The sequence below is a fragment of the Homalodisca vitripennis genome, chromosome X (genome assembly GCF_021130785.1).
Source record: "Homalodisca vitripennis isolate AUS2020 chromosome X, UT_GWSS_2.1, whole genome shotgun sequence".
NCBI classification, from domain to species: domain Eukaryota; kingdom Metazoa; phylum Arthropoda; class Insecta; order Hemiptera; family Cicadellidae; genus Homalodisca; species Homalodisca vitripennis.
The window spans coordinates 45,568,221-45,640,309 of NC_060215.1; positions in this window are offsets into that span (position 1 = coordinate 45,568,221).

The window sequence follows — 72,089 nt, forward strand, 5'->3', positions numbered from 1 at the left end:
AAAAGTAGACAGATTTAGTACATTTTATTAATTTATAGATGAATGTTATGTAATATATAAAAAACGTAGTCAACATTGATTTTCGATGAATACAGCGTAATTATCCAGTGCTTAAATTAATCTTAGGGGATCAGTTTAAATTGGCTCCTTTAATGTGAAATTCAAACTAACACCAATTAAGAAATCAGGATATAAATACTGTAAATATTATTTTTATATTGAGTCAGTCAATAATACACAAATTTTAATTTTATCTGTTTTAAAATAAGTGTGGGATGAATAAAACTTATGGGTGGAATAAAAATCTGCTTCACATTAAAGCTTATATAAATGTGTATAATTACTGTCAATGTATACTTTATTTCTTATGCATCACAATTCTTGATATATAAAACAGAAGTTTTTTTGAGTGTGGTTCCTCTTTATTTTCATTTTGATATAATAGCAAAAGATCATAATTTGTTTAGTCGCACAGTAACAGTATCAGCCTAATTTACCTAGATTACCCAGGAGCTAAGTACAATTGTCGTGTGTGGGGATGGTATCAAACAGAACTAGGGAGAGAGTCGATACAGTACAAGGTCGGTAGTAATGATAACAAGACTAGCGTAAGTGCAACTGTCGTGTGTGGGGATGTCATCAAAGAGAAGTAGGGGAGAGATTCGATACATTACATGGTCGGTAGCATTGATAACAAGTTTAAGAGTAACTGTCGTGTGTGGGGATGGTATTAAACAGAACTAGGGAGAGAGTCGATACAGTACAAGGTCGGTAGTACTGATAACAAGACAAGCGTAAGTGCAACTGTCGTGTGTGGGGATCGTATGAAACAGAACTAGGGATAGATTCGATACATTACATGGTCGGTAGCACTGATTAACAAGTTTAAGAGTAACTGTCGTGTGTGGGGATCGTATTTAAAGAATTAGTGAGAGATCCAATACAGTACATGGTCGGTCGTACTTATAACAAGTGTACGTGCAACTGTCGTGTGTGGGAAAATCGTATGAAACAGAACTAGGGAGATATTTGATACAGTACATGGCCGGTAGTACTGATAACAAGTGTAAGTGCAACTGTCGTGTGTGTGGGGATCGTATGAAACAGAACTAGGGAGATATTCGATACAGTACATGGCCGGTAAGTACTGATAACAAGTGTAAGTGCAAAAACTGTCGTGTGTGGGGATTGTATCAAACAGAACTAGGGAGATATTTCGATACAGTACAAGGTCGGTAGTACTGATAACAAAGACAAGCGTAAGTGCAACTGTCGTGTGTGGGGATCGTATGAAACAGAACTAGGGAAATATTCGATACAGTACATGGTCGGTAGCACTGATAACAAGTTTAAGAGTAACTGTCGTGTGTGGGGATTGTATGAAACAGAACTAGGGAGATATTCGATACAGTACAAGGTCGGTAGTACTGATAACAAGACAAGCGTAAGTGCAACTGTCGTGTGTGGGGATCGTATGAAAACAGAACTAGGGATAGATTCGATACATTACATGGTCGGTAGCACTGATAACAAGTTTAAGAGTAACTGTCGTGTGTGGGGATCGTATTTAAGAGAATTAGTGAGAGATCCAATACAGTACATGGTAGGTCGTACTTATAACGAGTGTACGTGCAACTGTCGTGTGTGGGAATCGTATTTATGAAACAGAACTAGGGAGATATTCGATACAGTACATGGCCGGTAGTACTGATAACAAGTGTAAGTGCAACTGTCGTGTGTGGGGATCGTATGAAACAGAAACTAGGGAGATATTCGATACAGTACATGGCCGGTAGTACTGATAACAAGTGTAAGTGCAACTGTCGTGTGTGGGGATTGTATCAAACAGAAATAGGGAGATATTCGATACAGTACATGGTAGGTACTACTGATAACAAGTGTAAGAGCAACTGTCGTGTGTGGGGATTGTATGAAAAAGAAGTAGGGAGATATTCGATACAGTACATGGCCGGTACTACTGATAACAAGTGTAAGAGCAACTGTCGTGTGTGGGGATTGTATCAAAAAGAAGTAGGGAGATATTCGATACAGTACATGGTAGGTACTACTGATAACAAGATAAAAAGGTCACATAAAGTATCGGAACCTGCGCAGACTTTAACTCTGATCCGTCATACGCCTTAAACCTAGAGTTAATTAGCTTTCCTGAATATGGAACGTTATATTAAATGTGAAACAAAATGGTGATAGTAGTGCTTTCTGGAAATTCACTCTTGTGTAAGTTTGTACTCACAATATTCAAACTCTATTACGCACACTTCCGTTTACCGCATATCAGTTTAAAACGCCTAATTGTGTTTACTCCTTAAATATAGTTTTACATATCGTGCTCTTTAAAATTTAATTCCTGTGCTCTAAGTCTATTGTACCCGTACTTCTGATAAAACATGAAGTTATATCAAATGCTGTTCAGCCACAAAAACACATTTTATTTTTAACTACTGTTTATATTTTACCATGTACGTAACATCGGCCATAGTCATTATTTCTGAAGTCAGTTCATCGTATATTGAGATAAATATTGTTGTAAATATCAGTAGTTACATTAGTGTAAAAGAAAATGTAGCATAATGAAATTATGTCAAATATTGTTTCAAAGTAAGTTTTTCAACCAAAAAATATACTTGTCTTATGTGTTACATAGAATAAATAAACTAATAGAAATAATAAAAACATAAATGATACAATTGAATTTATATTGCATACCTTTTTTAATTTAAGATACCATTTTATTCCTTTTTTATTTTCGTACAAATTCTATGTGTACATAATATGTTGAGGAGAGGTCCAAGCGGGAAAAAGGCATGGGGAGGGAATGTCAAAAATATTATTTTTTTTTTTTTCTGAATTTTTTTGTATTTTTTGGAATACCTGGTCATTTTAATCTCTGTTTACTGTATATTTGGTTTCCATGGGAAAGAAACGGGAATAGTCAGCAAAGGATATTGGACGTCTTGAAAATACGCACAGGTCCACGGAAAAAAAAAGGGGGACTGTCATTGTGAAACACGGGAAAAAAAGGGAGGAATGTCAGTTGGCAAGCACTGTCTTCTTATTATTATTCTGCTTCTACTCAAGCTGCCAAGTCAGTGAAGTTGTAGCTTGTGCACTGTTGATTGTTTGATGGCTATGTTTATGTTTATGTGATAAATTTTGTAGTTTAAGATGTATGTGTGTGTGTTTACTAAATTAATTAGTGAGTTTATGGAATCTGAAGGGTGAAGGGTAACAGCTCGGAAATCATCTAGATTACCTCAAAAGAAAGTAAACGAAAAGGTAACTGTGGTACGTTTTAAGTGATGGTTAAAGAAACAAGCTACTAGCATCCACAACATTTGAAATAGGGCCTGCTGATTGTTTAACTGTTTGAGGTTTAAAATGCTTTCAAATGATTTGTACCTGCAGAAACGTGACTGCTACTTATTATAATCCAATTTCAACCAAATATGATACGTAAAATGAACAGAATTCGCTACCTTAAACCGGTTTGGTTATTGTTAACACAGTTTCCAACAAAGGGAGATCTAGGCAACACAGAAGAGAACTGCTAAATTTCATTGACAACTCCTTTATATTCATATCGTGTTCGAGTATGTTCATAGGGACGGAAATCTGTGGTAGAAAGAAATTTCCTGTTTGTGTAAAAGCTTTTCGGTTCGCTTCATGGAATCACAAAAAATAAAGGTGGAAGTAATACAGAAACTATTTAATAAAAAGGAGGGGAACTCCTAAGGATGGGTCGGAGGCCAACACTTAAATCGTAAACACCGCTTGTCAAAAGAGGCAATTGAGGCGGATTTACACAGCATATTTGGTTCGTTTAAAGGTGAACGAAAAGTCACCTACAGGTGCGAATTCTTCTAACCGTATCTATCATTCTCATGCAGACTTAAATATACAAAAAAGATTGTTCTTGAATTGCTTTAAGACTAGCGTTACCCCATGGCAACATAAGAGTAATCATACGAGGTAATAGTAGAATACCTGTTTTCAATTCAGAATTCCAACATTCAGTTTATGGCTATCCAAGAAATGGATTACTTGTAGTTCATGTGACAAAACTCGCTTGCTGATGATTTCGAGCTATAGAACATGTTGTTAAATCCTGATTCACTGAAACATACTACAGCAAGGGTTTATTAAAATCAGGAAAAGAAATTTAAAGAGCTCACATCAGAAAAAAAAAACTACATCTTGTTATAAGCCAATATGTTTTACATTCTCGCAAACGTGCCTCCTCTAAACAAAGAAGTTCAACATATCAAAAAGGAGGTTTGTAAAATATTGCAATTGGACTTCCCAAAAGAATTTGTCCAGTACCAACAATATAACAAACTAACGATTGTGTTTACTACAAGCGACAATTAACACTTTGTATTGTTACAATATACATATATTGTCCACAAGGAACGAATCATTTTTTCTTTAGTTTACGATATGAAAACAGTGGCGTACACAGGGTGCCAATGGAGGTGGGCTTCTTTCTTGCTTTACTTTCTGTGATGACAATTCTTGACCACTCTGTCAAGAAACTGGACATTTTTTGTGATTCTTGCGGGGGTCAAAAATCAAGAATTGGCCCCTTTTTAGCACTATCCACTACATTGTCTCCAATCACACTTAAGAAGACTAGAACAAAAATTTCAGATGAATTTTTCCCAATATCGTGGTCATCGTTATTTAGAGTGTGAACCGTAATATGGCTAGCATCCAATTCAAAAGAAGGTGGATTTGAAAACGCTTAAAGATTGGATTGATGAAATTAAAGGTGCTAGAGTCAAACCCTCACCATTCCATGTAATCCAAGTTGAGAGGGAGTTTGTACGGAACTGGTCTTCACACTTAAGGATCAATTTTATTTTCAAGTCAGATGCCCATTTCCTATTTTATTTAAATTTATATATATATATATTTATATTATAAAATATTTATATATTTTGACCACTTCTAAAGTTATTAATAAAATTAATTTTTTAATAATTCAACCTAATTATATTGAATTAAATCTTAGCATTTTTTCTTGATAAGTTAAATTTAAAATTAAAATTTAAATTCCTAATAGAAAATTAGGAGCCTTAAATATTGTTTAAATGTTTCAACAACAACATGCTTCAGGAAATTTTTTTGTTTTCTAGAGGGGCTCTTCCCTATTATCCCATGAAAAAGTACACAGAATCTACAAGTGTTTTCTTAAAGATGTTCTGTGGTGTAGGAAGCCCAGACAATTTTTAGTTACCCTTCTTCCAAAAACTTGAGGAAAGGAGAGAAAAGGAAACAAATAGAAAAGGCCATTGACCTAAGAGTAGTTTTTCCTAAGGTCATAAAAAGACAAATAATAATAACTTAATAATAGGCCTACTCAGAGTTTGGAAAATACAAAAAAGGACTAATAAAAAATGACCTATTTGATAATTGTTTGATTTCAAACATGTTTTATTTGTCTCAACGGATTAATATGTACCGATTTTTACTTTTGTTTACCAATTATAAGGCCTTTTTTTAACTTTAAATGTGTTATTTTTTCTTATTTGGGAACCATATTTAGATGGGGACAATTTTAAATAAATACAGTTTTATGCCATTTTAATATAGTACTGGTTTCTAGAATTAGTTAAACTTGGTGACATCTCCCTTTTTTCCTAAAACTATTAATGTCATTTCCCATTTTTAGCAATAAATATTTTTGTACTCATATAATTATATTTATTTATTTCACCCATTTAAAATGGTACACTGATGTTATTAGTATCTTAAGGTATAAGTTTTATTATAAGGTAGGCTAATTATAGATAATGTTTTATAAAGATTAGGAAATATAATGTACAGTGGTGTACAATTGAATTAATGTGAGATAAATTGCTATTCCTGATAAAATTTGAAAAAGCTGATAAGTCCCCATTTTTCCCGTGGTGCCTTTGTTTAGTTGGCCATTTTTAGGGTGGGAATGCAAGCTTACTGCAATAAAAAACATTCATTTACTTTATATTTTACATTTATTTAAGTTACGTCTTATTTTAAATTATAATGAGATTTTTTTTGAAACTCACATGTTATATTGATTACTCGAAACCTGGAAAGGTGTTAGGTTAAAGACCAAATAAAATGAAAGTAACTTGTAATTCTTTGTATATTTTTAAGGGGTTTTTCACAAAGACAATAGCTTTGAGTAGTGCTATATATTTAAGTAGATATGGAGATCCCTATTCAATGGATAAATCATCCAAATGAAATCCCAAGTTTGTGCAAGGGGAATAGGTAACACAGGTGAAAGAATATGTCACTGGTGGCATTCCTTGCAGGCTATCAATAAGGGTTGCATGAGCTGCTGGGACGTAGTATGGTTGTGGTTGCCTATACGACGTGTTATGGATATTATGGGAAAACTGTGGGATATTGTGGATATTGGCTTCCTGAGGTTGTGCCAACAAACCCTTGTCCCTATCCCTAGCCCCCACGGGCCATGGGCCTATACCTGCACCCCCCCACCCCCCCCCCCCCCCACCCCCCCCCCCCCCCACCCCCCCCCCCCCCCACCCCCCCCCCCCCCCACCCCCCCCCCCCCCCACCCCCCCCCCCCCAGTCCATTATTCATAAGGCTTTTATGATAATATAGAATAACAAATTAGGGAAACATAGTTTTTTGATAAACGAATAAGAACTAAAGATGTATATAAAACAAGGCGAGTTGTTCAATAGTATATTTACACACGAGATGTTGGTACAAAAATAATTTGGAGAGTGCCAACGATACGTCACCTGCAGGCCTCTATAACTCACAACACCTTTAGAATAATAGTGGGAAATGCACGACGTTTACCTAAAATGTTTAGTACAAAAGTTGGATTCACAATAAAGTTATTTTAATAAATCACATAAACATGTTGTATAAAAGCAAAACGTGTAGTTGTATATTTAAAAAAATATGTACAAACAAATAACTAAATCTATTCTGTATGCAACGAATCACAGTATGTGGTGTTATAAATATTTTTAATATGTACTGGAACAATTTTTACTGGAAATTTTGCTCAAACTTGTTGGTAAAACATTGATATGTGATAAAAATAAAAACATATTCTATACGATCTAGTGTAAAAAAATAAAGACAATGAGGCGGAACAGACTAACTGAACAAATATTTCTTCAAAAGAAGAACGTACACTATCTGAAGTGCTAACTGAGAAGTGGTAGTAAAAACTAAATTTATCGCAGGTACCTAAAGTTTTAGATACCACACAAAACTATGTTAAATACTGTATGTTTCAGGCTGACAATGTTCATTTCATTTTATTCCCAGAATTAATATTATTTAAATTGTAACAGATGGATTATTTATGTTAATGTTTTCTTAAAATCTTTGTAATTTATAGAAAACACTATTCATACAAATGGACTGGCCCAAACACGGGTTTTTCATTAGACGTTGACATAAAACGACGAGAAACAATGCTTTAAATTACCACGGTAGGTTGTAGTAATGTATTTTCAATCAATGTATTTTTAAAATTTTAGTTAAAAATTAAAAACATAAGAAAAAACTCTATTTATAATGTCTGAATAACAATTAATATTGATTTAGTGTATTATTTTGGATAGCAAACTCTTGTTCCAAGCATTTGAACGAAACATTCGTCTCTTTGTCATTGGGGTATGTGATAACTCCCTATCTTTCCTACGTCTACTGCACTAAGCTGAAATTCAATAGAGGAAAATATTTTAATAAGAAATTTAGTGGGTACTAGGAACTGTTTTTCATCATTGTAACATCTCTCGGCTTAATTTTTAACACACATAAATTATTATCATGTTTTTTTTATTTTTGTAAGAAAAAATGTATTTTACTAATTCCGGCTTGAATACCTACTCACCTTGTTATCATAACTTTCAATAAAATGGAAACACCGCCAGCCAACTGACTGATTTAAAACATATTTCTTTGGATGAAACACTATTTGAACCAAAACTTCAAAACAATATCTAAAACACAGTTTGATTTAACTCATAAACTTTACGTTGTATTAATAGACCAAAACATATTTAACAGGAATTTTTTGTGTCAATTGTTATTTTGATTTATAGAGACTAAACAATAATGTGAATAACTCCATTTATGATTATTTAAACAAGAATTGTTTTTAAATTATACTTCTCATCGTTACGTAGCTTTTATAAGTCAATATAATTAATTAGAAATCCTACCAATTATCTAAACTAATTTTCCTACATACAGCATTGTATTCTTTCTATTAACTAAATCGTACAGAGGTTGCCATTTTTCATTCGATAAGTATAAAAATGGCTCCTTAGTTGTTAAACATATCCAACATCACAATCCTTCCGAAGCCTTATATTAGACTAAGAACGTTGAGCTATCTATCTAATTAAATATTTTTCACAAAATCGTCCCGCTAATTGAGTTCGTCTTGTAAAAGAAGACATTGCTTTACTTTAATAAAGTTTTTAGTTGTTTGGTTAGTACCTTATATCTCTAGGTAAAATATTCTGATTCACAAATTCACGTCGGGTCAACACAAAAGAAATTAGTACTTCCATTGTTACTAGTATTATATAACAAAACAAATTTGTTGTAGATCATCAAGTTCCATGTCCACCATGTAATGTTTTTTTGATCTTTCACAACCCGAGTTAAAGAAAAAAAAACTGATTTTCTATTCCAGGTTGACTCGACATATTTACGTGAGGGTTTTATAAATGCATTAGTTTTTAAAATATGAAATCAATAAACTTAAAGTAAACTCTTTCTTAGTTGACACATTTAAGTAATTTACCATAGCAATATAAGCCAAACGTTGCAATAAGTAGTTGATTTATAAGTAGCACAATAAATATATTTTGCGTTACCACGAAAATTCATTGCTTATGTAATAAAATGTACACTAAATTCATCAGGCACTTATACGTGCATATTTATGCAAGTAATGTAATTTTGATTATTTTTCAAAACCAAATTGCTACAACCATAAATTAATTGAGAGTTTCATAGGATCAAAATATGTCGATCAATTAGGATATTGAAAATGCTAGAAAATGCTAAAATTACAGGGTTCTGTAAATTGTCAAAAGTTAAAACTTTTAAGAAATGCTGCCTGACCAATTTTTGAATGTTAATTACCTGTGCCATTCCAGTCATATCGTGTATATTTAAATTTTCCATTAGTAATTTTCATTATATCGTTGATTTTGACTACTCCCATGTAGGTTTTGATATCACGATTGTGCATGCACCATCATTCGAACGATCTACACACGTGTATGAGTCGGAATTATATTTGAAACGTCTATTGTACCCGAGTATGATAGCTTTGGTTATAACAAGTCTTCCGAGAGGTTGGAGAAACTTGTTGCTGCGTTTATTTATTAGAAAGAAGGGGGTTTCTCATCAAACAGAATGAGGGAGGGTATTCGGGTCGTTACGGTACAAGGTAAACGTTATACACAAATATTGCAACTCTCACATACAATATTTGAACCTGCACTCTAACACAGTCCTAAATTCCAACGCACAAGGCCCTCGGAAATTGACCCACCCTAAATATAATCGTGATATTATGTGTAAAGTAGTATGAACTAAGACTAAATGATTGCATTAATTTTGAAGAGAAGCCAGAATATATTGTTAAAGAGATATTTTTAAGTATCAGTGTGGTTAAACTTGATGAGAAAGTCTATTTAGTTATTTATTTTTTTAAGCAGACGACACGTTTGGTCATCAATGCCCGTCATCTTACGTGACACCTACATATTAAGATAGTGATGTCTCTCACCTCACAGACATTTTTAGCTGTAAAGGGATGGACTGTAAAGGGGCTTACCTTTGATTAAAAGCACAGAAATAAAAAAAAAAAATTAAAAGATTGCGTTTTGGCGGTGCTATTTAACACTTTGGCTACCAAACGGCTCACTGTATGATGATAATACAAGTGTCATCAGACATAGCTACTATGAGTCCTCGGTAGCGAAACGTGTTATGGGCCTTAAAACTAAATAAAAACTCAGGGGTGAACTGTAAATGGGCTTACCCTCGACTAAAACTAGCGCTTAAAATACCCTTACTAAAACTAATCAGATACTATAGGACTCATATTCTGGACATTAATTTGGTGCTTTCCAGAAAACCAAAGAGTTTTGTTAAAACATCTTCTTTTGTCACCAAGCAACGTATCTAACCGGCCTGGCAAACTATGCGCTCTCATCTGCCCGGCGTAGAGGCCGGCAGTCTATCAACACGTGGCTGACGTTTAATGCCATGTTACACTCCGCACACTGCGGTGGGTCACCACGACTCATTAGGAAACCGTGAGAGAGACGAGTGTGTCCGATACGGAGTCCGACACAGTTACTTCCTCTCTACGGTTAGTGCGGTAAGCAGTCAACCAAGGCTTTTAATGTGTATTTAATCTGCCTAAGTTTGTTATTGGCCACTTGATCCCACGATATATTCCACTGATGTTGTAGTCGTGACTTTACAATCGGCTTTAGATCGGAAGCAACTGAGAGATTTCCTCCTTTGTTGCCCCTATCTGCAATCTCGTTACCAGGTATTCCGGTATGTCCAGGTACCCATAGTAAAGTAATTGCGATACCCCGTGACATCATCTCGCTCAAAGCGTAGCGGATCTTACGAACCAGGACATGTTTGAAGTACATGTCCCTGATAGCCAGAAGACCGTTTAACGAGTCCGAGCACATTACCATCCTATTTGTTCTTGGGCATACAATATTTAATGATTTCAAGATAGCTGTTAGTTCTGCTGTGTATATTGAAGATTCAGGAGTAAGGCAGAATTTTTACTCTCTATTGGAAGTGACAAAAGACACACCCGTTCCTGCCTCACTCTTTGAGCCATCCGTGTAGATGACATCGCAGGGTGGAAAGCATGACAGAGTTTCTCTGCAGGCGCTTGTGGACAAACGGTGAATGCATCTTGCTTGTCCAACTGTAATAACGACAGTATTACATTGGGAGTTCTGACTGTCCATGGTGGCCTATCCATCTTTGTGACATACTTCAAAATCAATCGCTCTCATGTCCTCTTCTGCGAGGTGTAATAGGATTCTAATACCAAAGGGTGCGGGGGCATTAGGCTTATTGTGGTAACAAGGGAGCAAGCGATGTGTTTAGGACTACCTCAAAGGCCAGATTTTCTGGCCTTGATTTTAAACTAAAAAAAATTTTTCGTAGCCAAATTGAACACGTCTGAAAGATATGGATGGTTCACCCACTCTCAGCTAACAGACGGACAACGGGGCTGGAACGAAAGCCCCTGTAGCCAATCTGACAGTAGAGTGATGAGTCCAACATTTAAGGGCTGTTGGCTTGGCAGAGGAATAAATCTGTGATCCATAACCAATACAAGGTCAAATATATGCCTTGTTAAAACTGAAGCATGCATTTTCTATCTGCACCCCACTTCGTTCCGCTTAAAGCTCTCATCACGTTGTTCTCTTTAGGCATTTCGCCTTAAGTTCTTTAATGTGCGGAACCCACGTCAGTCTGTAATCAAACCACAATCCCAGGAATTTTACACAGCGACTCGCTGGGATTATAATTATATTCATCCTAAGAGTTGGATCAGCGACGTTCCTCAGTAGAGAAAAAGTAATACATTTAGACTTTGAAGGAGAAAAAGAAAACCCGGTTTGGTTGCTCCGATCTTCAAGACGGTGGATGGTGAGCTGAAGGTACCTCTCTGCAGTAGCCAGCCTCCGTGATTAAAGGTGCAGGCCGAGATATCGGGAACGGGTATACCCTCGGGAACCTATCAGCCAAAGCTTGGCCGGGCACCCTACCCCAGTTCCCCGGGGCCTGATGTTTATCTCGTTTAAAAACCGAGTCGGGAATTCTCGCACGACTCGGGCTCGCAAGTAGCAACAGAAATCTCCGACATGTCTATCCAATAATCACTTCCTGAACAGGGACCGAAGTGGCTGACACTAGGATTCATACTACCGTTTGCTTCGGCAGATCAAGCTCACATCAGCTCTCTTCTGCTACACCTTCTCAGAGAGTAGCAGTTCAAGCACTCCCCACAAACAATAGCACGATCCAGTCAGGAAAGGAAGGAATTAGGAATAGGTAGGATTTATGGATGAGATAGCTAGTGTCAGGATTGGCGATGTGTCTGGCACTAGCTCGGGATACGAAATGTCGCCAACCTTTAATAAATAAATGAGCTAGTGACAAATATACAGTTTTTAATAATCATTCAAGAATAAATATCGTACTACGGGAAAAAGAAAATATTTTTTTTAAATAAATTAATATATCTCAATTCGCCATTAAATATATAGGAATATTTATCTCCTATTAAATTTTTAATTTTTACGTAGTAGACGTATGCCCATAATACACAATGAATAAAATAAAAAGTATTGACGATTAAATTCTTTATATCGTATATCAACTCACTAAAGTAAAATATTGTCCAGTAGTGTTCCGGAGAGTTATGATATATCATTAAGTAGTTAAAAGATAGTAAATAAAGAGATAGAGTGTCTTAATCTTTTTCTTAAATGTCTTGCAGTAAATAAATAAAAAAATTGTATTTGCACATGAAAAAATTTATCAAGACCTACATTTTGTTAAAGAATTAGATTGTACATATATATTTAAGGCTTTAGTCTATTTTCAATAAAAGAACAGTGGAAACCACTAGAGGACTGATGACGTGGGGTTATCACGTGACTAACACCATTGTGGTTAAATGTATCTGTTCACAGAGCGGCTGATTGTTGGTTTGGCTCAAGTCAATACAGACTCACCTGGTCGTCACAGCATCATGTTGGTTGAAATGACGTGAGTCGTAGGTCTCTTTTTAGTATATTTTTTTAAGTGCAAAACAGTCGGACAGCCTAGAATTATGGTTTGACCTTGCCACAACCAATGATCTTAGTCACTGATATATTACGACATTTTAATTGAAGAAAGACGAAATAGAAGAAAAAAGAAAGAAATATATATATCGAAAGTAGAAACTAAATATCAAATCAAATTCTAAGTAATGCAAATTGAGTATTTCAGAGAATAATAACAGTAAGTGGAAAACAGTAACAATTTCCAAATATTTTTTAATATATAAAATTTTATTTTTATTTTATAACAGATTAGTGTTATGAATAGTGCTGTACAATTTATCTACTAAATTTGAAAGATAATATATCAAATGAGTTACTAGTCTCATATATATATATATTATATATATATATATATATATATATACACAATTTAATATGTACATATATTTATATTTGTATCGAAGAGATATTCCTTGAACATTTTTAACAATCTAGGAAGTGAAAATATAAGTTTTTAATAAGTTAAATATCAGTCAATTGATTTTTTCATAATACATACTGACTATTTAAATAGGTTATTTGCAATTATTCACAAATTGAAATTGCCTTAATTCTCCTTGTATTGATTTAAATATAGCATGCAGTTAATTGAATTTCCTTTCAATAATATCTTTACTAAATAATTCAGTTTTACTAAAGTTTAAAATAGAACAATAAAACAGATTTCTTATTTAGGTAATTACACACTTATTTACGTTATAATGGTACCGACTTAAAGATGATGTTAAATAAAAGAAAGTCCACCATCTCAATTAAAGATGTATAAGATCCTTTTGAGTTATAATGTCTACTAAGCTGATAATTACAAAAAGTTATGTTTTAAAATAAACCAAAGTTCTCAATTATTTTGTAAATTTGCTCTATTACTTATCAATTTCATAATTGAATTTTAAAATTACACGAAACCGGCAAGTCTACTATACAGTAATAATTGAAAAAAATTTGAAAAATCTGATAACGTCAGTTTTATTTTAGTTCAAAGACTTCACGTCACATGAACATAGTTTACAAAATTTCCAGAAACTTGGAAATAAATATTTTGTAAAAATGTCAAATCGCTTTGTGATTGTTGAACGTTATGTTGTACGTAATTTTAAAAGTTTACAAAAGAATAATTTATTTTATAAACTATTCTTTATATTTCTATAACCTATTAATATATTTCTATCCAACTTTGTGCAGGTGTATTTAAACAGTTTTGTTAGTCGGTTTTTATATGTTGTAAATAGCTTGATGTATCGAAAGTTGTTTCTATGTTTCGTCATAAATAAATTTAAAAAAACTCTATTCTTTTGTACCAACCTAAAAACTTTCTAGGGAGCACTAAATGTTAACAAACATTTCATAACTCAAAAATAATTTGCATCTAAGGTATTATAAAAAGCCAATGCTCTAGGACAAAGTACACTACATAATAAAATTTTAAAGTATCCTATTTCATACGTCATATGATCTGAATATTTCGTAATACGGGTTTAGTGCGTCCCAATCTGTAAATATTTAATTATTGTGGCATTTTATTCAATTGTTATTAAAGGATAGCAATATGAATTGAAAACAAATTAATTATTTCAAGTTTTTTAAGGTAGTAAAAGGTTGGAATTTATATAATTGAAGGTGGAACTAAAGTTTTGAGCAATTACAGTTGCGCCACAATTGTTCCTGCTACTGTTTAATCTTTTTCATTAATGGACTTAAAAATTATTAATAAAAATTTATTTAACGAGTAGTTTACATATATGTTATGTGTCTCAAAAAGTTTTTTTACATAGAGGATAATTAAAAACATGGTTGTGTAAAGACATATTTTGTAAATCTAGACATTAAGTAAAGGTTAAAAAAATGTTTATATTACCTGCAAAAATTTGCCACGCCAATAATATAACAAAGGTCGTATCTAATAAATATAAGTAATAAAATGAAAATCGTAACATCTTATTCTCTTTTGCACAATGGATCTAATAAAACACATACAATTTTACTGCAAACACCTGCAAAAAACTGCTGCACAGATTAAAATGTAATGATTTTATTTTGACGCTAAGTTTTTTTACTCTGGCTGGACCACATTCTAATAATACTATACATTATGTTTATTATATTACCTCTGTATGCCAAGTCAGGGCATACTATAGCACAATAACAAAGGAATTACGAATATAAATATAATACCGTACTTAAACTTAATATTGGTGTTATCAAATTTATTTGAATTTAGTAACTATATTTCAAGCCTTTCTTTCCATTTTAAGACGTTCTGATATTATACAACCGATTTTGGTTCATTTAAGTCATTAATAACCCTGCCGAGTAAAGAACACAGTAACTAATGGCAATTGGAATTATGTAAAGAAAAACTTTTAGAAAGCATTAGAAGCTGTATTAAATACACCTTAATATTTGTGGGGCATGAACTTTCTAGATATGAACAGTTATACAAAAAGGTCAAAAAACTGTTTGACAAAAATTTTCAACATCGACATATATAACTAAATGATGTAATTAATTAAATCCACTTATAACATGTGCTAGAATACTCTAAGGCCTGAGTTTTATACAAATAAAAAATAATTCATTGAACTAATCATAAGAACAGCATAAGTGGTGGTTTAGTCACAGTATACGAAGTACTTGTGGCCAGCCATGTAACGCGAAGATAGTAAAACGTGTATTACAGCCTGCAGACATTTGTGATACAAGAAGTTCATTCGTAAACTTCTTCATCTGTAAGGTTTAGAACAAGGGATTTATCATAATGATACAAATAATTTTACTATTTAAAACATGTATTGTAAAACATAGGGCCATATTTCAATGAACTTTAATATTCGTTATACAATTTTTAATGATTTAAAGGAATTGTATAATATTCTGAAATATTTATGATATAAAAACACTAGTGTAACATTATACACATTAACACAGCCTTCTATAATTTATATAAATGTTTATCGATTTCACACGTGTCTACCTAAAATTGGTTCTGATTTTATTTTGTTTCCTTTGCTTATTTGCTTTATTGTCAGTTATTTACTACAGTTTTTGTAAGAAAATTTTAAAATGTAATTACATCAACAAATTAGACCATATCAACAGTGGGCATGAACTGGTACAGTTAGGGAAAGTAGGTTTAATGTAGACATTTATCGACAGAGGGAATTAAAGAGGCGGTTTAAAATAAGTTCAAAAAAGAAATAATGAATATTTTATGGTTTAATTGCAGCATTTAAGAATACAGTTTTTATCACTGCAATTATATTTAACAAAGTATATTGTTGGAGATTACTTCATTAGGGAGTATGGAAAGCATCCGCACAAAGCACATGGCATCCAACTTAAAATTTCTTGCACCGATTTCTCATTGCTTTGGATCGCAGCGCACAGTGAATTTGCTTTTTAACTGTTTCGAGATGATGATATTTCACACTGAAACAGATTTCAGGCAACTCCCTACTGCTTACTGTTTGGCTTGGTCGTCCTGCAGAAGATCGATGGATTTGCATGTTCGCATGTACACACTGACAACCACAGAAAGAAGTGAAAGAAAGCATAAAATAAAAAAATTGACACTACAATAAACCATCCATTCCCAACAGTAAAACAATAATAATTATCAGTAGCGACAGCTACACCCGGCATATTGTGGGGACATCCGGGAGTTGACCGACTCTGCGACCTTGACTGCCGGCGTGTGTATGCCTGGTGCCCGACTGCTGGACATCATCAAGTTGAAACCAGTCATCCCCTGGACCTGGACCTCGATGTGAGGTGATGATTGCCGGCACAAATTATTTGGCAGTCGGTGTGCAGAGTAATATGTTACGCCACCTAGAAGGATTTATTGCAGCCCGTCAATCTGATGCCGAGTTCGTCGTTGCGACCCTGCAGCACCGCTATGATCTGGGCCTAGACCTTTTTGTCCACGATGATACCTTCCTCGTGAATGCCTACATCAAGGAACTGGCTGACCGATATAATGCCAGAGTGCTACACTTGGGGGGATCGGCCGAAAGTTCTTCACGAAGCACGGTCAACATCTCACAATGAGGGGCAAGAGGCTGCTGGCTAGGATGATTAGGAGGGTTGCATCGGAGAGTCCTCTCAAGACCACAAGTACACCAGACCTGGCGATGATAACAGTCACCTCCTCACCCTCCATTAGCCAGGAGCCAGATGCAGTCACCCGTCAGCACCAATACTCCGGAAGACTGCAGCACATTTCGTACGCTGAAGCTGTAAAGAAATACCCTGTGCTGGACTGTGACGATATTTATATGTGACGATTTTTATAGAGCCCACTTTTCGGTAAAGAGCTAAGTTAGCCCACTGAAATCGGTTCAAACAAAAAATATACAATAATGATTCATAAAGACTGCTCCATCAAAATTCCTAAATAGCAACAAACAAAATGGAAGAACATTAACTTATGGCTGAAGATCTGAACACAGATATTCTCGTTTTAATCGAGAACAGTTACAACAGAGAAAATATTGGTCTGTGCAAAAATAAAAACTGTAAATTGGCAAACGCATATTGCAGACAGCTCTCTAAGGGAGGCGGTGTGTCGCAACGTTCTTAAAACAAAATCGTATCTTCACAAACTTTACATCAAAGAAACGACTGAAAAAAATTTGAAGCAGTCGGGGTCAAACTTAAAACAAACAATTGGAAATTAGTCGACTGAAGAATATTCTGGTCTCCTGGAGAAAATTAAGACGTTTTCATTTCTAATTTGGAGGCTATTAATGGACCTAGGTAAATAAAAACATTACAGCCCGATGCGTGATTTTAATGTTGATGCACTAAACAACAATCACCCATCTACCAAGCGTTTAGTCGATTTTCTAAGGTCATTTGATCTTGCCAGTTAGTAAAATCTCCAACGAGAGTAACTGATAACACACAATCGGCTATTGACAATATATTACTGATATCTCTAATGTCGCAATGTCAGTGGTCAATACAGCAATCTCTGACAACTATGGTCAAGAGGCGATTATCTGAGGTAAACTAGTCGAAAAAGAACCGAAAATTCCAATAACAATTATTTATTGGACACAAGGCCATGAAATATTGCTCTCATCAATGCATCCCCTTCCTAAGAAAAACAGGATTTTCCAAATTCAATACAACCGGTAGAACAGGAGTTTAAACTTGTAATGAATATTTTAATTTCCATTTCAATACCTGCTGCCCTATTAAATTAGTTAAAACTGGTACTCAAAAGATAAAAAATAATTGGATTACAAAAGACATCCTTGTTTCAAGGGAAAAATCCTGTTCTTTTTAGAAATTAATAGAACCACAACTAACAAACTGTTTAAAGCCTTTTTTAGAGTTTACTAAAGAACTTATAGAAAAGTGATCGTTGCTGCTATGTGGTGTTTCTAAATTAACTCATTTTTTCCTAAAATATATCCAAAACTGTCTAGGATACTATAAACAACAACAGTTGCTCTAATAATCAAATATAAATCCAAATAGGCGATAGACTTGTCAGTGACGCCTCAGAGGTCAAGTTTAATATATTTCTGTATGTGTTGCTGGTGGGCGAGATCCTTGTTCATCACTTCCACAAGGAACCCCCAGGCGTAGACAGAGTCAAGCAACCTCATAGGCGCTGGCTTCTTATTTAAGGAAGAGCCAATGTGTTTTTGTTGTTTATTATTTGTATAAAATAACTTAACAACTCTTAAACAAAAAGTCTAATGACATTATTAATGTGGCTCATCAAAAAATGTTCTAAGAATGTAGTGAAGGATTTTATAACGAATATTTTAAAATATTCGAAGCGAACGTGGTAGAGTCCACCTAATGAGTTGTTTGAATCAAAGAAGTTTTCACAACTGATGTCTGAAATAAATAAATCTCCCTTAAATATCAGTAAATGACATACTTGCTATTAGAAATGTTTGGTTCTTGTTATAAATTCGTCTTGTAGCATTCAATAGACAGGAAATACTATGTACAGAACATTCATGTTCACATAGAATCATAATCGAACTTTACGTAAGCAGACTTCTTTAGACGCAGGGAGGAAAATATTTTGTTTTGACTAATTTCTAAGAAAAAAGATTATTGCTATTCATACTGATGGTCTACAATTAGAATAGAGTATGTCACGGTAGACTACATTATATATATATACAGGGTGTTTGAAAAGTATGGGTACGGCCTAATATTTTAAAACCCATAGGAGATAACATCTATAAACTTTGCACAGTGTCATATGGATATGTAAACTATTTTTCCTTGCTATTACCATGACATGCCAACCATGGGGGGACGGCCCACAGAGGAAAAACCCAATAAATACCAATGTTTTTTAGTTTTATTTATTGTGTTATAAATTTATGACATAATTTGCTAATTAAAAAAAGTCAGTGAAAACACAATGGTTAATAGAGTGAAACGCCGCATACCGCATCGGAATACGATGATCCAGTCAGAAATGGCAGCGCATAATGTACTTCACAATGTGTACCTAAAACAAGCCGCCATTTCTGATTGGATAAACCTTTTGAGATGCGGTTTGCGGAATTCAACTCTACTAAGTGAGCTCTTTCAAATGAGGTATCACTCGACCCATGCTTCAATTTAAGATTTCCATGTTTTCCTCTGCGGGCCGTCCCCCCATGGTTGGCATGTCATGGTAATAGCAATTAAAAATAGTTTACATAGCCATATGACACTGTGCAAAGTTTATAGATGTTATCACCTATTTTTAAAATATTAAGCCGTACCCATACTTTTCAAACACCCTGTATATATATATATATATATATATATATATATATAAGGTCTTGGACTTTCGTAAGATCGATTTATTACACGTGTGGAAAAATGTGCAGGTGTCTGCATGACCATACATATTGTAAGGGAATGCATGGACAAGAGTTTTAGGATATATCTTTCTTAGCCGTCTGTTAGACACTTTAAAATAATGGTGTCAACATTTTTTTACATATACACATTATGTAAATGTTTTTACTTTTACAGTTGATTATAAGCAAGAATTATCAACTCTATCGGTATGTTGTTTCGATCTCTATTATTCTCAATTATTATTAGTCTACGGTAGGTTATTTTTTTCTTCCCTGTTTTGAAATTTAGTAAAACAGGTACATTTTGGTAATTAAAAATTTATTTAACACGCGCAATATATGTCTAAATAGTACTTCTGACAATATTCTTATGTCAGGGTTTCCTTTTGTAGATGCATTACTCTGTAGGAATATATCACATTTATGAGGATGATTCAAAATGTATTCTTATATTTTGTATTTCATTAAATTACTGTACATTAAGTAACAAGCAGTCTCTTTATCTATAAATATTCTGTACTATTTTAATATTGGAAGGATAGTAAATGTTTATCGTAATCCTGAATACAAAAAAAGGGCCAAGAGTTTGACTAGCATAAGGACAACCTATTAATTGAGTGCGTTTAAAAGGTTACTGACAAAACAATTTCTATTGCGAGTGATGTTTTAATGTAGTTACAGAGTTGAGCCTGCTAATGTAGTTACAGGTTACACAGAACTTCTAGTTAATCCGCCTTAGACGGACACAAACAGTCGTGTTGCTCCAGTTAGCTTTCATCCACTTACTCATCGACCTATACAATTATTTTGTATAATGTGTTTATTAGAAAAATAAATTATATACACTAGTATTTTTTTACTTACAGGTTATTGACCTGAACTAGAAGTAATAGGTATAAATACAGTGGTATAAAGCTTTAGTTTAAACATTACCACATTACCAAAATGCAGGTTCATCGAGATCCGTACGAATAAGACTAGATAAAATAAGCCTTTGTGTACCTTATTACGAAGACTATGTTACTTGGTTGAGTTATTTAGACACAAAATATATATTTAGATTGTATTCTTAATGAACTGTGGATTTACGACAAACATGACCCATGCTATGCATGCAAAGAGCTAACACCTGTAAGAGAAAATAATGGCTATTACTTTTACCACAAAACTGTAATTGCTAGTGACTGGATATAGTAGCTATTGATTACATTTAGAATGTTTTGAAACTAAGTAACTCAATAAACTTGACACATTACTAACATTGATTAATCCAACTTCGAGGACCTCTAGTGAGTAATTATACTTAGAGACATGACATTGTTTACTGGGTTTAATAGTGTATGACCAGAATGTTGACCTTTCACCATCCATCAGCTAATGAAACTTTGACTTAGTCACACTATTACTCTTATATGGTACATATAGAATACTGCTAACTAATTAAGCTCAATCTTGAAGGTAACAACGCTAATTTTTATTTTGAGGTTGATGATTATAACACTGTTTTAATAGGTGTTGTACATCTATGTATATATAAAAGAGAAATTCATTGCTGACTTATCACGGATATCCATGAAGAACCGCGATAATATTAATACGTATCATATTTTAAATGGTCTTAACATTGAAGTTATCATTAGAATGTCACAGAATATTCAAGACTTACCAAGAGATTACACGTTACTTTTAAAAGACTTACTAAATGTTACTATTACTAAATCAATACAAAACTAGATGTTTAAAGACACTTCCATTTCCATTAGCATCCGATATGAGTTTTATGTATATAAATTTATTTATGTTTCTTAATATATTTGCAAGAACTCATAAAAACCCAAATAATACTAACGCATTATTTGATCACGAAATATTTATAAATATTAGGTTATGAGGCCTGAAATATAAAAGTATTCCTTAGGTTGCAATGAGACCCTTGGGGTCTTAGAAGACAATTTTAATATTTCCTTAATCTTCTTGGTGTTCGACTGCAGAGTTCGGTAAAGGGTATACAATAGTTGTAGTGGCAAGCGCAAATTATTTGAACGGGTTCAATCCATGAACCAGCAGACAGCCGCTCTCAAGGGAAAATGGCGTGGTTCATTGACCGCAAGTAGCTCACTCACTTTGTCGTAGTGTCATTATTCCACCATTACCAAAAACGTTGGGATAACTTCCCAACCAAGCAAGTAAAAAGTATATCACGATTAAAGAAATTGGAAAAAGGGTTTCTGTTGTAGATGAGTCAGGTTTCTGTAAGCACTTGTTCAATAATCACGGACAGCATCTGAAATATATGGGCAAGTATATCTGGAGCGGCAGACTTAGAGAAAAATTAAAACAACCCAAAGCCACTTCTATCTCGTCACCTGAAGGTTGCATCATCTGCCGATGCTTTCAGCCTCCAGGGGATGCCACCTTCTGCAATAGCCTTTAGCTTTAAAGCAGTGCCAAATAACCCTTCGCTGCTACTAATCTAACTCTGCATTTTACTGATACAGTATTAAAATAATTAATTTAAATCTATTTATATTATTAAAAAATAATACAGCTAAATATCCAGGGTTGCAATAATATATATATATAATACTGTAGATTACAGTTATCATTGCTTTTCTATTGGTATTATGCACAATATTTAAAATAACACTCAAATGTTTAAAAACTGTCCTTTAGCTCACTTGCAGTCTAAGTGAACTGTATCTTATCTTGAAATAACTCATTTAGTCACCATAGGCAATCAGTTATAATGCTGTAAAGTAAGAGACATAATTTCTTTAGAAAACTTACATTATGTTACTGTGAATAACTTATTCGTTAGTAATCATGAATTTGTATACCAAAGAAACTATAATGGTGTACACTGACCATTGCAAATGAATGAGTAATAAGTTTTATTAGTTGTTACATTACGGTTCATATTTCCAATCTCAACTGTATTATCAATAGTTGTACTCTAGACGCATGCGAGTATGGTACCAGATAGGTAAAATTGATGACAATAAACAACTTGAGTCTATACACTGAGCTCTCTCAGCCTCCATCAGTCAGCTGTGAGCCCCTAACATATCTACTTGGATGATTACCAAGTTCGTCTAAGTGGAGTGGAGATCTACATTAAGTGCTAACTGAAGGATTTAATACAAATCCACACATTTTATTTAATGTAGCACATATATCAAATATTTTTTGGGATATCCTAACAACAAATTTGTATCATTCATAAACTCGTCATTAAGTGGATTTAACCTTTTTTGCAGCTGCACTTCTGAACTATTTACTAAATTATTTATTGCTGTAATATGTCACAATTAGACGTGTTAAGAGACAGAAAAGCCGGTGCCAAAGTAAAATTTAATGTCGTGCACTATAATTAAACCTTTTTAGAGTATGAATTTGTATTCATTTCTCTGCCAATTTTCTAAAATTAAAGTGCTCAAATTGAAATTTTTATGTCAAATTGATCAATTATCTTAATTTAAATAAGTTAACTATTTTGAAAATGCTAGTAGGGCAATACCTATAGTCATGACAATCATGCATGCAGAATTCATCAGTATAACGTAGTCTGCACGTCTTAATCTGCACTGTAGAATATATTCTTTCTCATTCCTCTTTATTGTGTTTTTAACTCACTACAAGTCGTCATAAATTTTTATAATCACACTTTATTCTTATGTACCTTAGATAATTTAAAAAAATTTAATGCACTCCTAAAACACTTTCGGAATTGAGGCGAAACAAAAAATATAGTAATGGATTATGTTGTATTTTAATAAAATGAAGGTACCGTAATTTGTTTAGTAAACTATACTAAACATGTGTGAACAAATCATTAACACTACATCTTAATAAAAACAATAATCTAAAAAAAATATAAATTCTACTCCATCGTGGGTATAACCCAGAGATGATGGTTGTGGCATGTAAGAGAAAGGATAATTATTATATTATTATTATTAATGCATGTTTAACTAGAATAAGAACTATACGGAATATTTGGAGATAAAAATAAATGACGTACTTTTATTCATTAAAATAATGTTTGAAATGACGTCTTAGTGAAAAATGTCACTTCCACTCGGAAGTTGTGGCTGATGCTACCTGGAGCCCTAAACAGTTGCTGTCATGTTAATAAAATACAAATATTAAATAAACTTATAAAAATAGAGTATATTTATTTATATGTCGCATAGTACATATGACTTGAAAAATCGAGTTATATTTTCTTATATCTTTACGGAATATGTAACGGAACAACAATAAAACTGCTTACCTATGTAAATCCAGCCGTATATTTATATTGTTATAGTTATTTCTCATTATTAGGACTACTGTATTGGTAAAAAGTTTTTACGTGATAGGCCTTTTTTCTAATTGAAGTTGCATGTAAATTGGGCTTATCTAAATACAAATGGATATATATTTTCTATGAGTTAATTGAATTAATTATTAATGTGTAATTTAATACTAAGCATATACACGGTGGCGCATATGTCAGTTTCCCCAGAGGAGAAATTTAAAGGCGTTATAGGTTAATTGAATAAACACTTTCAGGCAAGAAACAAATTCATTATAGGAGATTACTTACATAATACCATACAATGTTACAGCAGTTTACACTTCATATAATTACTGAGAACAGAATCACAAATTTTTAGCTATAAAGCATTTCTAATTAATTAGGTTTCCGATTTCGTCAAGATTTTGTGGTTTTAAAGCATACACAGTCTCCTTTATAATACTCCACAGTGAAAAATCACATGGGGTCAGGTCTGGCGAGCGCGTAGGCCAATCGATTGTACCACGTGGTCGCCGTGTAATCCATTCATTAAATGTGTTATTTATAAATATCGATCGTGGATACCGAAATGTTCTGGGGCACCATCTTGTTGCTAGACCAGTGAATTAATATTAAAAACAGGATTATTTTTGAGCTATAGAACTACTACTTCTTGCAGCAACCGTAAGTAACTTTCTGAGTTAACGTTTCCTTGAAGAAAGTAAGGATCAATCAGGGGGGTACTCGAAATACCTGCCCATACCATAACACCAAGCACATCGAGTTCTGCTTGTATTACGTTATGAGGAATTACGTCCGATTAGTACACGCAGTTATGCCGATTAACACGTTCCTGTAGTTTGAAATATGCCTCGTCACACCAGAAGAAATTTTGATCATCATCTGAGCGGATAATTGAGAAAAATGAGAGAATAATGATTTATTCCAGCATTTAAATGCACAAAACAAATTAAATAGAAAATTCCCTGGAAAACACTGACCACTCTTCCAAGTATTGTGGTAAGTGATAGTATTAAATAAAAACTAATACAATGTTTGAGTCTAAAAATATTACGTTGCTACCAGATGAGCCGCACTTTGTGGGTCTGTCAGACACAGCTGACTTTTATCTTGCTAATTAACAAACTAAAACATGTTTAGACTAAAGACAAAATATACTAGAAAAGTAGTAGTACTTTTTTCCAAAAATATTTTACTGTATACTTATAATAAACAAAAAAAGTAATACTCACAATGATTAAAAGAAATAATTTTATGTAAAAGTGATAATTAAGCAAAAAAATAATGTAATCTCCCCATATTAATAGGAGAAACTTAAATATGTTGTAAAAAATAAAATATTTCAGATAAACAGCTTCCCTGATACAATTATTAATCCTTGAATTGACAAAACAACCAGTTTTTAATTTTAACGCAAACATGCTTAATTTTTTGCGCTTTCTTTATTTCCTGCGGTAATATATTGAATATTTTTGGACCGCTATGCTGAAAAGAATGTTTAAATAAAGAATTGGATACTTTCAACATTCTACAATCAATGCTTCTTATCAAATATAAAAGATCTGTTGTCCCAGTGTTTCCGCTACGCAAATATAAATAATCTCAAAACTCTAAAAACATAAAGATGCTGGATAGGTAAAACCTTCATATCAATAAATAGAGAATAAGAGCTTTCCATTTTTTGTTTGCTTAGAATTAATCTTATAAAGTGGTTTTGTATTACTCTTAATCTTTAAATTACGTACTTATGGGTCCCTCCCCAACAAATCACACCATATTGCAATCTAGATTCCATTAATGAAAAATAAATACTCCTTAAGAGATGTGTGCTACTAATAATTTTTAAAAGTAAAATGTTCTAATTGATGATTATAATTTAGTGTGAACTGTTTTTACGTGTGCTTCCTAGTTTAAATGTTGATCAAGAACCACACCTAAGCATACTTGATTAACTTGTATGGATTGATAACTTGATTCCGTCGTAATGCATTCGCAACTGCATTTTTCGTTTATGCAATCTAAACTATGATACTTTAAAACTGTCATTAACTCAAAAGCCTTAAAATCAAAATTTAGATACTTCGTCTTTTTCACATTTATATACATTTCATTATTGGAACACCAACTACTCAGTGTATTAAGATCTTCTGTTATTCTGTTTGTCAAAATGTCAATACTTTTGCTTGTGTAAAATAGCGCCACGTAATCTGAAAACGCACTAGGTTTTCCAAAGAAATTTAAATTAAGCGTGTCGTTTATAAATACAAGAAAAAAGGATACAAGATCCCTGAGGAACTCCGGGCTCACTCCTTAAAGGTCCACTAAGGCAGTTTCCCATGCGGACTCGCTGCTGACGGCCCGTGAGGAAAGTACGGAACCAGCTGAGTGCCACTCCTCTTACCCCTGCTGCCTCCAAATTCACAAGCAATATTCTATGATTTACCAAATCAAAAGCCTTCTTAAAGTCAATAAATTAGCCCGTGGTCTTATTTCCATTGTTTAAACTGCTATAAATCAGATCCGTTACGTTTATTAAAGCATCCTCTGTATTTTTGCCTTTTCTAAAAACCCTATTGATCTTCACTAAAAAAAGATATACTGTTTAAATAGTTAATAAGCCCAACTTTTTTTATTTAGAAAAAACAGATAACAAACTAATAGGACGTAGATTGTAAAATTTGGTAGAAATTCGTTTTTTTTTTTTTTATAGGGACTACAACACTTGTTTTTAGTCTGTCAGGAAATACCCCAGTGTGAAAACTCAAATTAATTATATATGATAAGACCGGTGATATAACGTCTGCTACTATCTTAATCTAATTAGTATTTATATTATCAAAACCGCTAGACTTCTTGTTTTTCAAACATCTAGTGAACATTCCAACACTTCTAGTGTGTGGTACTTCCAACACTTCATTCTCTGTGGTTGGTAATACATAAAAAGAATATAAGGTATGGTTAAGGCGGAAATAAATTATTTCCTTACATAATTACAATCGCATATCGCAACCATCCTAGTGAAGGGCTTAGAGTTAAGATAGACGGTATAGCTTAAATTAATATGGCTTAACATTCTTTGCACTCATATGACACACGAGTCGATTTACCGGGACTAGCTGATGTAGGAACTAGCCAGTCTATTCATCCTCGCCCTCTACTATCATTATCGTGGTTGTTCCTGTCTGTACTTCATTGTCCTTGTGTTGGCATATTTTTAATGTTCAAATCCTTAATATTGAACAACAATTGAGAACTAGGATGTAATCCTCAATTCACTTTTTTACAATACTGCAAATGCACATAGAAATAAAAATTACCTTCTTAAAGATACAGAAAATGTGAGTGGTACCATGTATTAGAATACATTTTTTATTATTAATTTTGATGAACGAGATAATAAATAAAAAGTTGTCATTATAGAATTATAAATGTTATATTACATGTTTTGGCTAACAGTGTTTCATTCATACTGGTCACGTATTTAACACTGTAAAGAAAGACACAGAAACAATTTATTAATACAGTTAAAATTAGTTTCGTAATGATTTTGAGTTTTTTGAATGCGGTCATATTTTTAATCCGTAATCCTATTCATCATTTCAGTTGCAGTACATTTTTGAAATTTATTCAGTAAAACTTTATTATAATAAATATTTTGTAATAAAATAATGAATATTATATTAGTAATAGGTACCTTTCCTAATCTTTTAAAGAAAAATCCTAATTCTTCTTTTACGAGTATTCGTGTATTTGAAATTAATTTATACTTACCAAACAAATTAAGCTTATCGCAGCTTATTTTTAACTCCAGATGTGTGTATTGTTAAAAAAATGTAAAGATTTTTAAATTGTATTATTTTGTTACTGATATATATACTGTTTGCTAAGAAAGACAACGTTTCTGACAGTAGGGTGATTCCATCATCAATGAACTGAAAAGTGTATTAGACTGAACAATAGGTAATTTGAAAACACTCTGGGATGCAATGTTGCCTTTTGCGTAATCTTTAATGTTATTAATGTAATTTAATATTTTTAAGTTTATGAATTGAGTATCTTTATGTCTTGTTTAAAATGTATTAAAGAAAATATTAAAGGAAGGATTATATTATTATATGTTGATTATAAAAGACATTACATTGAGTTATAATGTTAGTTCCACATCCCTTCTGTTCAAATTTACAAACTTCGCACATAAATTTTATTTATTAACTTATTTCCGTGCGTAATGTATAGCTTACTTCTATGGCACAATCTAAAAGTATATAATTATATAGCGATGTTATATGAACGCCTTCACAAGAAATATTAATTTATGAAAAAAAAACCTTTACAGTATCATTGCTCGGTCACGATAATCTCTATTCACCGAAATAACGATAGGGAAGTGACATTTTTGCATTTAACTGTAATGTTAGTGCTCTCCAAAAAGTACTAAAGAACTCATCATACGTTATAAGTAGAAACGTCTCCATGTGACTATTGATAATTTTTCATTAATTTAGTTTGATAAGATCATTGTTTACCATTGCTACGACGAAATTAGTGGTATTTTTATTATTTAAATCTAGCCTATAAAAGACATTTTCTGTGGCACAAAAGTCTCCAAAAAACGAGTGTCTGTCCATGGGTATAAGCTTAGAAATATCTATTTCAGGTTTGCACATACCGTTAGAAGACAGGAAAAATCGGTCAAATGTGTTATTATGTGAGTATATATATGTGTGTTTTAATACGTCTTTTTTCTTTCAAGTAAATAGTAAACCATTACTTTTATCAAGTGAACAATACATCAACACCATTTCACAAAAATTTTTACAACAGAGGGTTGATAAGTCGCTACATAATTGTTATTATATCAATATTATTGTTCAATCGATGTTGATATATTCTTGAATAAAACGAACTTTATTATTTTAATTATATTAAAAAGAAAGTTAATAAAAGTTCTGTATTTTTGAACTGTCAACTATATATCTAAGAGCAAATACGAATAAGTTTATTTTATTTATTTTCTAGTTATTTACTCGCTATAACCAAAATTTGAGTTCCTAATTCCATTATATCTTATTAGAGTCTCGAATTCTAGTGGTAAACCGAAATATTAAACATGAAATAAAGTCCTTATTGATATTGATAATTAAAGCCATATAATAAAAGCCATCGACAGTAACTGAGTAACCATTCAATAATGAATGTTTCCATATAGTTGGAGGGGCTTTAAACTAAGAACATGCAAGTAAAAATTAAAGTTGTATGGGATTTTGGCTGTTTAGATAGGCTCCACACACTTGCCATATACATTTTGCCTTTATTGTTCAAGATTAAGTATTGGAATAGTTTTTAAGATCCTTGAATAACAATTTTTATTCTATATGAAATTCAATAAAAACTGTGAAATTATTTATTTATTTTTATAAAGTGAGCCCATGTATTGATAGCTTATGAATGTAGGATGTTAATTAAACCTTGAATAAAACTCCATTTGCTCCGAAACACGAAGAGAACCCAAGTGAAAAACTGTTTATTATGGTGACAAAAGCTAGTGAGAAAAACAACCTGGGCAAACCTAATGTTTGTTGTTTACGAAATGCTGCGGGCTTTGTTTAAATACATGACGTGTGGTTCGTTGCCAAACATACTTTTCAGCAGGTGCTTTCCATGAAGCTGAATTTTTTACTTGATGTAAATAATCATGTCAATTCATACATTATAAAAACAGCTAAATAGAATTTTATGACGTAATAGAATCAATTACATAAACAATAGTTTATAGGCCTATCTGTGGACTGGTAAAATACATGTGTGTACGAAAGCGTGCTTGTTAGTTAAACCACCTTATGATATCAAAACGTAACATATGTTCGAGTAGCAAACGTTTTTGTATACGTTAATGTTAAATAAGTTAATATTTATGGATTAGTATGGTGATTCGAATAACAGAATATGAGTACAAAGAATTTTAAAGTTAGCAATAAGTGTTCCAGGAATCGTATGTTTTTCTTGAAATTCAATTTGAACTAAAGTAGCGATTAAAATGTTAAGGTATAGTAGTTTCATTGGTATAAAATAAGAAACATATTTACCTAACGGCACACTTGCGTAATTGCATACAACAAAAACGGGCAACACTTTCAATCGTAGTCCCTTTTTATGGTGAATAATGAGTAATAACCTAATCTAAATTGCTCGATTTGGGACCTTCAATTTCAACTTTTTCAATTGATCGAACTTTCCACGTTACTTGTTATCTTGTTCTTAAAGTAGTGTTGTCAATTTTCCATGACAAAAATATTTCTCGGATTGTTAGAACACTGTCTTAGTTCTGTACATACATTGTTATTACGCTACAAATTTGTAGTGATCTTTAATACAGTTCTAAGTTTTTTACATTTATTGTTGTAGTTGCATGTGAGCCAAAAGATTTTTTTTTTGGTTTGTTTTTGAGGATGGAAAGTTTAAAAGGATACTAGGATTTTGGACTCTTGCGTTCATTGTATGTTACATAAAAGTATAACAATATATTTTGAGGATTGAAATCCATCGTCTTGTTTTAGTGAAAATTATTTATTAGAAGGTTGCCCCTGATAAAAGGATAGATTTAAACCCTCTAAACGTACTTTTACATGATTTTATAACATATAACGATGCCAATTGTAAGAATTCCTATTATATAGTAAATTTGTAATATATCTAGTTATGAATGTATAAAGACCAATAAAGGGCACTATAACAAAGAAAATATAACAAAAGAAGATATAGTTTGGGGGGGATACAATATATAAATTCCACTTCATTCAAAAGTGTAAATTAAGAGCAAGCAATATACACTACGGGTAATGAAATTGAAACTCTATTGTCAAATTGGTATAGAAGCATATCAATACAATTTTGGCTTGCTCATTCGCAATCGTTGTGAAATAAGCCTATATATAGTATATATATATATATATATATATATATATATATATATATATATATATATATATATATATATATATATGCGTGTGTGTGTGTGTGTATATATATATATATATATATATATATATATATATATATATATATATATATATATATATATATATATATATATAGAATGAAATGTTTTATGAGATGATCACCTAGAGGTGCAGGCGCTACGTGTGGGAGTAGGGTGGATTGGTTCAGTATTTTAGCACTTGTCTGACTTATTAGTTATTCTTGTTGCGATTTCCATTTTATCTCCATAAGAACAATTTTACATTTTAAACTATATTTAGAATATATTTTTAATCGTTGATTTATAAGGTTTTATGTAAATTGTAAAAAAGTAGTACATACTTTTGGTACATACGATAATTTTAATTGCCAGAAATAAATATTTGTGATACCTTCAATCCTGAAAATCAGAAAATTCTAAAAATCATCTGGTTGCGAATCGTGCAGTTTAAGTGATATATTTCACAAAAATATACAAATAAAAACGGGCTTAAAAGAGTATGAGACTGTTCTTTCGTGTTAAAACTAAAGGTCGTTTCACTAGAGCATACCATTTATTCTGGATGGAACCTCTTTAAAAAGTTTTTAGGTTTTTTATAGGTATTTATATCTTTTTCAAATATATTTAAGTTTTTTCGTAAACAGTTCAAGATTGAAAGCGTTTACATGTTAGTTCCACAAATGTAACTAACTAAATTTGTTTTGGAACAATTGTTTAATTAGATTTCAAATTTATGTGAGACTTAAATCTAAAAAAATTATTGTTTCAGGGTATTAAACTAGATTATTTACGCATTCACAACAAATAATAATCTAAACACTAAAACCTAACAAGATTTAGAAAGGGAAGTTAACCAGAAAATATCGTGTTCAGTTACTGACACTTGGGCAGTTAAGTGATGACCGTGTTCTTGGAACTACAATAACATAAATTTTATAAATCTTTTACTTAATTTACAATGATGTATATTCACAATAAATAAGGATATATATATTGTTCATTATTTCATTTATATGGACTCCGGTGAAGTAATTACTTGTTTCCAGCACATTGTCATGTTTGAATTTAAGCTTAGAGTAAAACCTTACAAAACATTTATTTGGTAAATATCTATTACTTTTATGTTGCTGTATTTTTTGGCATAAATCTTTCCTACAAAATAAGGGAACACTAAATTTAGTAATGATATGAATACATTTATTGAGAGGTAAGTCAACTTTTAAACTCATTTTCTCCACTTTATACCTCCCGTTTTGATGCACAGGGCTCACATTGCCACAACGGAAACTGAGTGGTCTAATAAACAATATATAATGTCAGATTCAATACTGAATGAACCGAAAACTATTCCCATGATTGTTTACTTATAGTTGGGTTAGAAGTGCAAAGAGCGCCAATACTACATTCACCAAAAAAACCGATATGTTACTTATATATGCAATTGCAGTAGTGTTCATGATACATTACTAACTAAAAATGTGATATTTAGGTAAAAAAGGCAGCACGATAGGCCAAGTTTATTTTTGAGGGTGCCTACTGGAGTGTGAGGTTTTAAAAATGTTTTAAGAATGGGATTGTTGTCTTCCTAAACCCCAGTCATCCACTGACCATTGCAAATGAATGAGTAATAAGTTTTATTAGTTGTTACATTACGGTTCATATTTCCAATCTCAACTGTATTATCAATAGTTGTACTCTAGACGCATGCGAGTATGGTACCAGATAGGTAAAATTGATGACAATAAACAACTTGAGTCTATACACTGAGCTCTCTCAGCCTCCATCAGTCAGCTGTGAGCCCCTAACATATCTACTTGGATGATTACCAAGTTCGTCTAAGTGGAGTGGAGATCTACATTAAGTGCTAACTGAAGGATTTAATACAAATCCACACATTTTATTTAATGTAGCACATATATCAAATATTTTTTGGGATATCCTAACAACAAATTTGTATCATTCATAAACTCGTCATTAAGTGGATTTAACCTTTTTTGCAGCTGCACTTCTGAACTATTTACTAAATTATTTATTGCTGTAATATGTCACAATTAGACGTGTTAAGAGACAGAAAAGCCGGTGCCAAAGTAAAATTTAATGTCGTGCACTATAATTAAACCTTTTTAGAGTATGAATTTGTATTCATTTCTCTGCCAATTTTCTAAAATTAAAGTGCTCAAATTGAAATTTTTATGTCAAATTGATCAATTATCTTAATTTAAATAAGTTAACTATTTTGAAAATGCTAGTAGGGCAATACCTATAGTCATGACAATCATGCATGCAGAATTCATCAGTATAACGTAGTCTGCACGTCTTAATCTGCACTGTAGAATATATTCTTTCTCATTCCTCTTTATTGTGTTTTTAACTCACTACAAGTCGTCATAAATTTTTATAATCACACTTTATTCTTATGTACCTTAGATAATTTAAAAAAATTTAATGCACTCCTAAAACACTTTCGGAATTGAGGCGAAACAAAAAATATAGTAATGGATTATGTTGTATTTTAATAAAATGAGGTACCGTAATTTGTTTAGTAAACTATACTAAACATGTGTGAACAAATCATTAACACTACATCTTAATAAAAACAATAATCTAAAAAAAATATAAATTCTACTCCATCGTGGGTATAACCCAGAGATGATGGTTGTGGCATGTAAGAGAAAGGATAATTATTATATTATTATTATTAATGCATGTTTAACTAGAATAAGAACTATACGGAATATTTGGAGATAAAAATAAATGACGTACTTTTATTCATTAAAATAATGTTTGAAATGACGTCTTAGTGAAAAAATGTCACTTCCACTCGGAAGTTGTGGCTGATGCTACCTGGAGCCCTAAACAGTTTGCTGTCATGTTAATAAAATACAAATATTAAATAAACTTATAAAAATAGAGTATATTTATTTATATGTCGCATAGTACATATGACTTGAAAAATCGAGTTATATTTTCTTATATCTTTACGGAATATGTAACGGAACAACAATAAAACTGCTTACCTATGTAAATCCAGCCGTATATTTATATTGTTATAGTTATTTCTCATTATTAGGACTACTGTATTGGTAAAAAGTTTTTTACGTGATAGGCCTTTTTTCTAATTGAAGTTGCATGTAAATTGGGCTTATCTAAATACAAATGGATATATATTTTCTATGAGTTAATTGAATTAATTATTAATGTGTAATTTAATACTAAGCATATACACGGTGGCGCATATGTCAGTTTCCCCAGAGGAGAAATTTAAAGGCGTTATAGGTTAATTGAATAAACACTTTCAGGCAAGAAACAAATTCATTATAGGAGATTACTTACATAATACCATACAATGTTACAGCAGTTTACACTTCATATAATTACTGAGAACAGAATCACAAATTTTTAGCTATAAAGCATTTCTAATTAATTAGGTTTTCCGATTTCGTCAAGATTTTGTGGTTTTAAAGCATACACAGTCTCCTTTATAATACTCCACAGTGAAAAATCACATGGGGTCAGGTCTGGCGAGCGCGTAGGCCAATCGATTGTACCACGTGGTCGCCGTGTAATCCATTCATTAAATGTGTTATTTATAAATATCGATCGTGGATACCGAAATGTTCTGGGGCACCATCTTGTTGCTAGACCAGTGAATTAATATTAAAAACAGGATTATTTTTGAGCTATAGAACTACTACTTCTTGCAGCAACCGTAAGTAACTTTCTGAGTTAACGTTTCCTTGAAGAAAGTAAGGATCAATCAGGGGGGTACTCGAAATACCTGCCCATACCATAACACCAAGCACATCGAGTTCTGCTTGTATTACGTTATGAGGAATTACGTCCGATTAGTACACGCAGTTATGCCGATTAACACGTTCCTGTAGTTTGAAATATGCCTCGTCACACCAGAAGAAATTTTGATCATCATCTGAGCGGATAATTGAGAAAAATGAGAGAATAATGATTTATTCCAGCATTTAAATGCACAAAACAAATTAAATAGAAAATTCCCTGGAAAACACTGACCACTCTTCCAAGTATTGTGGTAAGTGATAGTATTAAATAAAAACTAATACAATGTTTGAGTCTAAAAATATTACGTTGCTACCAGATGAGCCGCACTTTGTGGGTCTGTCAGACACAGCTGACTTTTATCTTGCTAATTAACAAACTAAAACATGTTTAGACTAAAGACAAAATATACTAGAAAAGTAGTAGTACTTTTTTCCAAAAATATTTTACTGTATACTTATAATAAACAAAAAAAGTAATACTCACAATGATTAAAAGAAATAATTTTATGTAAAAGTGATAATTAAGCAAAAAAATAATGTAATCTCCCCATATTAATAGGAGAAACTTAAATATGTTGTAAAAAATAAAATATTTCAGATAAACAGCTTCCCTGATACAATTATTAATCCTTGAATTGACAAAACAACCAGTTTTTAATTTTAACGCAAACATGCTTAATTTTTTGCGCTTTCTTTATTTCCTGCGGTAATATATTGAATATTTTTGGACCGCTATGCTGAAAAGAATGTTTAAATAAAGAATTGGATACTTTCAACATTCTACAATCAATGCTTCTTATCAAATATAAAAGATCTGTTGTCCCAGTGTTTCCGCTACGCAAATATAAATAATCTCAAAACTCTAAAAACATAAAGATGCTGGATAGGTAAAACCTTCATATCAATAAATAGAGAATAAGAGCTTTCCATTTTTTGTTTGCTTAGAATTAATCTTATAAAGTGGTTTTGTATTACTCTTAATCTTTAAATTACGTACTTATGGGTCCCTCCCCAACAAATCACACCATATTGCAATCTAGATTCCATTAATGAAAAATAAATACTCCTTAAGAGATGTGTGCTACTAATAATTTTTAAAAGTAAAATGTTCTAATTGATGATTATAATTTAGTGTGAACTGTTTTTACGTGTGCTTCCTAGTTTAAATGTTGATCAAGAACCACACCTAAGCATACTTGATTAACTTGTATGGATTGATAACTTGATTCCGTCGTAATGCATTCGCAACTGCATTTTTCGTTTATGCAATCTAAACTATGATACTTTAAAACTGTCATTAACTCAAAAGCCTTAAAATCAAAATTTAGATACTTCGTCTTTTTCACATTTATATACATTTCATTATTGGAACACCAACTACTCAGTGTATTAAGATCTTCTGTTATTCTGTTTGTCAAAATGTCAATACTTTTGCTTGTGTAAAATAGCGCCACGTAATCTGAAAACGCACTAGGTTTTCCAAAGAAATTTAAATTAAGCGTGTCGTTTATAAATACAAGAAAAAAGGATACAAGATCCCTGAGGAACTCCGGGCTCACTCCTTAAAGGTCCACTAAGGCAGTTTCCCATGCGGACTCGCTGCTGACGGCCCGTGAGGAAAGTACGGAACCAGCTGAGTGCCACTCCTCTTACCCCTGCTGCCTCCAAATTCACAAGCAATATTCTATGATTTACCAAATCAAAAGCCTTCTTAAAGTCAATAAATTAGCCCGTGGTCTTATTTCCATTGTTTAAACTGCTATAAATCAGATCCGTTACGTTTATTAAAGCATCCTCTGTATTTTTGCCTTTTCTAAAACCCTATTGATCTTCACTAAAAAAAGATATACTGTTTAAATAGTTAATAAGCCCAACTTTTTTTATTTAGAAAAAACAGATAACAAACTAATAGGACGTAGATTGTAAAATTTGGTAGAAATTCGTTTTTTTTTTTTTAATAGGGACTACAACACTTGTTTTTAGTCTGTCAGGAAATACCCCAGTGTGAAAACTCAAATTAATTATATATGATAAGACCGGTGATATAACGTCTGCTACTATCTTAATCTAATTAGTATTTATATTATCAAAACCGCTAGACTTCTTGTTTTTCAAACATCTAGTGAACATTCCAACACTTCTAGTGTGTGGTACTTCCAACACTTCATTCTCTGTGGTTGGTAATACATAAAAAGAATATAAGGTATGGTTTAAGGCGGAAATAAATTATTTCCTTACATAATTACAATCGCATATCGCAACCATCCTAGTGAAGGGCTTAGAGTTAAGATAGACGGTATAGCTTAAATTAATATAGCTTAACATTCTTTGCACTCATATGACACACGAGTCGATTTACCGGGACTAGCTGATGTAGGAACTAGCCAGTCTATTCATCCTCGCCCTCTACTATCATTATCGTGGTTGTTCCTGTCTGTACTTCATTGTCCTTGTGTTGGCATATTTTTAATGTTCAAATCCTTAATATTGAACAACAATTGAGAACTAGGATGTAATCCTCAATTCACTTTTTTACAATACTGCAAATGCACATAGAAATAAAAATTACCTTCTTAAAGATACAGAAAATGTGAAGGTACCATGTATTAGAATACATTTTTTATTATTAATTTTGATGAACGAGATAATAAATAAAAAGTTGTCATTATAGAATTATAAATGTTATATTACATGTTTTGGCTAACAGTGTTTCATTCATACTGGTCACGTATTTAACACTGTAAAGAAAGACACAGAAACAATTTATTAATACAGTTAAAATTAGTTTCGTAATGATTTTGAGTTTTTTGAATGCGGTCATATTTTTAATCCGTAATCCTATTCATCATTTCAGTTGCAGTACATTTTTGAAATTTATTCAGTAAAACTTTATTATAATAAATATTTTGTAATAAAATAATGAATATTATATTAGTAATAGGTACCTTTCCTAATCTTTTAAAGAAAAATCCTAATTCTTCTTTTACGAGTATTCGTGTATTTGAAATTAATTTATACTTACCAAACAAATTAAGCTTATCGCAGCTTATTTTTAACTCCAGATGTGTGTATTGTTAAAAAAATGTAAAGATTTTTAAATTGTATTATTTTGTTACTGATATATATACTGTTTGCTAAGAAAGACAACGTTTCTGACAGTAGGGTGATTCCCATCATCAATGAACTGAAAAGTGTATTAGACTGAACAATAGGTAATTTTGAAAACACTCTGGGATGCAATGTTGCCTTTTGCGTAATCTTTAATGTTATTAATGTAATTTAATATTTTTAAGTTTATGAATTGAGTATCTTTAAGTCTTGTTTAAAATGTATTAAAGAAAATATTAAAGGAAGGATTATATTATTATATGTTGATTATAAAAGACATTACATTGAGTTATAATGTTAGTTCCACATCCCTTCTGTTCAAATTTACAAACTTCGCACATAAATTTTATTTATTAACTTATTTCCGTGCGTAATGTATAGCTTACTTCTATGGCACAATCTAAAAGTATATAATTATATAGCGATGTTATATGAACGCCTTCACAAGAAATATTAATTTATGAAAAAAAAACCTTTACAGTATCATTGCTCGGTCACGATAATCTCTATTCACCGAAATAACGATAGGGAAGTGACATTTTTGCATTTAACTGTAATGTTAGTGCTCTCCAAAAAGTACTAAAGAACTCATCATACGTTATAAGTAGAAACGTCTCCATGTGACTATTGATAATTTTTCATTAATTTAGTTTGATAAGATCATTGTTTACCATTGCTACGACGAAATTAGTGGTATTTTTATTATTTAAATCTAGCCTATAAAAGACATTTTCTGTGGCACAAAAGTCTCCAAAAAACGAGTGTCTGTCCATGGGTATAAGCTTAGAAATATCTATTTCAGGTTTGCACATACCGTTAGAAGACAGGAAAAATCGGTCAAATGTGTTATTATGTGAGTATATATATGTGTGTTTTAATACGTCTTTTTTCTTTCAAGTAAATAGTAAACCATTACTTTTATCAAGTGAACAATACATCAACACCATTTCACAAAAATTTTTACAACAGAGGGTTGATAAGTCGCTACATAATTGTTATTATATCAATATTATTGTTCAATCGATGTTGATATATTCTTGAATAAAACGAACTTTATTATTTTAATTATATTAAAAAGAAAGTTAATAAAAGTTCTGTATTTTTGAACTGTCAACTATATATCTAAGAGCAAATACGAATAAGTTTATTTTATTTATTTTCTAGTTATTTACTCGCTATAACCAAAATTTGAGTTCCTAATTCCATTATATCTTATTAGAGTCTCGAATTCTAGTGGTAAACCGAAATATTAAACATGAAATAAAGTCCTTATTGATATTGATAATTAAAGCCATATAATAAAAGCCATCGACAGTAACTGAGTAACCATTCAATAATGAATGTTTCCATATAGTTGGAGGGGCTTAAACTAAGAACATGCAAGTAAAAATTAAAGTTGTATGGGATTTTGGCTGTTTAGATAGGCTCCACACACTTGCCATATACATTTTGCCTTTATTGTTCAAGATTAAGTATTGGAATAGTTTTTAAGATCCTTGAATAACAATTTTTATTCTATATGAAATTCAATAAAAACTGTGAAATTATTTATTTATTTTTATAAAGTGAGCCCATGTATTGATAGCTTATGAATGTAGGATGTTAATTAAACCTTGAATAAAACTCCATTTGCTCCGAAACACGAAGAGAACCCAAGTGAAAAACTGTTTATTATGGTGACAAAAGCTAGTGAGAAAAACAACCTGGGCAAACCTAATGTTTGTTGTTTACGAAATGCTGCGGGCTTTGTTTAAATACATGACGTGTGGTTCGTTGCCAAACATACTTTTCAGCAGGTGCTTTTCCATGAAGCTGAATTTTTTACTTGATGTAAATAATCATGTCAATTCATACATTATAAAAACAGCTAAATAGAATTTTATGACGTAATAGAATCAATTACATAAACAATAGTTTATAGGCCTATCTGTGGACTGGTAAAATACATGTGTGTACGAAAGCGTGCTTGTTAGTTAAACCACCTTATGATATCAAAACGTAACATATGTTCGAGTAGCAAACGTTTTTGTATACGTTAATGTTAAATAAGTTAATATTTATGGATTAGTATGGTGATTCGAATAACAGAATATGAGTACAAAGAATTTTAAAGTTAGCAATAAGTGTTCCAGGAATCGTATGTTTTCTTGAAATTCAATTTGAACTAAAAGTAGCGATTAAAATGTTAAGGTATAGTAGTTTCATTGGTATAAAATAAGAAACATATTTACCTAACGGCACACTTGCGTAATTGCATACAACAAAAACGGGCAACACTTTCAATCGTAGTCCCTTTTTATGGTGAATAATGAGTAATAACCTAATCTAAATTGCTCGATTTGGGACCTTCAATTTTCAACTTTTTCAATTGATCGAACTTTCCACGTTACTTGTTATCTTGTTCTTAAAGTAGTGTTGTCAATTTTCCATGACAAAAATATTTCTCGGATTGTTAGAACACTGTCTTAGTTCTGTACATACATTGTTATTACGCTACAAATTTGTAGTGATCTTTAATACAGTTTCTAAGTTTTTTACATTTATTGTTGTAGTTGCATGTGAGCCAATAGATTTTTTTTTGGTTTGTTTTTGAGGATGGAAAGTTTAAAAGGATACTAGGATTTTGGACTCTTGCGTTCATTGTATGTTACATAAAAGTATAACAATATATTTTGAGGATTGAAATCCATCGTCTTGTTTTAGTGAAAATTATTTATTAGAAGGTTGCCCTGATAAAAGGATAGATTTAAACCCTCTAAACGTACTTTTACATGATTTTATAACATATAACGATGCCAATTGTAAGAATTCCTATTATATAGTAAATTTGTAATATATCTAGTTATGAATGTATAAAGACCAATAAAGGGCACTATAACAAAGAAAATATAACAAAAGAAGATATAGTTTGGGGGGGATACAATATATAAATTCCACTTCATTCAAAAGTGTAAATTAAGAGCAAGCAATATACACTACGGGTAATGAAAATTGAAACTCTATTGTCAAATTGGTATAGAAGCATATCAATACAAATTTTGGCTTGCTCATTCGCAATCGTTGTGAAATAAGCCTATATATATATATATATATATATATATATATATATATATATATATATATATATATATATATATATATATATGCGTGTGTGTGTGTGTGTATATATATATATATATTGTATATATATATATATATATATATATATATATATATATATATATAGAATGAAATGTTTTATGAGATGATCACCTAGAGGTGCAGGCGCTACGTGTGGGAGTAGGGTGGATTGGTTCAGTATTTTAGCACTTGTCTGACTTATTAGTTATTCTTGTTGCGATTTCCATTTTATCTCCATAAGAACAATTTTACATTTTAAACTATATTTAGAATATATTTTTAATCGTTGATTTATAAGGTTTTATGTAAATTGTAAAAAAGTAGTACATACTTTTGGTACATACGATAATTTTAATTGCCAGAAATAAATATTTGTGATACCTTCAATCCTGAAAATCTAAAAATCATCTGGTTGCGAATCGTGCAGTTTAAGTGATATATTTCACAAAAAATATACAAATAAAAACGGGCTTAAAAGAGTATGAGACTGTTCTTTCGTGTTAAAACTAAAGGTCGTTTTCACTAGAGCATACCATTTATTCTGGATGGAACCTCTTTAAAAAAGTTTTTAGGTTTTTTTATAGGTATTTATATCTTTTTCAAATATATTTAAGTTTTTTCGTAAACAGTTCAAGATTGAAAGCGTTTACATGTTAGTTCCACAAATGTAACTAACTAAATTTGTTTTGGAACAATTGTTTAATTAGATTTCAAATTTATGTGAGACTTAAATCTAAAAAAATTATTGTTTCAGGGTATTAAACTAGATTATTTACGCATTCACAACAAATAATAATTTAAACACTAAAACCTAACAAGATTTAGAAAGGGAAGTTAACCAGAAAATATCGTGTTCAGTTACTGACACTTGGGCAGTTAAGTGATGACCGTTGTTCTTGGAACTACAATAACATAAATTTTATAAATCTTTTACTTAATTTACAATGATGTATATTCACAATAAATAAGGATATATATATTGTTCATTATTTCATTTATATGGACTCCGGCGAAGTAATTACTTGTTTCCAGCACATTGTCATGTTTGAATTTAAGCTTAGAGTAAAAACCTTACAAAACATTTATTTGGTAAATATCTATTACTTTTATGTTGCTGTATTTTTTGGCATAAATCTTTCCTACAAAATAAGGGAACACTAAATTTAGTAATGATATGAATACATTTATTGAGAGGTAAGTCAACTTTTAAACTCATTTTCTCCACTTTATACCTCCCGTTTTGATGCACAGGGCTCACATTGCCACAACGGAAACTGAGTGGTCTAATAAACAATATATAATGTCAGATTCAATACTGAAATGAACCGAAAACTATTCCCATGATTGTTTACTTATAGTTGGGTTAGAAGTGCAAAGAGCGCCAATACTACATTCACCAAAAAAACCGATATGTTTACTTATATATGCAATTGCAGTAGTGTTCATGATACATTACTAACTAAAAATGTGATATTTAGGTAAAAAAGGCAGCACGATAGGCCAAGTTTATTTTTGAGGGTGCCTACTGGAGTGTGAGGTTTTAAAAATGTTTTAAGAATGGGATTGTTTGTCTTCCTAAACCCCAGTCATCCCTGATTATTTTTTTCTCGTGAAGGAAGGAACAAAGCTAGCCTCCCCTTAGATAAAAATGAAATTATCATGTTACATAAGTGAGATAATGCCATTTCTCTCTACCAATGGGATATTACCGAAATACAGTGGCTACCCTCATCCTTATCTATTCTGAAATGCCTTGCTTCAGAACTAGCGCAAATTAATTCTATCACTAAGTGCAGTAAGTGTAAACATATAACTCAAACAAGTTGAGCAATAGCTGTAACTAAATAATATTATTTTAGTATTTATAATCTTTAATATCAGGTTCGCGCGTATTGGAAGTTCCAGGATGCGCCATGATACAGGGTCAAGACGGCATGCAGGGGAAATGAAAATATTATGAAATAAAAGCAATTTAATCGCTTTTCGCAAAATCCAATTTTATAATATCTATTTAGTGATTATTTTGAAACATTGCTCATCTTATTACATTAATAAAATTATTTAGCGTCGTAAAATGCATAGTTACGAACAATAAATATATACGAACACACACACAATTGTTCACATCTCCAGATAAGATTTTGTTTCTGTTTTCTACTTTCCCATGTGGTGGTCTTGGCCGTCAGTTTCTCGTTCACTCCCTTGTCTGTGAGTCTGTTCGTATCTGAGTGGTTAGGATCTGTTTTCTTTGAATGCCGGTTACGAATTGGTTGTTTCATTTAGGGGACTAGAAGATGACTTTTAAAGTGGTTAAATAACATTTTTGACAGTGTGTACTTCGAGTGTAGAAATGTGATAAAGCGTTGTGTGTAAAGCTTCTTCTGACATTTTGTGTGTTTCTTCCATAACTCGTTTGCCTTAGGTCATCTAAGTCACGAGTTTGTGTTTTTTAAACATTATTTTTGAAATGCCTCCAAAGGAAGTAGTCCATTGGGGAACAAATTAGGAGATCTTGGAGGCCATTCAACGGTCCCAATTCGACCAATCCATTTTGAGGGAATATTTCATTAGAGTACTGTCGTATTTATATTCAAAAGTGAGGAGATGCTCAGTCCTTCTGAAACCAGACAGTAAGAAAGTTTAGCTAAAGATTCTCATTATCAGGGAGAATTTATTTGGAGCATATTTCAATAAGTCTCTGAGTTCAAATTACCATTGATAAAAGATGTAAATTCTTTTCTTCCATCGTGACAACCAATAGCGTTTAATAGCAAGCTAATTATAAACAGTAACTAAAAATAAGAAGTGAACAAAAATTGAAGTTACATAATATTCTTCGTAAAAAGAGAGTTATAAAGTAGATAGAAATGAACAGTATTAATGCTTTGAACACATAAAGATTTAACCTTAATAATATTAAATTAGGCTCCTTTAGCCCTAAAAGGTGTCTAACTCTAGAAACCAAGTTCATCTAAATCATTAGCGAGTTAGTATCATGCTGGTCCTCTATGGCACGGATTCAAACTTAGTCTTGCCTTAGTATAGCCGTTTGTAATGTAGTCGTAAACACCTGAATATATAAATCGACGCCGATTTCATTCGGCTAGTGGTAGAGACTTCAGATATCTCTTCCAATATATCACCGAACCTATTATTATGAACCGTGAAAATAAATAATTTAAAACACTAGTTGTTTATAGAAGGTAAAATGTAACTCTGAGCGAAGCGGTAAGAATCATTCACACTGATTTTATTGATCCACATCAGAAGCAGAGACTCTGGTAAACAAACAGTAAGTTGAAAAACAGAAACAAAGTCAGCTCGTTTGTTGTTGTCACAGTTTTTCCATGTTTCTCAATGTTGCATAAATTTAGACTCTCTCTATTTTTTTAAACTTTACACTTAAGATAAATGTATTGTTTTACGAACTTCGACACTGCATAAAAGATAAAATTAATAATTTTTAATATACAGTTACACATACAGAAATGCTTTTCTCCTAAAGTTCCTCGATAGTGTTGTCTTACTTCAACATTAGTAAATCAATTGTTTCTGATACTTGAATTCACATTTCATAACTTTACTCTGAACATAGTGAACATGTCCTTTATCTTCAAACACAAATACATACTTCACAAATAAGCTTTATTAAGTTAACCATTCTTTAAAGTAAGTGAAATACGCTTTATAGTACGTAGCTTTTAGTTTAATAATTTATATTGTGTAAACTTGGTTTTTTAGGTTTTTCGTTCAAATATTTAAAAAGAAGTAAATAATTTTTTCATTCTTTTATTCACAGGATATATAAACTTGAATACAATAATCCTGAATAGTATTGAACTATTCACGTACAACCATGTCCGAACCAAGTTTGGCTGTTTTTTAAAAATAAAATTGCTACTAACTTATATATAATAATATTTAAATTTTGAGTATGTTTTATTGCATAAGGTTACAACACAATACATCGCAATCGTAAATGTTATTTAAATGTATCTTAACATCACAGTGCTATCAGAAAAATCACAATACACAGCACCTTCAAAGAAAAAAATGCAAATAGAAGAAAATATTCGTATATATTCACAAATTTAAAACCCACTGCCAGAGATGAATTTATTAACATTATATAATTCCTAAACTATTATGTACCTCCTATGGTTCTTTTTTTAAACTGTTTCCTTACAGACATCTTTTAACTTTTTCAGGGACAGCATTGTAAAAAGGGACCCGCGTGCATTACCCTAACAGTTCGTCTTGCCGATCATAGGTAGGAGAGACAATAACTCCAGTAAGTAGATAACAGAGGCGTGCGCCAATCTCTGTGAGTGACAACGGGACATCGTGTACGACTTCGAAGAACTGAAATTGCCTTAAGAAGTTTACATCATTGCTATTGCTCAGTGATTTATTTACTCACAGTGAAGGCCGGTTCAAGTGTTAGTACTTTACATGCATGGTGTAATAATGTACGTTCAGACTTTTCCTCATGGACGAATGCGTTGTACTGCATGCAATTATTAAATTTATTAAGGTACCATCTTTACTGGTAATATTATTGTAGGACAGGCCCTACCAACCCCCGATATAACATTCTAATATAACTCATATTATATCTGGAAACATTGATAAAAAAGTAATATTAAGCTGCTCTATTTTTTTTTTAATTTCAGCTCAGGTAGGAATTTAAAATAAATTCTACGTTACTTTTGCTTTTTTACTGATATCAGTTTTTGGTACATATTATTTATACACAATATAATTAAAACTATATCTTATTTATAACACGAATCTACATAATTATAAATGTTTGAATAATTATTGTTTAATTACAGTTCACTTAGATTTTTAAACAGGTGATGTATGAATGCAACTTACATAAAAAAGTAAAAAGAAGCAATAAAAAGCGTGAGGCCTTACATTTTAGGGATACTGCGCATGCGCCGACTTGCAGTAAACTGTTTTTATAATCGTCTCATATATTCGTTTAATTTATGTAATTTTATGTGTAAGAAATATTTCGTTTTAGTGTTGCATTGTGTATTATAACGTTGAAATATCTCTGAAATGTCAATACACTGGTGCATGAACCTGAGTCTTAATCGTATGACCACCCCCCCCCCCCCCCACCCCCCCCCCCCCCCACCCCCCCCCCCCCCCACCCCCCCCCCCCCCCACCCCCCCCCCCCCCCACCCCCCCCCCCCCCCACCATCAGGAGTTTTATATTATAAGTTTATATATCCTGTGAATGAAAGAATGAGAAAATTATTCAATTAATTTTAAATATTTGAACGAAAAACCTGAACAATAAGGTTACACAATAGAAATTATTATACTAAAATCTATGTACTATAAAGCGTATTTCAAATACTCTAAAGCATGTTTAAACTAATAAAACTTATTTGTTAAGTATGTGTTTGTGTTTGAATATAAAGGACACGTTCAGAGAAAAGTTATGACATGTGAATTCAAGTATCGGAAATAATTTATTTAATAATGTTGAAATAAGACAACACTATCGAGGAACTTCAGAGAAATCATTTATGTATGTGTAACTATATATTGAAAACTATTGATATATCTTATAATGCAGTGTCAAAGTTTGTAGATCAATACATTTGTCTTAAGTGTAAAGTTTAAAAAATAGAGAGAGTCTAAATTTACCCAACATTGGGAAACATGGAAAACTGTGACAACAACAAACGAGCTGACTGTGTTTCTATTGTCAACTTACTGTTTGTTTACCAGAGTCTCTGCTTCTGATGTGGATCAATAAAATCAGTATGAATGATTCTTACTGCTTCGCTCAGAGTTAAATTTTACCTTCTATAAACAACTAGTGTTTTAAATTATTTATTTTCACGGTTCATAATAATAGGTTCGGTGATATATTGGAAGGGGTATCTGAAGTCTCTACCACTACTTGAATAAATCGGTGTCGATTTATATATTCAGGTGTTTACCAACGGGTACACTGAATATACTAAGTCTAGACTATGTTTGAATCTATGCCATAGAGGACTAACATGATACTAACTTGCTAATGATTTAGATGAACGTGGTCCTAGAATTAGACACTTTTAGGGTTAATGGAGCCTAATTTAATATTATTAAGGTTAAATTTTTAAGTGTTCAAAGCATTAATACTGCTCATTTCTATCTACTTTATAACTCTTGTTTTACGTAGAGCTAGTTTGCGAAGATTACCAACACCTTTAAAAAGCTGAGTTGTTTATTGTTATTGATAAATTAAAATGAACAAATACAAGGATTACATAGTGCATTATACTGCCCTTAGTAGAAAATCGCAGTATGTTTGAAATGACATATCTTAAAAAGTAAGGCTAACTTAAAAGAGCTAACCATGTTAGTCTAAGAATATTATGTAACTTAAATTTTTATTCACTTCTTATTTTTAGTACTGTATTCACGATGGAATAAAAGAATTTACATCTTTTATCAATGGTAATTTGAACTCAGAGACTTACTTAAATATGCTCCAGAATCAAATACTCCCTGATAATGAGAAACTTTGGCTAAACTTTCTTACCGACTGGTTTCAGAAGGACTGAGCAACTTCTCACTTTTGAATATAAGTACGACAGTACTCTAATGAAATATTCCCTCAAAATGGATAGGCCGAAGAGGGACCGTTGAATAGCCTCCAAGATCTCCTAATTTGTCCCCAATGGACTATTTCCTTTGTAGGCATTTGAAAAATAATGTTTACAAAACCCAACCTCGTGACTTAGATGACCTGAGGCAACGAGTTATGGAAGAAACACACAAAATGTCAGAAGAAGCTTTACACTACGCTTTATCACATTTCTACACTCGAAGTACACACTGTCAAAAATGTTATTTAACACTTTCAAAGTCATCTTCTAGTTCCCTAATTGAAAAACCAATTCGTAACCGGCATTCAAAGAAAACAGGTCCTGACCACTCAGATACGAAATCCTCAGACAAGGGAGTGAACGAGAACTGACGGCCAAGACCACCACATGGAAAAGTAGAAAACAGAAACAAAATCGTTCAGGAAATGTGATCAATTGTGTATGTTCGTATATATTTATTGTTCGTAACTAAGCATTTTACGACGCCAAATTATTTAATATTATATAAATAATGTAATAAGATGAGCAATGTTTCAAAATAATCACTAAATAGATATTATTAAATTGGATTTTGCGAAAAGCGATTAAATTGCTTTTATTTCAATATATTTTCATTTCCCCTTCATGCCGCCTTGATCCTATATCATGGCGCATCCTGGAACTTCCAATACGCGTGAACCCGATATTAAAGATTATAAATACTAAGATAATATTATTTCGTTACAGCTATTGCTCAACTTGTTTGAGTTATATGTTTACACTTACTGCACTTTATGATAGAATTACTTAGCGCTAATTCTGAAGCAAGGAATTTCAGAATAGATCAGGATTAGGGTAGGCACTGTATTTCGGTAATATCCCATGAACAGAGATAAATGGCATTATCTCCCTCATGTAACATGATAATTTCTTTTTTATCTAAGAGGAGGCTAGCTTTGTTCCTTCCTTCACCAGAAAATAATAGGCAGGGATGACTGGGGTTTAGGAAGACAATAATCCCAATCTTAAAACATTTTTAAAACCTCACACTCCAGTAGGCATCCTCAAAAATAAACTAGGCCTATCGTGCTGCCTTCTTTACCTAAATATCACATTTTTAGTTAGTAATGTATCATGAACACTACTGCAATTGCATATATAAGTAACATATCGGTTTTTTGGTGAATGTAGTATTGGCGCTCTTTGCACTTCTAACCTAACTTGATGTAAACAATCATGGGAATAGTTTAAAAGTTGACTTACATCTCAATAAATGTATTCATATCATTACTAAATTTAGTTTTCTTTAATTTTGTAGGAAAGGTTTACGCTAAAAAATACAGCAACATAAAGGCAATAGATGTTTACCAAATAAATGTTTTGTAAGGTTTTACTCTAAGCTTAAATTCAAACATGACAACGTGCTGGAAACAAGAAATTACTTTGTCGGAGTCCATATAAATGAAATAAAGAACAATATATATCCTTATTTATTGTGAATATACATCATTGTAAATTAAGTAAAAGATTTATAAAATTTATGTTATTGTAGTTCCAAGAACATAGTCATCACCTTACTGCCCAAGTGTCAGTAACTGAACACGATATTTTCTGGTTAACTTCCCTTTCTAAATCTTGTTAGATTTTAATGTTTAAATTTTTATTTGTTGAGAATGCGTAAATAATCTAGTTTAATACCCTGAAACAATATTTTTTTTAGATTTAAATATCACATAAATTTGAAATCTAATAAAACAATTGTTCCAAAACAAATTTAGTTAGTTACGATCGTGGAACTTACATGTAAACGCTTTCAATCTTGAATTGTTTACAAAAAAACTTAAATATATTTGAAAAAGATATAAATACCTATAAAAAAAACCTAAAAATTGTTTAAAGAGGTTCTATACAGATTGAATGGTATGCTCTAGTGAAACGACCTTTAGTTTTAACACGAAAAACAATGTGTCTCATACAATTTTAAGCCCGATTTTATTTGTATATTTATGTGAAATATATCACTTAAACTGCACGATTCGCAACCAAATTATTTTAGATTTTCTGATGGAATGTATATATTTCAAAAATTTTTGAATTTATCACAAATATTTATTTCTGGCAATTAAAATTATCATATGTACCAAAAGAGATTAACTACTTTTTTACAATTTACATAAAATAGTTTCAAATGTAAAATTGTTCTTATGTAGATACAATGGAAATTGCAACAATAATAACTAATAAGTCAGACAAGTGCTAAAATACTGAACCAATCCACCCTACTCCCACACGTAGCGCCTGCAGCTCTAGAGGATCATCTCATAAAACATTTCATTCTATATATATATATTGGCTTATTTCACAATGATTGTGAATGAGCAAGCCAAAATTTTATTGATATGCTTCTCAATTTGACAATAGAGTTTCAATTTCATTACCGTAGTGTATATTGCTTGCTCCTAAGTTATACTTTCGAATGAAGTGGAATTTATATATTGTATCTGTCCCCCAATTGTCCCCCAAACTATATCTTCTTTTGTTATATTTTCTATATTGACAAGGAACGTTCTCTGAATGCGGTCAATACACAGACCGGAAACATAGCTCTATTACAAAATTAGTGGTATTTCCGATTATGAAAAATTTTACACGATTATTTCAAAGGTTTGCTTTTACTATCAAACAGAATTTACTACACAGAATTTAGATATGTTTTATTTTTTCAAAGATACTGACGTAGCCGCCAAAAGATTAATTATCAAATACTGGCATCGTATGGATTTCTTATGTCAAACTAAGAGCAGGATATGTACGATAAAGCATATCATACGGTTTACTGGTGTAAATAATACTACTTTTAGTATATTGAAGTCCTTCATCTATAGAACCATAATAGTCTAAAAATTACCAAATAATGATCAATAATTTAAAAGTGATAAAACACATTTTATTTTAACTAGTACAGTTACTTTGAAGTGTGATCTGAAGTTATGCGATACATTACATTATATGGCGTTCTTGCAGTATAACAACTGTGTTGGCTATAAAAATGATAATGCCCTTTATTGGTCTTCATACATTCATAACTAGATATATTACAAATTTACTATATAATAAGACTTCTTACAAATAGGCATCGTCATATGTTATAAAAACATGTAAAAGTACGTTTAGAGGGTTGAAATCTATCCTTTTATCAGGGGCAACCTTCTCATAAATAATTTTCACTAAAAAAATAGGATGGATTTCAATGCTCAAAATATATTGTTATACTTTTATGTAACATACAATGAAGGCAAGAGTCCAAAATCCTAGTATCCTTTTAAACTTTCCATCATCAAACAAACCAAAAAAAATCTATTGGCTCACAGGCAACTACAACAATAAATGTAAAAAAACTTAGAACTGTATTAAAGATCACTACAAATTTGTAGCTTAATAACAATGTATGTACAGAACTAAGACAGTGTCCTAACAATCCGAGAAATAGTTTTCCCATGGAAAATTGACAACACTACTTTAAGAACACGATAACAAGTAACGTGGAAAGTTCGATCTATTGAAAAAGTTGAAATTGAAGGTCCCAAATCGAGCAATTTAGATTAGGTTATTACTCATTATGCATCATAGAAAGAGACTACGATTGAAAGTGTTGCCTGTTTTTGTTTTATGCAATTACGCAAGTGTGCCGTTAGGTAAATATGTTTCTTATTTTATACCAATGAAACTACTGTACCTTAACATTTTAATCGCTACTTTAGTTCAAATTGAATTTCAAGAAAAACATTGCTAAACTGGAACACTTGTTGCTAAATTTAAAATTCTTTGTACTCATATTCTGTTATTCGAATCACCATACTAATCCATAAATATTAACTTATTTAAAGTTAACGTACACAAAAACGTTTGCTACTCGAACATATGTTACGTTTTGATATCATAAGGTGGTTTAACTAACAAGCACACTTTCGTACATGTATTTTTCCAGTCCACAGATAGGCCTATAAACTATTGTTTACGTAATTGATTCTATTACGTCATAACATTCTATTTAGCTGTTTTTATAATGTATAAATTGACATGATTATTTACATCAAGTAAAAAATTCAGCTTCATGAACAGAAAAGGACCTGCTGAATAGTATGTTTGGCAACGAACCACACGTCATGTATTCAAACAAAGCTCGCAGCATTTCGTAAACAACAAACATTAGGTTGGCGCTAAAACCGAAGTTGCCCAGGTTGTTTTTCTCACTAGCTTTTTGTCACCATAATAAACAGCTTTTCACGTGGGTTCTCTTCGTGCTTCGGAGCAAATGGAGTTTTATTCAAGGTTTAATTAACATCCTACATTCAGAAGCTATCAATACATGGGCTCACTTTATAAAAATAAATGAATAATTTCACAGTTTTTATTGAATTTCATATGGAATAAAAATTGTTATTCAAGGATCTGAAAAACTATTCCTATACTTAATCTTGAACAATAAAGGCAAAATGTATATGGCAAGTGTGTGGAGCCTATCTAAACAGCCAAAATCCCATACAACTTTAATTTTTACTTGCATGCTCTTAGTTTAAGCCCCACCAACTATATGGAAACATTCATTATTGAATGGTTATTCAGTTACTGCCGATGGCTTTTATTATATGGCTTTAATTATCAATATCAAGAAGAACTTTATTTCATGTTTAATATTTCGGTTTACCACTAGAAATCGATACCTTAATAAGATATAATGGAATTAGGAACTCAAATTTTGGTTATAGCGAGTAAATAACTAGAAAATAAATAAAATAAACTTATTTGTATTTGCTCTTAGATACCTGTATATAGTTGACAGTTCATAAAATAAAAAAATTTTTTCAAACCAACCGAACATTCTTTTTAATATAATTCAAATAATAAAGTTCGTTTTATCCAAGAATATATCAACATCAATTGAACAATAATATTGATATAATAACAATTATTTAGCGACTTATCAACCCTCTGTTGTGAAAGTTTTGTGGAATGGTGTTGATGTATTGTTCACTTGATAAAAGTAATAGGTTTACTATTTAATTGAAAGAAAAAAGACGTATTAAAACACATATACATACTCACATAATAACACATTTGACCGATTTTGCCTGTCTTCTAACGGTATGTGCAAACCTGAAAAAGATATTTCTAAGCTTATACCCATGGACAGACACTCGTTTTTTGGAGACATTTATGTGACAGAAAATTTCTTTTGTAGGCTAGATTTAAATAATACAAAATACCACTAATTTCGTCGTAGCAATGGTAAACAATGATCTTATCAAACTAAATTAATGTCAAATTATCAATAGTCACATGGAGACGTTTCTACTGATGACGTATGATGAGTTGTTTAGTACTGTTTGGTGAGCACTAACATTAAAGTTAAATGCAAAAATGTCACTTCCCTATGGTTATTTCGGTGAATGGAGATTATCGTAAACCTTTTGTGTGATACTGTAAAGTTTTTTTAAATAAATTAAAATCTTTCTTGTGAAGGCGTTCATATAACATCGCTATATAATAGAATACTTTTATATTGGGCCATAGAAGTAAGCTATACATTACGCACGGAAATAAGTTAATAAATAAAATGTATCCGTGAAGCTTGTAAATTTGAACAGAAGGGATGTGGAAATAACATTATAACTCAATGTAACTTTCCTTTTATAATCAACATATAATAATATAATCCTTTAATATTTCCTTTAATACATTTTAAACATGACATAAAGTTACTCAATTCATAAACTTAAGAATATCAAATTACATTAATAACATTAAAGATTAAACAAAAGTCAACATTGCACCCCAGAGGGTTTTCAAAGTACCTATTGTTTAGTCTAATACACTTTTCAGTTCATTGATGATGGAATCCCCCTATAGAAACGTTGTGGCAGAGCTGTCTTGATTGCATTCCATCACCTGCAACCGATCGTACCAATGGAGTGGATCCATCACATGTTTTTGTAATATTATACTATTAACTAAACATCACGTGTGGAAAGTGTGGACCAAAAGTTTGTTAAGTGAGAAAAATGCAGTAACATGAAGATAAAGGTAAACAAACTGAATATATTTAGATTTGTAGAGGTCTTTAAAATTGTTTAATATAAGTCAGTAAATTAAACTATTTGATTTACCTCCTACTATGTACGACGGATAGTTTTACCTAACTCTGATGACCCAAATTATTCTTCCCTGTTTAGGAATTGTCTTATATCTATTACAATACTCACATTGCGAAATTGACGTTAATAAAATATTTGTTTGTGTACGTGATAAAACTATGATGATAATGGTTAATATTCACCCTGGTATATACCATTAGTAATCAATTATACCGGGGACAAAAGTGTGTTTGTCAAACGCTAGGGGTATATTATTATTTTTAACTTTCTGGAATATATAAGTGATAGCTTAGAACCATATGACTAACAATTCAGCTAGTTTTTTCAACTTTAGAGTCATAATGGAAAAGGCATGGAGATTTTCAAACCATAACAAATACCACATGTATTGATAATAAGGTGTACCAAAATAAAGTTTCGAAAAAAGTGGCCAATTAATGTTCAGAAATATTTAACTCCAAATTATAAAATTGGAAATATAGAGTTCTTTTAAGACTTGGAAGCCGATTTGACCACCTAAGTGAGGTTAATCTTTAGAAAAATATCTTATTTGTTTTTGAGAATATAAGACGAGTGTGTCTAATTTCATATTTGTAGAACATGGAGAAGTTACGAAAGGTAATATTATGTTCCAGAGGTTGGAGCACCATTCAACCTTTATATATGTTTGGTATTTACGAAAATTCTGTTGTTTTTCTTTATAATTCATGATGGATACGTGTGAGAATTTCAACTGTTTGGGATATTAGAGTTAGGTTTTTATCATGTATTTATGGAGATAATGGTACCACTTATTTTTTAACACTTAGGCCCTATTACACTGCACATTCCTTACAAAAAACAAGTGTAAAAGTACAAGTACAAAAAAAATTATAACACATTATAAAAGTGTTATGGTTAACCTAAACAATGGCCCATGTTCTATTAAATTTATATTATTTCTTGTTACGAATTTCACAGAGAAACAGGCAAAGTAAACGCTTTTAAACAAAAAGTACTGCTCTAAACAGAATATGCTGGGTGCATCAGGTAAAACTCCGTTTCTATAAAATAACCAAATAAATCTTCAAACACTTTATTCAAACTTCAGTGACAGGCTGCAGGCTTACACCTACAGCTAAAATACACTGTTGGTTGTGAAGTTAACATGAAGTAGCACTCTGTAAAGGTTCCTCAGGGAAGGCTCCCTGAATATTAAACGGTGAATACCCTGACACTTTATTTTAATCTTCAACGTTCTGTGATATTTCGCAGACAGACACAGTCCTTAGATATGTTTAAAAATATTGATTGTCGTGTTCGACATCTATGTGGTTATATTTTTAATAATAAGCTATTTCTTGTAGATTTTTTGATAGTCTATTGTAACGTACAATATAAACTATTCTACAATAAATTCTTAAAATACTAAAATCACTATTACCTTATGATGTACGTCTGATTAAAATTTTCTGTTACTTCCAGTGCAATGTTATTACGAAAGATGATTCAAACGTACAATTTTAGAATACAGCTTTTTTCTCAGGCTTCTTTCAGTCACTTCTTGACACCTTCAAACGATCTCTCACCTGTCACAGTAAATTTACATTGTTGGCTTCGCCTTAGGTAGGAAATGAGCAAAGAAATTATTGAAGATCTCTCCCTACTTGGTCTGAATTCTTCAAACAAGGTAACACCATATGGAAGGGGTCTACAGCTTTTGCTAAAAGCATATTTGTGTGGAAGCTAAATTTGTATAGTTTTGAAAAATTTTAAACTTATGTACTAATCATGGGATCTATTAACTTAAAATTTAAAATCGAATAATTTCAGAAGATGCACAACATTCCTCTCCGTAACAGGAAAATATTATAAATTTGCGAACATTTTATTGTTATTATTAGTTTTTATTGTTAACTACATGTTCAAACATATAGGTTAATACTAAATATGTTTAATTAACCAATTTAATGCTGGGTTACCGTTAAAACTTTTTTCTTTATAAGGGGAATAAAAGTGCCTACACTTATAATCGTTAAAAAACGGATGACGTTAGTGTTCTTTACTAAATATTTTGCTCTAAAATTTACAAAATATTAGTGCCAATAAATTTAAATACAAAAACTGTCATTAAGCATTTAATATACTTTCTACATACGACTAACCGTAAAAGGACAATTTTGATGATAGTATAATCAGGGTATGCGTACCCTCAAAATGAAGTTTAACATTCCAATTAAAAAAAAAAAAAAAAATACTAAGCCATGTTTCCCCAAAAATGTCATTTCGGGCACGCAAAAGAGTTCTATTTGTTTTCCAATATTTATCTAATGAAACAATCTGCATATGCATTATACAGGTTGTGTGAAATATTAGGGTATTTGGAAACACCCAAATATTTGGTTACCATACTATGATAACCAGCAAACATGGCACAGTGATGTGAAGGTATAAGAAATTATAGTACCTTCAGTACGTATTCAAAGTAAATTGTTCTCTGATAGAGTTATACGAAAAAAGTTGAACAAAACTAAATAAAATTATAAAATTTTGTATTTATTTTAATACAGCAATTTAATAAACATAAAAACAAATCTTACGGAAATCTGCAGCAGTTTAAAGGTTCAATCCGTGTAATATTTCATGAGCTAACACTATTTTATAGTGAATAAGTCTTATGAAATGAAGTTTGCGGCATTATATACTAATAAGAAACATCTTTAAAATAACATGGATATTTAAAATTTTCATGACGCCTCCTTCACCCAATGCGTGCGTGTCTTGCTACTTTTTGTAAAAAAGCTGTTAAAAATGATTGCATTATAAAAATGGGCAGAGTGTTTTGGATATTATCTGTTATATTAAAAAAGTCTATGTGTTTCCAGACATGTTCCTTACCATTTATAGCATTGTATTATAATATTTTTTTTAATAACGCATGATAAAAAAGTAATATTCTATGTTATTATATAATAGTATTTTCTTATATATATATATATATTCCATTCCATATGATGGTTGCTTCGTCGGACATATTGGTTATATTCTCTGTAAAATTAAAGATGATATAATAATTTGAGGTAATCCTTTTACATTATCAAATAATTAAAATATCGTATCAATTATTCCTCCTTTTAGCAACCATGTAAATATAAACAGTAGTAGACTTGTTGACAGCTTAATTCCAAAAAAATATTTTACACTTTATAAGAAAGGAGCAAAATTATGTTAATGCTAACGCTATCGGGGTATATATGCAAACACCCACATGAAATCTTACATATAGATACAAGTTTTCGCGTGAAAAATTCGCGACAGAGGAAAAACTTTCAAAACTTAAAATATGTGTTTTCTAGGGGTCGGAGCTCAATCGGAAACAGTTAATGACTATGACATTATCCTTAATCCCCTCTTAAAATATGCAATAACCAACACTTAACAAAACTAATAATTATTTGTATTTATATGTATCTATATATACAGCGTGTATCAAAATGAATGACCAGATTTTTAAACTCAATATCTATTGCTAAAAATGTACTACAAAAATAACATTTATTGCAAAATACTCACAAAATCTTAAAGTTTTAGGTTCATTTTCCAACAGAATGGAGCTCCGCCTCACTGGCATAACAATGTTCAGCAGCTTCTCAACAACACTCTGCCCCACCGCTGGATAGGGCGCACGGGACCTCGAGACAAGGCCCTTCATTCTTGGCCTCCAAGATCACCAGACTTGACCCCATGCGACTTTTTCTTGTGTGGATATGTGAAGGAAAAAGTGTCTGTTTCCCCTCTTACCAATGACATCGAAGAACTACAGAACAGATACGTTGTGTAAGGTTTATGAGGAATTTAGCTATCGTCTGGATGTTGTTTGTGCTGCTGGTGGTGGACATATAGAACATTTGTAATAACATACCTAAAACTTTAATATTTCTTATTACTTTAATAATAATATTTCTTATCTTTTAAACTAAATAAAAAATAGTTATTTCGAAATATATGTAACGAGAATTGTTGGATATTGGTACTATGAGTTTCATTTGTAGATGAATTTCCATACGACCGAAAATTATTTTACTGGGAAATAGGTTTAGATTACAATTTAATGTTTCTGTATTAGTGTAGGACCTGAATATCTTTAGTGATCAATCACAAATTTACCTAAATATTTTAAATCTTTACTTTAATGTAGGGGTTATAATTATTAATGTGCTTAACTATAGTTCTATAACTTTATATATAATGCAGGATTAAAACTTTAAATAAATGGAATACTAATGAGAAGGCCTTTAAAGCGATTACAGCTTGGTCTCTTTAGAGCTTAAAGGCTACCTTTGTTAATTAAAATGTAAATGAGTTAGAGACCCTTGTGATTAGATGATGAATGATTGGATAATCGAATATGTGTCTACCTCTACTGCACTCGGATAACTAGTTATAAACTTAATTTCCAATTTTGTACAGCAATAACAGACGACGTCTTTAACTAATATTATGTAAGCGGCTAAAACACTGCTCAGTAGATAATGGATATCGACAGCAATCTAAGGATCTTGGTAAGTCTAATATAATGCGTTAAACTACGTTGGGATTAAAAATTAGAAGTCCTGTTTTATATTAAAATCGCTGTTCTCGTCTATTTCTCTCCCTTTTCCCCCCCGTGAAGTCCTGAGATCCTTACCAAATTTGACAAGGAAGTACTGCCAGTAGAGTTTTCGGAGATCCAGTACGTGCCGACGCAGCTTCATCACCTATAACTTACGCTAGCTGGGGAAAACAATTCATCGGTCTCGACTTATAAAAATTAAGCATTTAATACACATTGGAAAATGAACCAAACGGTTTCGAAGGAAAATGTGGTATATACTGTTTTATGACTTCTATAAAGACAGTTATATGCACATCGAATTTTGCTGTTTTAGTGTCATTTTTTTCTCCCTAACCCTTCTGAATTTTAATATTTACGTTATGGGTAGTTATGTTTTGCTATATATATATATATATATATATATATATATATATATATATATTTTTTTTTCTCAAACATGTAACAAATCAAGGTGGTTACTCTTGTACGTATGTTAAAACATCCTATACTAACACAAACGTTTATGCTTTTAAACAGTTATCCAGGTTAACAGTTAAACAATGCCAGTTAAACAAGCATTTCATCTTTCTATATTTGTTACTAGTATTTTCGATTATAATTTTATATTTAAATATCACTAGGTGTAGTGGAATGTCTATGAAATGGTGTACAGTTGTAACACTCAAACCTGGTCTACAATTAAAACAATGGATATGAATTGACAAACATTTACTAATGTAATATGGTTAAAACCGTTATTCTAGTGTAGAGTCGATTATTAAAGTATAATAGACTGTCGATATAAACACAGAAGACTTTAATTACTGCATTGGTATAGTCTATACTTAGTAATCTTGTGCATGTTTATTATAGAGGTAAGTCATAACTACACTTATATTATACTATAAGCTTATCAGCGGACGCGCTGTATGTTATAAGAAACGAATTTTTATGTAACTTGATATACTGTAGTATGTAAAATTATGTAAAAACCAAACGAATAATATTTTATTCGTGGTTTAAATAATTATTAAGGAATGATTAAACCATTTATTTAAAAGATTTATGAAAATGGCGTTATATACTATGCCTAAATCGACTCAGAAATTTAAAATAAAAAACGTAAATGTAAAATGTTTGGCAGTGTAGTGTGAGAAAGTATGAGCTGCTACGTTTAAATTCCTAAATGAATATAAGCATTATACCGCACATGGTAATTATACAAGTGATACAACATTACTCTAAATGTAATTTTAACAGAGTGATCATTCATTATCAAAGGCATGTTCTTCTCAAAATCTCCCAATCAAACTAGAATTTTGGACTATATGTTTTGCCTTTTTCAAAGAAAAAGTAACAAAATGTCAATTAAAGTATTCAGTACTATACATGGGTTATCTTTGTTTGTTGTATATATAGAATACAACGTTTCGATGATTGCGATCTAAAACTTTTTCAAAGGTCAATATAGAGTTAACCCGCAAAAGTGAAACCACGAACAGTTCTGTCCGGTTTCATGATGCATAACGCATATGCTTTTTTAATTTGTGTCATGTGCAGGAATTTCAGTTATAAAAGTTCTTTTGTATTTGTGTTTTTTAATTAATACCAGGTACTGTACGTATTATTGAAATACAATATAATTGTACAATACAATTTCTAGAGAAGTCGTCTTTAAGAAAATAAAAACGTTATTCACTTACTTACTAAAAGAAAAAGTATGTGGAATCCAATAATAAATAAAAAGACGGTATAAAAGTAAGAATAGTAAATAATGTTTCATTATTAATAGGATATTGTGGAAGAGAAAAATGGAAATTGGAAATATGGAAAGAAGCAAGAATTTCCTAATGGGTTTAGCGGAAAATATTTACACCTAAACACATTAGTGGTAAAGAGTCGACAATAGTTCCTGTATCCTATATAGGAACTGACAATAAATCAGTAAACAGGGTGAACATCCTTTTATGAACAAAGCTTCATTAAAATATCCACGTTTCTCTTAGATCAACCAAAAATATACAAAATACTCTTACTATAAAACAGTATATATTAGTAACAAAATATTACAATAATTGTAATATTATTATTTAAATCTTTACATGATTTTAACACTGCACACATTTAAAGTAAAAAATAATCTGCGATATACTTATTTTGTTTAGTTAGTATAGATTAATTTCAAATACACAAATACTCGTAAAGAAGAATTTGGTTTTATCTTTAAAAGATTAAGAAAGGCACCAATTACTAAAAAAATCTTCATAATTTGAATATAAAATATTTATTATAATAAAGTTTTACTAAATCAATTTCAAAAATGTATTGCCACTGAAATGATGAATGTATTACGGATTAAAAAATATGACTGCGTTCATAAATCTTAAATTTAGGATTATGTCCCAGTTCTCAATTGTTGTTCAATATTAAGGATTGAACATTAAAAATACGACAACAAAAAAGGACAATGAAGTACAGACAGGAACAATCACGATAATGATAGTAGAGAGCGGTGATGGATAGACTGGCTAGTTCCTGCAACAGTGGGTGTACTACAAAGGACATAATTGAAAATAACTTACAAGACTATAGTGTTTTTAAAAAAATTGGGAAAATCCTAATTTTATTTTAAAGTATATTGGCCAATAGTTTAAGTGATTAAGAATTTAAAGGTTAAGTGGAAGAGAGGACTTTTTAGTACTAGCTTAGCCTCTATAAATAAATACATTTTTCATTTCATTTCATTTTATGTCATCCGCATAACAGTTAGTACTGCATCTTTCATTAAGTTAATTATAATAATAATAATGGTTAAACTGTGAATATTAAAGTTTTATATCGTAAATGTAGCTAACCGGCTTTGTTCAAGTCTTATAGCACGACTTATGCTGTCGGTAAGTTTGTTTTAGTAGTACGTAATAGCTTTAGAGCACCTTTAACAAAATTCCGTTAATGAGAACAACCTTACCGCTCTCCACACTTTAAACACTTAATTTATAAAAAAACAAACAAACATACTGTGATATGGGTGGATGGGAATTTTGAAACGTTTATGGTTTTCATTGATAGTTCAGACTTACTTCGTAAATGTAATTTTGTTAACTTTGGCCATTAAGGTGTGACGAATTATTCAATATCACATGACTAGTAACCTTGTAAATACACGTTTGTGAGAGGAAAGACTTTTCTAGCACAAAAGTTATTGGTCAAAATAGTTGCTTCACAGCTGATATCCACAGTGGTCGGCAACGAATTAATACGTAAATTTACAGTAATAAATGTATATCAAATATTTAGGAAATAAAGAAAATAAGAGATTATTGTTCATATTTCAAAATTAATAATGGAAATGGAAAAGAATATATCGAGTAAAATGGATTTGGCGAAACCGGTTAGCTAAGTTATGATTCAGAAGCCTAGCTAACATTGTTTTCTACCTAGCAAAATTTGAATCAAAGCTATTCAATTGTTATTGTATATTATTTCATACCATTAGCTTAAAATAGTATTATATGTTATCTTAGTATCTATGTACAAAGATGAAATTGACAAATGTTTATGCAGTTTCCTTTTTTTATTTAATGTATCTCCCTAATTTATGTATATATTTGTACAGGATGGCGCATATGTCAGTTTCCCTATAGATTGGAATATTTTGTTTCGGTAGATTTGGTAAAAATGTTAAGTTGGTAGCAACACGGGATGATTTCATTTTTGTCTGTTCCTGTGGCTAGTGTAAAGTGACGCTCTTTGCATCTGTTATTTGTTTGTATGTGTTTTTAAAAATGTTTACAACCCAACAAAGAGTTTACATCCTTCAGTTTTGGTTGAAGCATAATAATAATACTGCTATAATAATAGAAGTATTTTGTTTTAAATATTTAAGTGTCACGATACCCACTCGACAGTATATGCGGTTACATATGAATTTTGAAAAACCAGGAAGCGTTTTAAACGCCCTGAAGTGTGGTTGTCCACGATCAATTTGCAACGAAGAAAAACTGCAGACAGTTGCTCAAGCTTTTGTAGTTAGTCCTGTAAATCGACTCGTAAGGCATATGCGTGCAAAGAATGTTAAAGCAATTAAAATTTAGGCCATACCGTCCATCTTTACTGTAAGTGCTTCACTAGGATGGTCGCGATATGCGATTGTAATTCTGTAAGCAAATAATTATCCGCTCAAAAGCTGATCCAAATTTCTTCTGGTGTGATGAGGCATGTTTCAAACTAAATTGACGCGTTAGTCGGCATAACTGTGTGTACTGATCGGACATAATTCCTCAAAACTTTATCCAAGCAGAACTCATGTGCCTGGTGCTATGGTATGGGCAGGTATTTCGAGTACTCCTCTGATTGGTCCTTGTTTTCTTCAAGGAAACTTGAAACTCTCAGAATGATACTTACCCAGAACATTTTGGTAACCACGTTCGATATTTATTAAATAACACATTTAATGAATGGATTACACGGCGACCACGTAGTACAATCGATTGGCCTACGCGCTCGCCAGACCTGACCCCATGTGATTTTTCACTGCGGAGTATTATAAAGGAGACTGTGTATGCTTTAAAACCACAAAATCTTGAAATAATCAGAAACATAATTAATTATAAATGCATTTGAACTTGTTAATAACGATAAAACTTTATTGCTCACAATTTGTGATTCGGTTCTCACTCATTTTATGAAGTGTAAACAAAATGAAGGAGGACATTTCGAACAACTGTTGCAACATTGTATGGTAATATGTAATTAATCTCATATAATGAATTTGTTTCTTGCCTAAAAGTGTTTATTCAATTAACCTATAACGCCTTTAAATTTCTCGTCTGGGTAAACTGATATATGCGCCACTGTTTATATGCTTAGTATTAAATTACACATTAATAATTAATTCAATTAACTCATAGAAAATATACATCCATTTGTATTTAGATAAGCCCAATTTACATTCAACGTCAATTAAGAAAAATCTCTATCATGTTAAAACTATTGAACACTATAGTAGTTCTAATAATGAGCAATATTACACTATAACACTATAAATATACGGCAGCACTTATATAATAAAGCAGTTTTATTGTTGTTCCATTACATATTCCGTAAAGATATAAGAAAATATAAACCGATTTTGAAGTCATATGTACTATGCGACATATAAATAAATATATTTGTTAAATTTTACGGAATATGTCTTATTTCAAATGGATAATAACTCTTAGGTAGATGTATTATTCTTACTTTTCTAATAGGTTACAATATGTTTCTTATATGGGGCACAATTCTAGTCAATATTTAGTAACTTCAGGGGTTCCTCAGGGGTCAAACTTGGGCCCAGTACTTTTTAATTTGTTTCTTAATGATATTGTTCACTGCACAAAAGATTCACAAATTTTACTGTATGCAGATGACCTTAAACTTTATAAAGTAGTCTACAGCCCTCAGGATTCCAACGCATTACAGGGGGATTTGGATGCAATTGTAGATTGGACTAGTAAAAATAAGATATTTTTTAATATTAGTAAGTGCAAAGTAATGTCATTCACAAGGAAAAAGATATCAATTTCGAATAACTATGCCATAAATGGTAGTAATCTTGAAAGGGTATTTAAATTTAAGGATTTAGGCGTAATTTTGGATCCTACTTTAACTTTCAATCCTCATATCTCATCTATTGTAAATAAGACTTACAAAAATTTGGAATTTATTATTTGACAGTCTTCAAATTTTCATTCAATTTCAACCTTAAAAACATTGTATATATCACTTGTCCGATCAAATTTAGAATTTGCCAATATAGTATGGAATCCTTGATTTGTTAATCGCATTAATTTAATTGAAAAGGTACAAAAAAGGTTTTTACGATATTTATATTTTAAATAAACTGGTCATTTTACCTTCGATATATCATATAATCAACTTTTAAGCGTTTTTGAAATGGAAAGTCTTCAAAAACGTAGAAAATTAGCGAATTTCTTTTTCTTTTTAAATTACTGAGAGGTGAAGTAATGGATTCATTTTGCTTGTGAAAAATTTATTTTTACACTCCATCATTTTATAATAGATCCCAAAATTTGTTTCACATTAATGTTTCTCGTACAATGGAACATTTTTCGTCACCTTTGAATACAATGATGAGATAGCATAATTCTTTGCCTGGGGAGGTTGATATATTTTTACATAATATTAATCAATACAAAAGACTTTGTCAGAGGGATGTAAACTGAGCTAGACTATAACTAATACCTTACATATACACATTTAACAAATATACTACACTACCAATATTTTTATTAAGATGTTTATACTTTTAATTACACACACACACACACACACACACACACACACACACACACACACACACACACACACACACACACACACACACACACACACACACACACACACACACACACACACACACACACACACACACACACACACACACACACACACACACACACACACACACACACACACACACACACACACACACACACACACACACACACACACACACACACACACAAACACACACACACACAAACACACACACACACACACACACACACACACACACACATGTTCTTTTTGTTATGGCTTATCTTGACAGAGTTTGATATGTTGTTTTTGTTAATATTTATGATTATTTATTATTGTTGTTATTTTGTTTATAATTTTATTATAGTTACAATGTTATATCTATATATATATATATATATATATATATATATATATATATATATATATATATATATGTATGTATCTGTTATTTATTTTTAGGCTTAATTATCTATTTAATGGGAACTATTGTGGTGGAACACTGGACTGGACTGGATTATATTTGAATGTGTGAATATTATTGCATGTCATCTTGATTTAAACATGCACAATGTAATTGGGTGTGTAACCTGTATTGTTGCATGTAAATAAAATAAATAAATATTTCATTTTTTAAGTTTATTTAATATGTGTATTTTATTAACATGACGGCAACTCGTTCAGGGCTACGTGTAGCATCAGCCACAGCTTCCGAGTGGAAGTGACATTTTTCATTGAGACGTCATTTGCAAACATTATTTTTATAAATAAAAGTACGTCATTTATTTTTATCTTCAAATATTCCGTATAGCTCTTATTCTAGTTAAACATGCATTAATAATAATAATAATAAAGAACAGATATTAGTCCTTTCTCTTACATGCCACAAACATCATCTCTGGGTTATACCCACAATGGAGTAGAATTTATATTTTTTTTTAGATTATTGTTTTTATTAAGATTTATTGTTAAAGATTTGTTCACACATGTTTAGTATAGTTTATTAAACAAATTACGATACCTCATTTCATTAACATACAACATAATCCATTACTATATTTTTTGTTTTGCCTCAATTCCGAAAGTGTTTTAGGAGTGCATTAAACTTTTTTAAATTATCTACGGTACATAAGAATAAAGTGTGATTATAAAAATTTATGACGACTTGTATTGAGTTAAAAACACAATAAAGAGGAATGAGAAAGAATATATTCTACAGTGCAGATTAAGACGTGCAGATTACGTTATACTGATGAATTCTGCATGGATGATTATCATGACTATAGGTATTGCCCTACTGGCATTTTCAAAATAGTTAACTTATTTAAATTCAGATAATTGATCAATTTGACATAAAAATTTCAATTTGAGCACTTTAATTTTAGAAAATTGGCGGAGAAAGGAATAGAAATTCATACTCTAAAAAAATTTAATTATAGTGCACGACATTAAATTTTACTTTGGCACCGGCTTTTCTGTCTATTAACACGTCTAATTGTGACATATTACAGCAATAAATAATTTAGTAAATAATTCAGAAGTGCAGCTGCAAAAACGGTTAAATCCACTTAATGACGAGTTTATGAATGATACAAATGTGTTGTTAGGATATCCCAAAAAATATTTGTTATTTGTGATACATGATATAAAATGTGTGGATTTGTATTAAATCCTTCAGTTAACACTTAGTGTCATGGATCTCGAATCCACTTAGACGGACTTGGTAATCATCCAAGTAGATATGTTAGGGGCTTACAGCTGACTGAAGGAGGCTGAGAGAGCTCAGTGTATAGACTTAAGTTGTTTCTTGTCATCAATGTTACCTGTCAGGTACCATACTCGCATGCGTCTTGAGTACAATTATTGATAATACAGTTGAGATTGGAAATATGCACCGTAATTTAACAACTAATAAAACTTATTGCTCGTTCATTTGCAACTGTCAGTGTACGCCTTTATAGTTTCCTTGCTATCGAAATTCATGCTTACTAACGAATAAGTTATTCACAAATTCAGAGTAATATAATGTAATGTAATATAATGTTTTCTAAATAAATTATGTCTCTTACTTCACAGCATTATAACTGATAACCTATGGTGACTAAATGAGTTATTGCAAGATAAGATACAGTTCACTTGGACTGCAAGTGAGCTAAACCACAGTTTTTAAACATTTGATTTGCGAAATTTTGAATCTAAGATGCGATCGCCTAAGATTGGAGCCGAACGCGTGTATAAAGTTCCATGTAAATCCGTTTTCAATATGTAGTTTCGAAGATTTATACTAAAACTTTCTATTAATGTTATCACGGGTTTTTGGATTCCAGCAATAGGATTGTTTAAAACCGCATATGTATTTAGGTCTTATGTGACATTCTAATAATAACTTTAATGTTAAGACCATTTAAAATATGATAAGTATTAATATTATCACGGTTCTTCATGGATATCCGTGATCAGTCAGAAATGAATTTCTCTTTTATATATACGTAGATGTACAACACCTATTAAAACAGTGTTGTAAACATCAACATCAAAATAAAAATTAGCGTGTTACCTTCAAGATTGAGCTTAATTACTTAGCAGTGTTCTATATTTACTATATAAGAGTAATAGTGTGACTAAGTCAAAGGTTCATTAGCTGATGGAGAGTGAAAGGCCAACAGTATTCTGGTCATACACTATTAAACCCAGTAAACAATGTCATGTCTCTAAGTATAATTACTCACTAGAGGTCCTCGAAGTTGGATTAAATCAATGTTAGTAATGTTTCAAGTTTATTGAGTTACTTAGTTTCCTTGTTACTTAAAAACCTTCTAAATGTAATCAATAGCTACTATATCCTGTCACTAGCAATTACAGTTTTGTGGCAAAAGTAATAGCCATTATTTTCTCTTACAGGTGTTAGCTCTTTGCATGCATAGCAAGTGTCATGTTTGTCGTAAATCCACAGTTCATTAAGAATAAAATCTAAATATATTTATTTGTGGCTATGTAAATAACTCAACCAAGTAACATAGTCTTCGTGATAAGGTACACAAAGCCTTATTTTATCTAGTCTTATTCGTACGGATCTCGATGAAACTGCATTTTGGTAATGTGGTAATGTTTAAACTAAAGCTTTATACCATTGTATTTATACCTATTACTTGTAGTTCAGGTCACTAACCCATAAGTAAAAAAATACTAGTGTATATAATTTATTTTTCTAATAAACACATTCCACAAAATAATTATATAGGTCGATGATTAAGTGGATGAAAGCTAACTGGAGCAACACGACTGTTTGTGTCCGTCTAAGGCAGATTAACTAGAAGTTCTGTGTAACCTGTAACTAAATTAGCAGGCTCAACTCTGTAACTAAATTAAAACATCACTCGCAATAGACATTGTTTTGTCAGTAACCTTTTAAACGCGCAATAAATAAATAGGTTTTCTTTATGCTAGTCAAACTCTTGGCCCTATTTTGTATTCAGGATTACGATAAACATTTACTATACTTCCAATATTAAAATGGCACAGAATATTTAGATATATAAAGAGACTGCTTGTTACTTAATGTACAGTAATTTAATGAAATACAAGATATAAGAATACATTTTGAATCATCCTCATAAATGTGATATATTCATACAGAGTAATGCATCTACAGTGGAAACCCTGACATAAGAATTGTCAGAAATACTATTTAGACATATATTGCACGTGTTAAATAAATTTTTAATTACAAACATGTACCTGTTTTACTAAATATAAAAAACAGGCAAGAAAAAATAGCCTACTGTAGACTAATAATTGAGAATTATTATTCTCTATTGAAATCAAAACAACATACTGATAGAATTGATAATTCTTGCTTAAAATCGACTGTAAAAGCAAAAACATTGACATAATGCGTATATGTAAAAAAATTTTGACACAATTTTTTTAAAGTGTCTAACAGACGGCTAAGAAATATATATCCTAAAACTCTTGTCCATGCATTCCCTTCCAATATATCTGTTCATGCAGACACCCGCACAAAGTCCAAGACCTTAGAATATATATATATATATATATATATATATATATATATATATATATATATATATATATAATGTAATCGACCGTGACATACTCTATTCTAATTTTAGATTATCAGTATGAATAGCAATAATCTTTTTTCTTAGAAATTAGTAAAACCAAAATATTTTCCTCCTGCGTCTAAAGAACTCTGTTTACGTAAAGTTAAATTATGATTCTATGTGAACATGAATGTTCTGTACATAGTATTTCCTGTCTATTGAATTCTACAAGACGAATTTATAACAAGAACCAAAAATTTCTAATAGCAAGTATGTCATTTACTGATATTCAAGGGAGATTTATTAATTACAGACATCAGTTGTGAAACTTATGGTTGATTCATACAAATAATTAGGTGGACTCTCCCACGTTCGCTTCGTATATTTTAAAATATTCGTTATAAAATCCTTCACTACAATCTTTGAAAATTTTTTGATAAGCCACATTAATAATATCATTAAACTTTTTGTTTGAGAGTTGTTAAATTATTTTATACATATAAAAAACAACAAAAACACATTGGTTCTTCCTCAAATAAGGAGCCGGCGCCAATGAGGTTGCTTGACTCTGTCTATGCCTGGGGGTTCTTCGTGGAAGTGATGAACAAGGATCTCGCCCACCAGCAACACATACAGAAGTATATTAAACTTGACCTCTGAGGCGTCACTGACAAGTCTATCACCTATTTGGACTTATATTTGATTATTAGAGCAACTGTAGTTGTTTACAGTATCCCAGACAGTTTTGGATGAATTTTAGGAAAAAGTGAGTTATTTTAGAAACATCACATAGCAGCAATGATCACTTTTCTATAAGTTCTTTTGTAAGCTCTAAAAAAGGCTTTGAACCGTTTGTTGGTTGTGGTTCTATTAATTTCTGAAAAAAACTGGATTTTTCCCTTGAAACAAGGATGTCTTTTGTAATCAAAGTATTTTTCATCTTTTTTGTACCAGTTTAATTGTTTTAATAGGGCAGCAGGTATTGAAATGGAAATTAAATTATTAATTACAAGTTTTAAACTCCTGTTCTACCGGTTGTATTGAATTTGGAAAATCCTGTTTTCTTAAGAAAGGGATGCATTGATGAGAGCAATATTTCCTGGCATTGTGTCTTATTGTTATTGGAATTTTCGGTTCTTTTTCGACTAGTTTACCTCAGATAATCGCCTCTTGACCATAGTTGTCAGAGATTGCTGTATTGACCACTGACACTGCCACATTAGATATATCAGTAATATATTGTCAATAGCCGATTGTGTGATAGCAGTTACTCTCGTCGGAGATTTTACTAACTGTCAAGATCAAATGACCTTAGCAAATCGACTAAACGCTTGGTAGATGGGTGATTGTTGTTTAGTGCATCAAAATTAAAATCACCCACCGAGATGTAATTTTTTTATTTACCTAGGTCCATTAATAGCTTCCAAATTAGAAATGAAAACGTCCCCTTTTCTTTCAGAGGACCAGAATATTCTTCAGGCGACTAATTTCCAATTGTTTGTTTCAAGTTTGACCCCGACTGCTTCAAATGTTTTTCAGTTGTTTCTTTGATGTAAAGTTTATGAAGATATGATTTTGTTTTTAAGAACATTGCAAACACCGCCTCCCTTAGAGAGCTGTCTGCAATATGCGTTTGCCAATTTATAGTTTTTAATTTTGCGCAGACCAATATTTTCTCTGTTGAAACTGTTCTCGATTAAAACGAGAATATCTGTGTTCAGATCTTCAGCCATAAGTTGATGTTCTTCCATTTTGTTAGTTGCTATTTAGGAATTTTGATGGAGCAGTCTTTATGAATCATTATTGTATAATTTTTTTTGAACCGATTTAAGTGGGCTAACTTAGCTCTTTACCGAAAAGTGGGCTCTATAAAAGTCGTCACAGATAAATATCTTCAAAGTCCAGCACAAGGTATTTCTTTACAGGTTCAGCGTACGAAATGTGCTGCAGTCTTCCGGAGTGTTGGTGCTGAGGGGTGACTGCATCTGGCTCCTGGCTAATGGTGGGCGAGGAGGTGACTGTTATAATCCCCAGGTCTGGTGTACTTGTGGTCTTGAGAGGTCTCTCCGATGCAACCCTCCTAATCATCCTAGCCAGCAGCCGCTTGCCCCTCATTGTGAGATGTTGACCGTGCTTCGTGAAGAACTTTCGGCCGATCCCCCCAAGTTTAGCGCTCTGGCATTATATCGGTCAGCCAGTTCCTTGATGTAGGCATTCACGAGGAAGGTATCATCGTGGACAGAAAGGTCTAGGCCCAGATCATAGCGGTGCTACAGGGTGGCAACGACGAACTCGGCAACAGCTTGACGGGCTGCAATAAATCCTTCTAGGTGGCGTTACATATTTCTCTGCGCACCGACTGCCAAATAATTTGTGTCGGCAATCATCACCTCACATCGAGGTCCAGGTCCAGGGGATGACTGGTTCAACTTGATGATGTCCAGCAGTCGGGCACCAGGCATACACACGCCGGCAGTCAAGATCGCAGAGTCGGTCAACTCCCGGATGTCCCAAAATATGCCGGGTGTAGCTGTCGCTACTGATAATTATTGTTTTATTGTTGGGAATGGATGGTTTATTGAAGTGTCAATTTTTAAATTTTATGTTTTCTTTCACTTCTTTCTGTGGTTGTCAGTGTGTACATGCGAACATGCAAATCCATCGATCTTCTGCAGGACGACCAAGCCAAACAGTAAGCAGTAGGGAGTTGCCTGAAATCTGTTTCAGTGTGAAATATCATCATCTTGAAACAGTTTAAAAGCAAATTCACTGTGCGCTTCGATCCAAAGCAATGGGACATCGGTGCAAGACTTTTTAAGTTAGATGCTATGTGCTTTGTGCAGATGCTTTCCATACTCCCTAATGAAGTAATCTCCAACAATATACTTTGTTAAATATAATTATAGTGATAAAAACTGTACTCGTAAATACTGCAATTAAACCATAAAATATTTCCTTTTTTAACTTATTTTAAACCGTCTCTTTAATTCCCACTGTCGATAAATGTCTACATTAACCTACTTTCCCTAACTGTATCAGTTCGTGCCCACTGTTGATATGGTCTAATTTGTTGATGTAATTAAATTTTTAAATTTTCTAACAAAAACTGTAGTAAATAATTGGCAATAAAGCAAATAAGCAAAGGAAGCAAAATAAAATCAGAACCAATTTTAGGTAGATACGTGTGAAATCGATAAACATTTATATCATTTATAGAAGGCTGTATTAATGTGTATAATGTTATAATAGTGTTTTTATATCATAAATATTTCAGAATATTATACATTTCCTTTAAATCCTTAAAATATTTCTTAACACAACCATCTTTTAATTATCCTCTAGGTAAAAAAACTTAAA